Consider the following 72,089-nt stretch of genomic DNA (forward strand, 5'->3'; position numbering starts at 1 on the left):
ACGAATGGGTACATCCAAAACACAATAATCCATGAAAACATCGCCAAATTCCTCCTTCATGACGCAATTTTTCAAACTGCTCCCTCAGCCTGTCCAGATTCCTCATTTACATACGGGGTTGAAAGGTCATGCGTTTATTTAATCGGCTGTCACCAGGTGCACCTTTTGGGGGGTCATCTCCGCATGCATTTTGTCCGGAAAACGCTTCGGCTCGTTTGAAGAGTTTCGTCTAATTTCCGATTATTTGAAAAGTTTCATCGAATGAAGAATGATTTGCAATCATAATTTATTTATTATTTTAAAAGAGAGGGTCCCGTGCACCGAATATGACAGTACACAGGAAAAGCAAAGGAAGTCAAGAATACACATCCTGCAATCACATACACGTAGTAGGCCTAGACATTGTATACTTGAAAAACAAGATAATGATAAAAGGGAAATGGATCAGCATATTTTTGTCACAAAGGTAGAACAAAATGCTGATTTACATGATTAACTTTTGTCAGTTTACTGAAATCAGGACGAAAAATGAGAAAAGTATATGACGAATAAGACTGTCATCAGGTTACTTGAACGTATACCAGCACTTCTTACTTCAGACCATTTATTTCCACAAATTTTACAAATATCATGTCGTTGTCAAATACGAAGATCATACTTCAGACCTGCCCAATGATTTGTGCGTTATTTGATCAGTGATCAATCTACAATTTATTTTCATGAGTCCCACAATGTTAGATTTGATATTTGCCAGAAATTCTCCGAGTTCCATGAGGACATACAGGACTCTGGACTTGCATGAAGATTTATCACTGTGTGATTATCGAAATATCAAGGATGAGTTTCATCTTATTTTAAACATTTTTTATTTAGATTTTTGAAACCGTAGTATTTGCTTACTTGATTTCGATATGTATAATGTTGATGCCATCTTGCCGCTTAGTGTCAACAGTGTCAAAGAGTTTAGCGCATTTTTAAAGTATTCTTCGTAATACTATAATTCCACTCTACTGTACATCGCATAATATGTAAGTTATTGATAAATTACCTGATTAAGTGTGAGAATCCAACGCTACTTTAACAATAATTAAGCTGGCTGAAGGGCTTACAGAATAATAAACTGAATTGAAATGAGAAAGAAAAGAGAATGCTTTAGAAGTATTTCTAATAGTTATTTTGGTGCGAAAAAAATGTTCAGTATTTAGGGCTGACGGCTAGAATCCCCCCCCCCCCCCCCCCCCCCCCCCCCCAAAAAAAAAGAGAAAAGAAAAGAAAAAAAATTCATCACACTAAAACGATAGAGGTCAAATATTATTAAGTAAAAAAAGGATCTATAGCAGACTAAATGAACCGACGGTTGCAAACTGCTGTTTTTCAAACTACAGTCAATTTTCAACAAGGCCTAGAAAATTTACCCTAATGCTAGTTCTTATCGGTATTATCAATCGCAACATCGCGGCGAAATTTCCGGCAACACTCGGAAACAGAAGTTGACCACCAGTATTTATTTTACTCTGTTTAAAAAAAACAGCAAAAAATCTACTGTTGTATATTTCATTGATGTAAAGAAAAACATTTGATTGTGTGAACAGTGATCTGCTATGAGTTAGAACATTATGGCATGAATGGATTTTGTTAAATGCAATTAAATTGTTATATTTTAATTATGACTGTATAATTAGAGTAAATAATACTTTACCATCACCCATGAAACAAGGTTCAAGGTTGTAATTCCTCGCCAACAATTTTTCATGTACATTAATGAAAACTGGCAAAAGATATAAATGATCTGAAATGTGTCATAGATATTAAATCATGTATCACCTCCATATTTCTTTATGCTGGTGACATTGCACTAAATACCTCCGATGTAAATTCGATTTAATATATACAGGATATTGAATGGTTTCCCGTTGAATGTAACATATATTTCACGAGTATGACAGAATATCGAGTGAAATATATGTTATATTCAACGAGAAATCATTAAATTTTCTTTCTATTGCATTTTTATGCTAAAAAACAAAATATCAAAAAGTGCGTGAATCAGTTACATAATTCATGACGTCGTCTGTTGGTAACGTTATACATGTCAACTTGACGGCGCCATTTTGACGGCGCTCATCGGAGAATCGTTGCATGAAAAGCTAACGTAAAGTGAGTATTATAACCCATCTATCTCTCTCCGCTTCGATTGAAAAAATCGGCAAGTTTGAATGAGGTGAATACAAAGGTTCGCTCCGATTGGTCAAATACGAAAAAGTCATATTTCCACTGCAAAATCTTATATTTTCACTGCTTATCGCCGCAGTTCTATCAGTCATCAATTACTTTATTGCATTTTTGTATTTGTATTCTCCTCATTGAAACTTGCTGATTTTTCTAATCGAAGCGGAGATAGACAAATTGATTATTTTGCTGTATTTCTGAATTATTCTAGTTTTTGACAAAATACTCACTTGACGTAAGCTATTCATGCACAGATTCTCCGATAACTGCAGAAAAGTTTAAATTGTGCTGATCAGTCCGTCAAGTTGACGTGGAGTAACGTCACAAAGAGATGACGTCACTACCAATTCCAGCACTTTTTTGACACTATTAATTTCTCGATGTCTTTAATTTTGTTTTTAAGTATATGAAATGCAATAAAAAGGAAATTGACTGTTTTCCCGCTGAATATAACATATGTTTCACTCGTATGACAAAATATTTCGATATTTTTCACTCGTACCTCGCATGATATTCTGTCATACTCGTGAAATATATGTTATATTAAATGGGAAATAATTCAATATCCTATATATATTTCACTGGTAAAAATGCAATAATTATATGTATTTTGTTTAGTGCAATTATTCATTTTTGATACTACTTTAAATAGCATAATGCAGTAATTGTAAAAGAAGTCTTTGAATCATTTTATGTATATGTAAGTACAGTTTCAGAGAGTTTGGTAGTTAGGGGTTATCCTAATCACCTGCTCGCTTGATTGGAATTTGTGATTTTGTAATTGATTATATTTAACTATCAATCATTTATTGTAACATATCTTTTTAGGATATCAATATTTTATATTTCATTATGGTTAAGACCACTGGCCAAAGGGTAAAGATACTGAAGGGGATTATGTTGAAAAATAATACAATATGTCCGGCCAAATTCACATCCTTCAATATGAGGCTCACAGCATACGTCGTAGTGCTAATACTAGTAAGCTTTTTTTTAAATGTTCACTTCGTCCTAATCAAAGTTTTAACGGTAAATGAAAGTTTGAATGGTTTATGTTCGTCCTGTACAAGGGTAAACAAGATTATCGATACTACTTCAAAAGACCGTATACAGTTGAACGGAAAAAAATCAAGCTGACCATATTATCTGATCATTACCTGTATACATCAACCCTTTGGTTAGAGTGCACGTAACGAAAGCTACGAAACATTACTCTCAAGGGAAAAAATTTACTACATTTTTATGAATATGATTCTCACCGTTCCATTAAATGACATTTGATAGGTATGTTTTGATCAAGTCGTGTCGGTTTTATGTCCGTTCGATGTTTTAGGAACACTGTTTTTATTATAAATAATTACGTCAATTTCGAAATCTATCCAATATCAAAAAGTGTCAATCATGACAAAAAAAAAAACATGCAATGATAATAAAAGCCTGTTGTAATTTTATATCGATATATAAATATATCAGAACATTCTGGGTCTGACATTATATGAAAGCTAGCGAAAAAAAGAACATTGGATTAACATTGTTTTAGATAAAACGTAAGAGAAAACAGAAATATTTACTTTTAGAAACTGAACTTTTTTCATTTCTTTTTTTTATAAAATGTCTTTTATATGTTTCACCGCTTTGTACTTGGTATCAGGATTACATAGAGTGTCAAGCATTGAATCCCAATCCTTATATGATGCCTGCCATGCCGTGTTTCATTCATGTGAAAGTAAGAACAATATATGCCGTTGTGACCGTTTATGTACATACTACGATGACTGCTGCTTTGATGCAGATGATGTATCCCGAGATGGGACAACACTGGATAAATCGCCGATTCCGTTCCTTGGGGAGACAACTTGTGAACATACATCAGCTAAGGACACTCGTGGAGCATTCATGGTGTCATCATGTCCAGGAACTTGGAAAGGAGATGATGACGTAAAGAATAAATGTGAAAATAACAACTATACTGACTTCCTCGACCTGTTACCCGTGTTTGACATAAACACCAATGTGACGTTCAAGAATCGACAATGTGCATTGTGTCACGGTGTACATAATTGGGTTCCATGGTCGCTGAATGTTACATGCAGTTATGATTTTTATTTAAACGAAGCTCAATTAACACCTTCATCAAAATCTACAGTCATGTTACAAATCAATAGCGACCATTGCTATCACAGACTAGAACCATCGAAATATGTCAATGCCCGGTATTGTTCACATAAATTCGAGTATGAGCTATGGAACGTCTTGAAAGAGGTGAACAAGACATCTTGTAACAACCGCGTTTTCAGCCCATTTATATTTAGATTCAGACATCTTAATGACATAGAACGGTACAGGAATATACAATGCTTAATCAATGATTATGGTCTTATCTCGTTGAATAAAGGGAATTTTGTGTGCTTAGAAACATCCAAAAGACCGTTTCAGTCATTGGACATTACAATCAGCCATTTGATTGATATTTCCGCAATTTTCCTTGCACAAGAACGTAATATACGTTGTAGCCAAACGGAAATTCACCTCTCAGATAAGGTAAGACATTTCCTATATTTCTGAAAATTAATGATTGTTCACATTCAGTTAACGATAAACAAGATAATAACGTAAATAAATGAATATCAAACTTCAATATTCCATCGATATTTTGTAATATTTCAATGACAGAGTGTTCTGACATTTTATTCATGGATGAAAGTCATTTTTTTATATCTAAGGTCACCTGAAAAGTTGGCCTGAACACTCAGGTGACTTATTGCCATCGATTTTTGTCCGTCGTCTGTCATGCGTCGTGCGTCCGTCAATCTGTTAATATTTCCACTCATTCGGCTTCTTTTAAAAAACTATTTAACTAATTGTATGGAAGTTTTGTAGAAATTCTCCTGGCCAACATTCGATTACAACTCAGCTGACCGTCACGGCCAGAGGGACATATTTTGCAAAGAAATAGGATTTGATTTTGATACAGATAAAATTATTCTCTGTATCAGATTGGCTGTCAGACCTTGTACTGCCCTGCCAACATGGAGCCAGTAGGAGGTAGGTGTCCTTCGGTTAAATTCAAAGCTAGAGGAATAATGTTAGATCTTCTATTTGAGACAAACGGCAATATAACCTTCACGGAAATGACTGAAATCGTATTTGAAACATTAGAAAACAAATCATTCTTCTCATCCTCGCAGTCACTAAAACAATTCCTCTCTCGGAGCAAAGGGATCAAGATCATTCCAGGATATCACTTGACATCCATGAAGCCTTGTTCGCTAGTTCAGTTCCGATGTGTAGTTCCGGATATCGTATATGATAATGCAACTCCGGAATATACACGCTGGGTGGTTAAACATTCATTTCAACATTATCAACAAAATTTATCGAACGGGATTTATATCAAACATATAGACAGCGTCATGGAATCTTTTTGTGAATGCAACAAGTCGCTCAGAAATCCTTTGTATGTAGCAAATCAGTTTCTACATGATACATCACTGCCATGTCCGGCAGTGACGGTGCATCGTCTTGATAATTATTTGGACCTCAATGACTCAAACTTCCTGAATAGGACAATATATCAACCGCTCTTCGTTTTAAATGGAACAATGATTGAATCGGCAGATGTTGTATTTATGTTTGAAAGTTATTTTCTTTGTGTAGATACATTTCTATCCAAATATAAAGACGTCAACGTAATTGAACCGAGCATGAGCTATTACAGGTATGTTGCCAATACGATTTGTACATGTTTATCAATCATATCACTGATATATTCTCTGGTACAGTATTGTGTCATCCCGTTTTTACGACAGGGAAAGTCTGAACTCTTGTTTGTGTTGATGTTGTATTTACTGTTTGCCCAAACTAGTTTCTTGTTGATGTCTCTTATCACAATACCCACATATTTATGTGAATGGATTGGTGTACTACATCATTCTGTATGGATCGGTACATTTATTTTCATGTTTCTTTGTTCTTTCCGTCTTTACTCGGAAATTAAAAGCCTGGTAACATTAAGCAAATCAAAAAGAAACTCGCAAACAGTAAGATATGTTTTATTTGGCTTCACGTTAAATATTTTTATTGTTGTATGTACAAAAATATTTAATTTTCTGTTAAGACCTACAGAAAACTGGTATGGCGGTAAAATTTGTTTCATTTCAAATGTTCATGCCTTGCTTCTGGCTTTTATCCTACCTATATCGTTGTGCCAATGTGGAAATATTATATTGTTCATTTTGATTGTTCGCTATGTACATAATACAGCAAAGACCAGCAACACAGGCAATTACAAATCTTTAAACCTGACATTAATTAAAATTTCATCAATGATGGGTTTTAGTTGGATTATTGGAATAATTGCCGTATTTGTGCAATCTGAAATATTTCTGATAATTTTTGAAAACATATCAAGCCTACAAGGTGTCTTTCTTACCCTTAGTTTTTTATGCAACAATCGAGTGTATAATTTTTACCATAACATTTGCTTTAAAGAACGAAAAACTACCCCACGGTAAACAAAGAAACAAAGAAAATACATGTAATTAAATGATTAGTCATCTACTTATGTGAACAAAAATTGATATCATATACAACTACGCGTCTTAAAAAAAGGGGGGGGGATCCTTCCTTCTTATATTGTTGGTCGATTGGCAACTGTATTGAACGCCATAGCTGTCAATATGGCAAAATGTGACCCCGGCGAAAAGTTCCGTTTACTTCGGTTTCGTGAAGACGCTTGTAAGTATAATATCTAACGTATAATGAAGTTGTGCAATAATATAACTGTTTATATCATTTCACCAGATTATGGTATTCATTATATATACATATATTTGCCTGCCAATTTTGTTAACTTTTATTCTCAGAAATATATGTGTTAATGTATTATTTCTGTCAGAATGAAGTAAACACACACAGTAATGATGTTATCTTTTTTCGTTGATTCTACTGCTTCCTTTTACATTTTTATTGTAGAAATAAATTAAATTATAAAGTTTACACAAAACTCTTAAATATTGCGTAGAAGTTAGGTGGCACAAATTTTTGACCTGCATTCGAAGATACAACAATTCTGGGATAATTGTGAACATTTTAATTGTACTGTATACTAGATGAATATTATAGGGCACGTATCTTTTGTTGAAAGTGGTGTAACGTACGTGTCTGTGTATATCTTATTTAAAGCATCTTAAAAGAAACATTTACCTGTAAGTCCGTTATATTTAATGATTGCAAAATATGCAACCTGTAACAACTGTTAAATATTTTGTCTTTTATAATAAAATATACCACAATTTTACGTGTGAGTTGTTTATTTACCCGACGGAATCTAGACAAGACCCTTGGTAACACTATTGTAATGCAACGACTGCTACACACATAGTTAGGGTTGCATGTAGGAGCTATCACTCTCACAGAGAGCTAGATTTATTAATAGATCAATAATATATTTTATTCCAGTGTCACACATTTATTTCAAGTTATTATAATTGTGTACAAACAATTTTAAAATGCCCAGTCATATCGGCTTATAAAACACTAAACAATATAAAATATAAAAGTGTCTACACGTGTTGTTTGATCAAATAGATAGTAATCAAATGAAGATTTAATGTACATCACAGTTGTGAATGTTTTATTTCGTTAACGTGCCTTAATATTACTGGTAAGTTCGTTTACGTACTTAGATGCTCTTTTGTGTAATGACCGATCATATCTAATCCACTAATCATGTTCATTTTTAGCCAGTGTGTTATTTATTTGGTATATATTTCACTTTCAGCCAGGATATACTAATGCAAGCGCAAGGTGTCTGTCAAACTGTCCTACGACATTCACATACAAAATGTATATAAACAATTTGAACGCCACATGTAACTACATGTTTTATCGTCAATATGTAGAACAATCTAAATGACTCAACTCGATGTGGTTGAATGCTTCAAAAACGTAATTAAATAAAATTGAAAGTAAATTAACGTACTGATATATATAGTTGCATATTAAACAAAAAGGAGTTTGAAAAAAAACACTATCGGCAATATCTGTGTGTCCTGTAATAAATTGTACGGATACCTTTGAGAAATATAGATCTTATCTTTTTATTACAATGTTTCTTTCCCTTTTTGGTCTCAACAGTCGATGCTATATGAAGACCGTTTTTTTTTGTTTTGTTTTTTTGTTGTTTGTTGTGAATCTCTTGCAAATGATTCAGACGTTCATTTCTGCTAGGGTAGCTTCCCTTCATCATCCATGCAAGGAACAAAATAGACAATGAATCATTAACAAGATATGTTTTATCTCTTAACAATCAGCCTCATGCAAAAAAAATGATACATCTTTTATTCTGAAAAAGCAAAAGACAAATGACTTTTCAATAATGTATTTGACATTACTTAAAAGATTGCTTTTTGTGTCGTGTTTCATATATAAAAAAAATCAGACTGGTTGAAGTAATCCGAGTCCCTGCTGTGCAAATCGAAACGATATCGCAGGAACGGGGACGTCAACGGATATATAGATAGACCCATATTAATTTTTGGGGCAGGATATCGAAGAATATACAGGTGGACCCCTGTAAGTCTTATGGGGTGGGGGTATGGTCAGATATACAGCTGGAGCAATGTTGGTATTCTGGCCGTCTTAACTCGGAAATTAAAAGCCTGGTTACATTAAGCAAATCAAAAAGAAACTCGCAAACAGTAAAATATGTTTTATTTGGCTTCACGTTAAATATTTTTATTGTTGTATGTACAAAAATATTTAATTTTCTGTTAAGACCTACAGAAATCTGGTATGGCGGGAAAATTTGTTTCATTTCAAATGTTCATGCCTTGCTTCTGGCTTTTATCCTACCGATACCGTTGTGTCAGTGTGGAAATATGATATTGTTTATTTCAATTGTCCGCTATGTACATACTACAGCAAAGGCCATCAACACTGGCAATTCCAAATCTTTAAACCTGACATTTACAAGGATTTCATCAATGATGGGTTTTAGTTGGATTATTGGAATAATTGCCGTATTTGTTCAATCTGAAATATTTCTGATAATTTTTGAAAACATATCAAGCCTACAAGGAGTCTTTCTTACCCTTAGTTTTTTATGCAACAATCGAGTGTATAATTTTAACCATGACATTTGCTTTAAAGAACGAAAACCTACCCCACGGTAAACAAAGAAACAAAGAAAATACATGTAGTTAGATGATTAGTCATCTACTTATGTGAACAAAAATTGATATCATATACAACTACGCGTCTTAAAAAAGGGGGGATCCTTCCTCCGTATATTGTTGGTCGATTGGCAACTGTATGGAACGCCATAGGTGTCAATATGGCAAAATGTGACCCCGGCGAAAAGTTCCGTTTAGTTCGGTTTCGCGAAGACGCTTGTAAGTATAATATCTAACGTATAATGAAGTTGTGCAATAACATAACAGTTTATATCATTTCACCAGATTATGGCATTCATTATATATACATATATTTGCCTGCCAATTTTGTTAACTTTTATTCTCAGAAATATATGTGTTAATGTATTATTTCTGTCAGAATGAACTAAACACACACAGTAATGATGTTATCCGTTTTCGTTGATTCTACAGATTCCTTTTACATTAATATTCTTATTGTAGAAATAAATTAAATTATAAATTTACACAAAATTCTTAAATATTGCGTAGAAGTTAGGTGGCACAAATTTGATTGTCAACTTTTCCTGAAAATCATTTAAAAGTTTTTAGCAAACATTTTTGACCTGCATTCGAAGGGGGGCCGCGGTGGCCGAGTGGTTAAGGTGTCCCGACACTTTAACACTAGCCCTCCACCTCTGGGTTGCGAGTTCGAAACCTACGTGGGGCAGTTGCCAGGTACTGACCGTAGGTCGGTGGTTTTTCTCCGGGTACTCCGGCTTTCCTCCACCTCCAAACCTTGCACGTCCTTAAATGACCCTGGCTGTTAGTAGGACGTTAAACAAAAACAAACAAACAAACAAGCATTCGAAGGTACAACCATTCTTGGATAATTGTGAACATTGTAATTGTACTTTATACTAGATGAATATTATAGGGCACGTATGACTCGCACTCATATTTGAGTTCTTAGCCCGGTGTATATGTTACAGCGCCTCATTGTTAAATTGCTCGGCTAATGTGTTCATATTACACCTCACATTAACATTTTTGTTTTTGAAAGTAGTGTAACGTAAGTTTCTGTGTATATTTTATTTAAAGCATCTGAAATGAAACATTTACCTGTAAGTCCGTTATATTTAATGGTTGCAAAATATGCAACCTGTAACAACTGTTGAATATGATGTCTTTTATAATAAAATATACCACAATTTTACGTGTGAGTTGTTTATTTAACCGACGGAATATAGACAAGACCCTTGGTAATAATATTGTAACGTAAAGACTGCTACACACATAGTTAGGGTTGCATGTAGGAGCTATCACTCTCACGGAGAGCTAGATTTACAAATCAATCAATAATATATTTATTCCAGTGTCACACATTTATCACAAGTTATTATAATTGTGTACAAACAATTTTAAAATGCCCAGTCATATCAGCTTTTAAAATACTAAACCATATAAGATATAAAACTGTCTACACGTGTTGTTTGATCAACTAGATAGTAATCAAATGAAGATTTAATGTACATCACAGTTGTGAATGTTTCATTTCGTTAACGTGCCTTAATATTACTGGTAAGTTCGTTTACGTACTTAGATGCTCTTTTGTGTAATGACCGATCATATCTAATCCACTAATCATGTTCATTTTTAGCCAGTGTGTTATTTATTTGGTATATATTTCATTTTCAGCCAGGATATACTAATGCAAGCGCAAGGTGTCTGTCAAACTGTCCTACGACATTCACATACAAAATGTATATAAACAATTTGAACGCAACATGTAACTACATGTTTTATCGTCAATATGTAGAACAATCTAAATGACTCAACTCGATGTGGTTGAATGCTTCAAAAACGTAATTAAATAAAATTGAAAGTAAATTAACGTACTGATATATATAGTTGCATATTAAACAAAAAGGAGTTTGAAAAAAAAACCACTATCGGCAATATCTGTGTGTCCTGTAATAAATTGTACGGATACCTTTGAGAAATATAGATCTTATCTTTTTATTACAATTTTTCTTTCCCTTTTTGGTCTCAACAGTCGATGCTATATGAAGACCGTTTTTTTTTGTGTTTTTTTTTTGTTGTTGTTTGTTGTGAATCTCATGCAAATGATTCAGACGTTCATTTCTGCCAGGGTAGCTTCCCTTCATCATCCATGCTAGGAACAAAATAGACAATGAATCATTAACAAGATATGTTTTATCTCTTAACAATCAGCCTCATGCAAAAAAAAAAAAGATACATCTTTTATTCTGAAAAAGCAAAAGACAAATGACTTTTAAATAATGTATTTGACATTACTTAAAAGATTGCTTTTTGTGTCGTGTTTCATATATAAAAAAAATCAGACTGGTTTAAGTAATCCGAGTCCCTGCTGTGCAAATCGAAACGATATCGCAGGAACGGGGACGTCAACGGATATATAGATAGACCCATATTAAGTTTCGGGGCAGGATATCGAAGAATATACAGGTGGACCCCTGTAAGTCTTATGGGGTAGGGGTATGGTCAGATATACAGCTGGAGCAATGTTGGTATTCTGGTAGCAATGAACAGTAACATAGTTTGAAGCATGGACTTAATAGTCAGTGGTAAGGAGCGGTTTAAGATGGGATGTTTCAAGATTTTTAATTTGAATATTACGTTTGTTGTGATAAGCTCTAGATCTATGATCTATATGTCCTTAAAGTTTTGTGTTACGAATAGGGCATGCTCTTGTCTAGAATGCACAGAAAAAGAAAAGCCTGGCGCCGGTTCCAACAGGTTTTTTTTCAAAATCAAATCCTTCTTAATCTAGAATGACATCGTATATGACAACATTTTTTGTATAAACGTTGGGTCTGGTAGCCTTGTGCTTGAGGGATGGTGCCAAATTGGGAAAATATAAGGAAAGGCACTGCGGGGAAGGAATATATTTTGTATTGGTTAAAGGCGTATCTGTCCGCTCTAAACTCCAGAGCCTAAGAAACGAGGTTCAAAAGGCGGGGAAAACTTATTGTTTCAAATCCATTTTCTGCTGTAGGACCGATAGAATTTTGTCTGAATTTCGTAGACTAATGTTGTTTCAATTTTGTCTAAATTCGGTCCGAATCATCCCTGTGGAATGAGAGCTAATTTTATAAACGGCGCATCTGGATCCTCATGGTTGTAAGGCATGATCAAAAGGGATATTATAGATAAAACTTGGAGATTTGACGGAAAATATTAGCAACACAAGGTTTCGAGAGACGGAGGATGATGAAGAGCAAGAGCATTTTTATGAAGTCAGACGTGTTTGATCACTTTTTATAAGTCTAGGGGTTAGAATTGATTTAATCTACATGTAGATTTGTGAATCAGTAGACGTTAATTCTTCTGGGGCGTCTGGTCTTTTTCTCATTGTGCTTTTTAAGTATGCAACTTTACGCTTTATATGTATATGTTTATATTTTGCCCTCGTTCATGTGAAGTCGACCCAATAATGTTTAAACGGAAAAGAAGAAAGAGGGACTAGGCCCTGCAGAGAAGAAGGAATTTCTTTGAAATCGAGATGGATAAGGAATTTTTTATCAAATTTGGCATGCAGCAAAGTTTGGTATCTTGATCTGAATTTAAACATAAAAGTTGAAAGGCCAACTTGGCCTCTTGCTCTGACACATTTGATATAGGTTAAAGTCAATAGGAACACATGCCACCTTGAAGCAGATATATGCCGTGACTTCTGTTGTCTTTAATGGAATTCCTGTTTCTACTACAGCTGTGTGTATACACACACCCTAGGCCTCTCACAAACACCCTCCCACACACAGACGAATAGTATGTACTGTCTGCTGTCATTCAATCATGTAATTAAGAACAGAATGCAACAATATAAAATAGTTAAACACTTTACAAAATAATTAAGAAACAAATAAAGCAATGTATAAATAATAGGTTTGCCATCAAAATGTTTTCACAGATTTTCACAGATACTTTAACGCCCTCAGAATGTGTAAACAAACCACTTATCACGTATGCTCTCGGCGACCTTCATTTTACATGTATGTTACACCCGGTATTTAACCACTGACACGATGTAAACAAACCACCTGTCACATATTCCGGTCCTCTCATGAATGTAACTACGCATGTGGGTTAATGTTGCATTTATAATTAAAAAGAACAAGAAACATCATGTTTTAATAGAAATTCAATATTTAATGATTTCCCGGTTAGTTCTGTTTGTTTTTTTGATCGGATTTTAATGTTAGGTGTCCAACGTCTTTATCGGGATGTTTTCGTCGTTCCTCGTGTTCTCGCGTGGTCACGTGACCGGCACGAAGGACTACATTAACACTTGGTCGGTAAATATGGCCAGAGCACCCGACCAACGTATTTTGTCGTACAAACAAATATGATACACTTATTCATCGTGCTAAGAAACCGAGAAAAAGTGCTGTACATTCTTCTATTTATTCAAGTATGGTTACATAACGGCGTTATAAACTGGTGTTAATTGAAGAAATGCCGATTAATTGACTACTTTTTAATTAATTTTGACGATGTTTGTCATTTTCGTAACAATGTACAGCACTTTTCGTTGCTCTCATACAATTACCTTCACGCTCGTACCTGTTTCATAAGTATTGATTTAGGGTAGTCGGGTGCTCTAGGACGATTCATAGAGCAAGTGTTAATGTTCATTCTCCAATATTGGAACTCTTTAAGTGTTTTAAGTATCGAAATCGGCATATAGAAACGAGCAAACGTTAATAAACGAATGCAATGGATCGTAATTAATTCAATTAATTATTTACAGACGATTCCCAAAGACATAAGGTATAGTTAGAAGTTTTCGGCTGTACACATGCAAGTTTGTAAATTCGTCACTGTGATGAAACCATCGTCCTCGTCGTTGCCATGACAGCCGATCGAAGCTGCGATCACGAATGCACTGACAAAGTGAAAGTTGAAGTATTTTTCGCAACATGCGGTTTAAACTTAAAATTACAATCACACCTCGTGTTGATTGGGGTTGTTTAATCATACCTGATCAATTGAATTATCAGAAAACTAACAAAAACATTAAAAAGCACAGAATGAAGCCTTCGTGTCAGGCAGTGCAGACACAACGCGGGATCTGTAAACAATGTGACGTCATTGGAATGTACAATTTGCAACAATGTACAACAATGTATATTTTACATGAATACACTAATGAGCAACAAAACGGGACGCAACATTAACCCACATGCGTACCGTCGTTTGATCAATGGATATTCGTTGCTCCGCGTCTCACATAATATAACCTTAAGAACCATAATGCTTCCACTTAGCTATTCACGCGAGTTAAGAAATAAGGACTTTATTGGTTGTTTGCTATCCATATTCGACTTTAAATATTTGGTAATGAGATATATGTAAACAACCTTATCATCCGTCGAGCTGGATCCATACAAGCAGGTTGTAATGTGTATTGATCGTTGCTGTTGATCTTATCTCATTATACATAAGACACGTACATAGGCTGTGGACAAACGTGTAACACACCGCAAGGTAGCATTATGCAATGGCGAACGAGTACTTTTCCGAGTTTTTCCGTTACAAATCAGATTACTTGTTCTGCGAGGAAGTGAAAGTTGACGACATTCGTCAAAGTTTGGAATCTTCATGTTTCCCACCGAGCCCGTTCTTTTTGTACAGTCGAAATCAAATCCAAAAAAATGTGAGACTTTATCAGGAGGCTCTCAGCCAACGTGGATATACTTCTCAGCTCAATTTCGCAGTCAAAGCAAACCCAAATGTCGCCATTTTGAAAGAAATGAAGACACTAGGATGTTCGTTAACTCTTGTCAGTGGAATGGAGCTGAGGCTGGCCCTAAGTTTGAACTTTGACCCAAGATTATTAATGCTCAATGGGAATGGAAAGGTTGATTGGGAGGTTGAAATGGCTGTGCGAGAGAAGGCTTTGCTGAACATTGATGGAATGTTTAATCTCGAGCAGACGATACGGATATGTAGGAATTTAAAATGTACAGCAAGGGTTCTAGTAAGAATCAATACTAACATGCATATGGTAAGTAAATATTAAATCAAAGTGGTGACAATATCCAATATCATACTTTATATCATTTCACAATTGATTTTTTTATAATAATAATAATTGTTCTGTTTGTTTCATCGGGACTACCGATAGTTTGATACGTACAAACATTTCGTCAAAAGCGGTTCATTTGTATGAGAGGGAATTTACATTGAGACAACAATTATTCATCCAGAACGTGACTTCGGTTTAAAATTCAGATTGTTTCTAATACGGTGGTCCAGGTATGCAGGTACACAACGACCAACACTAATTACAACATATATTCGATAAGTCGGGCTATGGTAGCGTTACATTTCCAATATTATTCAGGTCTTCGAGTGTTTAAGCTCGAGTCAATCATTTGGTTTCAGTAATATGATAAATAAAGTTTGAAATTAAATTAACTGCAAAGTGTCATTTTATCTAGAAATACGACAAGTAGAGGGATGACAGCACAATTGATCTGGTAACAAATCTTGTATACCCCTTGTGTGTCTGGCCCCGATCTGTATGGTCGTCGTGTGCACTTCTCCCAATTTCGTACAAATTACAGGGCGAAACATGAAGGGGAAAATGTCACACTGTAATTTGCAATAGCACAGAAATGTACCTGACACCTCAAAAGCACAGACCAGGCAAGGCAGTTGATACTAAAAACATCTTCAAATTACATATGTACAAAGACAGATATATAGATACCTGGTACTAGTAGTTCAACGGAAGATAATGCAATTTTTGTTTCCTAGGATGTACACGAATACCTGAGGACGGGTGAACTGGGATCAAAATTTGGTACGCAAATAGATGAAATGGACCACATGCTGGATGCCATCAGAAATGCTCCTGAAGTCGTGTTGGTAGGCCTGCACTGTCACATCGGATCAACCATTCAAGATGTAGACATGTACAGGTATCCAGTGTTATATGGCACGTGCATATTGTCTGAAGTACAATAACATTAACGTCACCTAATTGTCTGGCAATAAATACCTGCATTCTTATATATGTGTGTACAGCATGTGTGCAGCATTCATTGCTTTTTATCATGATTTAGATAATGCTTTTATCGTAATGACACCTGTTACCGGACAATCGTCCTTAAGAAGTGTGTCAGCATAGTGAATTACGTGACCAATTTGTTTTTATTTCTCAAAGTGAGACAGGTTCTGTTGTGCTTGAGAAGTGTGAGATACCATTGTAACGAACAATTTTAGCCATGACATGTACAAAGCTACACAACTTCTGTGTTGTGTAACTCGGTACATCACGTGCTTCAGTGTGACATTTCATTGAATTCATATCATACTTTTAGTACATCTAATTTCATTATGTCTGATGTCTCTCTGCATCATCACACACCAACAATAAAATCTGGCCCTAGGCGTGCAATCAACACGATTTCATGTTTCGTGATTGTTGCGTCCGTCTGATCATACTTCTATCACGGACCGTCTGAGTCATATATGAATCAGTGCATTAAAAACAATTCAGACATAATGTCGTGAAGACAAACGTCAAGATAATTATAGGGAAGATAGCAAAGCTGACGTATCTCAACCGCATGCGTTCTTGTAGCCACTGTTTGAGGATCTCCGAATATTATGTAGATTCAACTCCAGGTCGTTTTATGTTCAGTCTGGTCACTGTGATAAAGAACAAATATGTAAACTAGATAATAATTATTTAAAAAAAACCAGTAAATAAAGTATCAGTCAGACGATGCTACAGTTAGTTGGTTTCCTATTTGTTTCTTAATCCTTTTTGTCTGGGATTGAATATTATAACGTTATATTGTGTTATATTGATTCCTACAGCATTTCTCTCTTAGAATCAACGACATATTGTACAGATCTTTACATGACTATTACTTCTGTTTTGTTTTTTGTTTGTTTTTTTTTGTTATTTATTTATTTATTTATTTTTTTAGAAAAACTGTGAAACTGATGGTAGCGAAATTCAAAGACTTGAAGACAAACGGGTTTTCAGAAATGAAGTATTTGAATATAGGTGGCGGATTGGGAATACCTTATACAAAACACGTAAGTACCTTATCTTGATAAAATGGCCAAAAGCTGTTAGCTATTCAAACAGTTTATAATGTTGAGATATAAATATGTTCCACCATTCATAAATGGAAGGGGCACTGCAGTCATAGTAGCGATGAAGCTGGGATACGAACATTGCTATCATATACTGTATATGATTCATTGCAGTTAAGCTACCTGCGCCTAAGATATACTTATGACGATTTATGCAACGTTTCATTGTTTTCTTTCAGGCCGCGAGAACAACCAAATGCTTGCAATCCCCCATATGGAACACACTTATAGAAAGTGACACAGTGGCAAAGCAACAATTCAAATCTGAAAGCTGTGGGCAAGTGTCTTTATGATAACGGATGTAAAAGATTTACATGTATCACATAAAATAAGTAGTACTTCCAAGATCACCACCTGATACCTACTTATAAGCTTCAATTTTTTTTCAAATGTTCCTATCTAGCAAGCTCCAGAATGGCATCATATTTTCCAGTTCAAGATGTTGGCATTGATTATCATTTTGTTGATTGATTTTACAGAGATATGTCACAATATAACTTCGAAGTGGAATTGAAACGACTAGTAAATGATGGCATTCTCACAGAAGCAAGGTGTTCATCGCTTATATCTGATGAAGGCCTATCAGTAAGTCGCAGTATTTTTTCCATGATTATTTTACTCAATGAAGTATTAAGTGAGGACGGAAAGTGAGGGTTGGGGTAAACTATCATTTTACTCTTAAGCTGTGAGAAAGTAAACACTATCAGAAGTTCTTGTTATCGCCAGAAACATAAGGTTATCATACAGTTCATTAGAACAGATGCATGAAAGACAATGGTGCATTCGCTTGTTACTTCTCTGTAAGACAATGGGAATACATTACACTTCTGTGTATTTTATACAATGATTAGCCGCCTGCAGAGGGTTTAGAACACTTTAGTACAATTTGCTACCCATACTCGAAAATGGGAGCACACAAAGCTAGAGTTTACCTCATTTCGTTGGCTCTCTGGGCGATGCTGGTCACAGTTAAAACTTTTGATGTACAAGGCGGTAAGTGGAATAGGTCACGAGTATTAACTGGAACTCATCACACTTTACAAGTCGCCTGTATGAAATTCAACAATTCTTAAATATTTGAGGACAATTGACCGTTATGAGTTTTGTCAGTTATGTCCTCTTTCTTGTAGACAAAAATGACTGAACGATTCTCCCATCAAAACATTTTGAAACTGCAGTGTCATCAGCACGTACTTACATTGTCCACTTGCACTCATTGTTTGGCTCAACCATTTGAATGCTTATCTTCCTTTCCTGACCCTAACCCGAACACTAGATGTCGAAGACATACAAATAACAATGACTTTTGTAGTGAATATTCCGGTTTGTTTATGGTATTGTTTTACAGTCAGAACATCCGTCTCCTGTAGATTTGGTGTCTTCGTTTTCGGACTTCATTGCAGACGATATGGTTGTCATCCTCGAGCCTGGAAGGTCACTCGTCGGCAACGCCGCCATCCTTGTGACTTCTGTACTTGGCTGTAAGAACAATGGAGATAAAAAGTGAGAAAAATAAGTGTTATACTCAAATAATGTATCGTTCTATAACATGAATCAATACTTTAACGCCACATACTCCTTACCATATTAACGTTGATTAATGTTGAACCTATGCGATGATATATCATCGGGTTTTGCCGATTCCACTCACGTTTGCGTCTTTTTATGGCGGAATCTGTCTGCGGTTTCCTAGTTCCACGCTTTTGGCGTTCTGCAATTTTGTACTGACTGTAAAACCCGCCGTTGCATTGTGGGACTAATTTTCAGAGAAACTTGGTCTCGCAGCCACAGTTATTATTTTTTGGGAATCCCCCGTATACTTCATTAATTCACATGTTCTTTCAGTTTCTGATTCACGATAATCTGTTAGGTATGTATCAAGTCCGAAAACTGTAATAAGCTCAAAATGTAAACATTGATAAATGTTTCTTCGTGAGTATGTGGCTTTAAACTGATTTTTTTTACGTCCGTCGTATAAGTCAATTTGAGTACTCTAGAAGAAACGTAACACAAACTACAAAAAATATTAATGTATAGCAAAGGTAAAATGGCACCCGAACAAATTGCGTCCGGTCGCTTTCGGATAAATAGGGATACGTACTGCGTGTTATATACATACACTGTATTTGTAGATGTCAATATGTATGATATAATCATGCAAATTTTGCAGTGGAAACTGATATCAACATATTTTATTACACACTGATAGTTATGGCGAAATCAGTCACCTTTATGAGTGATTGTTGATTTTTTTAATCATATGTAGCTTTATCATAACGGACGGTGGTATGACGGAGGTGATACGACCTTGTCTGTATGGGGCCTACCACCACATCGACCTCACAGAACCCACTAGAGATTTGACGGGAAGACGACTTTATGACGTAGTCGGACCAGTGTGTGAATGTGGAGACTTTCTTGGAAAGGTAACACATTATCCTTGTATCAGTAAATGGCATTTATATAAATATTACATCACCCGGTATATATTGTCTTGGAATCTTAATGTAGATATTCTTATACTTTGTTCAAACTATTTTTATCAGAAATAATTTAGATATTTGTGGTTGTTTCAGACGTTGACTTTTAAATCACTGTGCATCCCGTGTTTACAGAAATGTGTTCATAACAATTCAATAATTTTGCCTTTTAGGATCGGTTCCTGAACACGCCTCACTCTGGATGTGGACTTGCAGTGTTTGATGTTGGCGCTTATTGTTCATCCCAAGCATCAAACTATAATCTCCGTGTGAGTATAGTCAAACAAAACTATTTCTTCGCTAATCAAGAGTCACGTGTATCAACTACAATAGATGAAAATAAAGTCGACAGCTGCTTTTAGTGTCAAGATAAAGTCGACAGTTACTTATTATGTAAAGATAAATTCGGAAGTTACTTGTTATGTAAAGATAAATTCGGAAGTTATTTGTTATGTTAAGATAAATTCGGAAGTTACTTGTTATGTAAAGATAAATTCGGATGTTACTTGTTATGTAAAGATAAATTCGGAAGTTATTGTTATGTAAAGATAAAGTCGGAAGTTACTTGTAATGTAAAGATAAATTCGGAAGTTATTTTTAATGTAAAGATAAATTCGGAAGTTACTTGTAATGTAAAGATAAATCCTGAAGTTATTTGTTATGTAAAGATAAATTAGGAAGTTATTTGTTATGTAAAGATAAATTCGGAAGTTACTTGTAATGTAAAGATAAATTCGGAAGTTATTTGTTATGTAAAGATAAATTAGGAAGTTATTTGTTATGTAAAGATAAATTCGGAAGTTACTTGTAATGTAAAGATAAATTCGGAAGTTATTTGTTATGTAAAGATAAATTAGGAAGTTACTTGTAATGTAAAGATAAATTCGGAAGTTATTTGTTATGTAAAGATAAATTCGGAAGTTACTTGTGATGGAAAGATAAATCCGGAAGTTATTTGTTATGTAAAGATAAATTGGGAAGTTATTTGTTATGTAAAGATAAAGTCGGAAGTTACTTGTAATGTAAAGATAAATTCGGAAGTTATTTGTTATGTAAAGATAAATTAGGAAGTTATTTGTTATGTAAAGATAAATTCGGAAGTGATTTGTTATGTAAAGATAAATTCGGAAGTTATTTGTTATGTTAAGATAAATTCGGAAGTTACTTGTTATGTAAAGATAAATTCGGATGTTACTTGTTATGTAAAGATAAATTCGGAAGTTATTGTTATGTAAAGATAAAGTCGGAAGTTACTTGTAATGTAAAGATAAATTCGGAAGTTATTTTTAATGTAAAGATAAATTCGGAAGTTACTTGTAATGTAAAGATAAATCCTGAAGTTATTTGTTATGTAAAGATAAATTACGAAGTTATTTGTTATGTAAAGATAAATTCGGAAGTTACTTGTAATGTAAAGATAAATTCGGAAGTTATTTGTTTTGTAAAGATAAATTAGGAAGTTATTTGTTATGTAAAGATAAATTCGGAAGTTACTTGTAATGTAAAGATAAATTCGGAAGTTATTTGTTATGTAAAGATAAATTAGGAAGTTACTTGTAATGTAAAGATAAATTCGGAAGTTATTGTTATGAAAAGATAAATTCGGAAGTTACTTGTGATGGAAAGATAAATCCGGAAGTTATTTGTTATGTAAAGATAAATAAGGAAGTTATTTGTTATGTAAAGATAAAGTCGGAAGTTACTTGTAATGTAAAGATAAATTCGGAAGTTATTTGTTATGTAAAGATAAATTAGGAAGTTATTTGTTATGTAAAGATAAATTCGGAAGTGATTTGTTATGTAAAGATAAATTCGGAAGTTACTTGTAATGTTAAGATAAATTCGGAAGTTATTTGTTATGTAAAGATAAATTCGGAAGTTACTTGTAATGTAAAGATAAATTCGGAAGTTATTGTTATGTAAAGATAAATTCGGAAGTTACTTGTGATGGAAAGATAAATTCGGAAGTTACTTGTAATGTAAAGATAAATTCGGAAGTTATTTGCTATGTTAAGATAAATTCGGAAGTTACTTGTAATGTAAGGATAAATTCGGAAGTTACTTGTAATGTAAAGATAAAGTCGGAAGGTACTTGCTATGTAAAGATAAATTCGGAAGTTACTTGTAATGTAAAGATAAATTCAGAAGTTACTTGTAATGTAAAGATAAAGTCGGAAGTTATTTGTGATATAAAGATCAATTCGGAAGTTATTTGTTATGTAAAGATAAAGTCGGAAGTTATTTGTGATGTAAAGATAAATTCGGAACTTATTTTTAATGTAACAGAATCAAATCTGGTCGTCCTTATACCGCCTTTGTTTTTTGTATTCAAAATGAAATGTAAATTTAAATACTTTTTTTATGACAGTCATAGACCATTGAGATTCCAATTTACCTTAAAAATGCAATGGCGTGTAGTTTATTCAGCATTGTCAAACGTGACTACATGCAAACAACGAGGGTTTTAAGACAAGAACTTGGTACTTATTTAATTCTTTGTGTTTGGTTTAAGCTCCGGCCAGCGGAAGTGATTGTTGACGGCCAGAATTGGACAGTGGTCAGACGTCCAGACTGTTTTGATGATTTAGTGAGACCATATGCGGTGTGAGGACTCTGTGTCAGCATTACTAAACACCGTCATACTTTATATTGTATTAAAAACATTGTATAAATAAACAAATTATAACAAAACAATGGTAAAGATACAGAACAATATCTGATGCCCAAACATTTCAATTGGATGACAACAGAATTTAACAGTTGATGGCCAAACATACATCTCAATAGGACGACAACAGAATTTAAAAGTTGATGGCCAAACATCTCAATTGGACGACAACAGAATTTAACAGTTGATGGCCAAACATCTCAATTGGACGACAACAGAATTTAACAGTTGATGGCCAAACATCTCAATTGGACGACAACAGAATTTAACAGTTGATGGCCAAACATCTCAATTGGACGACAACAGAATTTAACAGTTCACATAGTTTACTCGAAATCAAATCAATACAGATATGATGTATATGATGACATTTTTAAGGATAAAATATGTATACTGTATGAGACATTGAACGAAACTTAGTCTATCTTGGACACAGGGGACATTTGTATTGCAGGCAACTTAGACCATGTCGTATTTATTTGACAATGTCGATCAATATCGGTGACATACTCCTACATTGTTTACTGGTGAATGGTTCTAGTAGAATTAAACGTTTCAAACGACATTTATCCGGCATCCCTGGATAACACATGTCGGTTTAATGTCCGTAATTAGTATAGTGTTTTTATTTTAGATATTGTTATAATTAAATGAATTGTATAAAGGAAATAAAATGAATAGCAAAAATAAGAAAAGAGAATGTATTGGTGTAACATTTATGCTATAATGCACAAAGACCTATGTACTAATTTTAGTAATTTTAGTATATACATGTGTTATAAATAATTATGTTTATGGAAGATTCTGTCCAAAGTCCAATAGAAAAGTCAGTGCAAAAACACACAATCATGATAAAAACGTGTTGTGTTTTTGGTATCGATATATTGATGTTTCTGATAACGCTGGACATCTTCAGAAGGCTAACAAAAAATAGGAATATTGGATATATATTGATATAGATTAAAAATGAGATTTTTTTTTTTTTAAATTGAGGAACAAATTGATTTTTTAAAGCACCAAGAGGGATTTACAAATGAAATAAAAAGATCCACTTAGTGTTTTCAGTTTACACACAAGTAAACAACAAAAAAAGACATCTTATTTTTCAAATAGACTCGACATATTGTGGATTGGATAAAAGACAGTCATTGAATTCCCGGTCCGCGTAATACTGTAAAAGTGGATATTTTCGCGCGCTGAAATTTTCGCTTAGTCAGCCTCCAAACTGTTCGCGGTGTGAAATTTTTTGCGCTGTCAGTCATGATGAAAATACATTTTCGCGCTGCGATGTCATTGGCCATGTACATAAAGTAAGATTTTTTTCGGCAAACTCCATTGAAAGCTCGCGACGATCGGTCCAGTAGATATACCAACCTGTTGATCAACAGATACGTTCAGACACATTAATATATATATCAGACATTAATCAGCGTTGATTTAGGTTTTAACATTAAAAGTGCAACTTTAGGCCCAGAAAATGTATAAATAGCATGCATTTTAAGAAATCATCCGTGTATTGTTTTATGCAGTGTTAGCTTAGCATTTTGATTATTTAATTACGACTAAACTCCTTAATTATTTCCTATCAAACTATTACCTGCACACCTGCTCCCTCAAGCTAGGTAGACAGGCCAAGCGAGGCGTCACGCGCGGTCGTGTTGAAAGGATCGGACGTCCGGACATGCCGAATGACGTGATCAGCATTCATGTCTAGTCCAATCAACCACAGGCGCTTGCATAGAAAATATGACTTTCATCTTTTTTATATGACAGTGGTATGTGTAATCTGTTAAGCAGCTTAACAGATTACACATACCACTGTCATATAAAAAAAATGAAAGTCATATTTTCTATGCAAGCGCCTTTGAAATCAACCACAGGTGTCACAGTAAATTATAATTTCACTGACAAAAATGAATTAAACAGATATTTAAGAATTATCATATCGGTAGGCTACACCATAGGGGCATGTCTTGTTTTATATTACAAAAAATAGTCAGAAATACCTATATATATACATGTACATGTATTGACAAGGGAAACATCATATTGCCATCGAAATTCTGACATATTTTTTCAAACTTATTTTTCCGAACAAATATCCACCTACCTACATAATCCTACTACCAATCTCTTCAGGAGACTTCAATCTATCAGTTTATACATGTTTTATATATGTAACATCCATCATATCAGCCGAAATCCAACTTTAATCGGCTCATGCGGCAAGATACGAACTGAATGCTTTGGTGTAATGACCACATGACCTTCACCCCTGTGGATACACCAACATTTTGTATACAACAATGCCTGCACTGTCAGGCTAATCAACGATAGCTTTAGAGAGTAAAAAACAATGGGAAATTCGAACGCGAGCTTACTGATTTACCATAACGCCCCCTCCTTTACAAGCAAATTGATACCGGAAGTTAGCATTTGTAAAACTTTGTGTGAAGAGATACTGTAGATGTATGTGAGTTGTGAATAAAAAGGCAGCAGAACATCTGCCAGTATTCCATATTATACAGTATATTGAATGGTTTCCCGTTTGATATAACATATATAATTTACGTGGATGACAGAATATCGATAGTTTCTCGAGTGCGAAGCACGAGTTAAAAATATCGAAATATTCTGTCATACGAGCGAAAAAATTTAAGCGTTTTCTGCTGTTATAGGAGAATATGTGCATGAACAGCTAACTTCAAGTGAGTATTTTGTCAAAAAAACAAGCATGAACATTTCTGAAATACAGCAATATCACCAATTCGAATAGGTGATATCACTTATAAAATTTCATAAGTGATATCACCTATTTGAATGAGTGATATCACTTCAACGTTAGAATCAATACAAACGACTGTTCCCCTGTAGAGCAGGCCAGATGTTGGGAACAGTTTTCCAAATTTTATAAGTGATATCAACTTAATGAAACGAATAGGTGATATCACTCATTCGAATATGTGATATCACCTATTCGAATAGGTGATATCACTAATTGAATAGGTGATATCAACAAATGGGAATAAATAGTAAAACGGCGCCCCATAAATACAAAGGTCGTTCACTGCAAAACATATATTTCACTGCAGATTCTTACATTTTCAGCGAAAAATATCAAAATATTAGCCCCACTCGTGAAATGTATTTGGTATTACTGAAGACACTGTTAGATATTCTGTTTATTATATTTTTTATCAACGAAAAACCTACCCCGTATGCTATAACTAGGCCTACAGCGATAATTTGTAAACAAAAAATGAAGTTCCCCCTGTCCAGGTGCTGAGATATATGTCGGGCTTTCTGATTGGTCAATCATTTTGGTATTTTCTAATCATTAATTTGATTGGTCAAATCAGCAAAAGTGACTAGTGAAAAATATCACTTTTATAGAATGAATAATTTTTGATATTTCACTGGTAAAAATGTAATAAAAAGGTCGTTCACTGCAAAACTTATATTTCACTGCAGATTCTTACGTTTTCACTGCTCATCGCTACAGTGAAAATACAAGTTTTTTAAGTTTGATAAATTTCTATGTTTCACTGGCAAAAATGCAATAAAAATCTATACCCGAACGTTAGTCTGGTCCGTACAGCGTTATATTGTCACAGTCATGTTTTTAGTATATCCCGTAAAATTCTTAAGGCCGAGCGTTACAAGTAAGCCGACAGTAAATCTAGAGCGACAAACGACATGTGATGTGGTATGATGGTTTTTGACCACGTTTTGCAACCAGGCCTTCAAACATTTTATACAACTAAGGTATGTATGAATCAAACTAAGCACTTATGTGTTACTTGTTTACAGGGTAAAAAGGACAGTCTGAAACCGCACGTGTGATGTGCCATGCCAGTATGGCTACTGTAGCCTACGAATGGGGATTTTATAAGCAGCGGTTGAATGATAGGCATCACGATAAGAACCTTTTCGTGTGTCATTTATTTGTCTAATTAAGCACTTTCCCTAATGTATCATGTTGTAATAGCCTAACCAAATACATTTAAATAATTGTCATCTTCAGTTGACGGTACGGCAACTTTCAGGATCGTGCGAAGGTTTACAAGGACGGACATGATACGATTGTTTCTGTCGTCTTTTCTTATTTCTTATTTTTATTGAAATTACGACCAAAATTAAGTTAACATGAGTATAACACAGTTACAGATATAATTTGTTTTTTTTATTTTCGATAAATGTTTGTGAAAACTTGATAATGCGCCTGCACTGATAGCTATCGTGGCTGATAAAAAAAATAAGGAAATGGTTTTGATGAAAGGATGCTAGACTAATGTACATATCCAACGTTTCTTTATTGCTACATGTAATTGTACATTTGAGACTAACCTTATCTTTACATGTTGTGCACTACGTTTAAATTAGTGGTGCACTACATTTAAACTACAGGTAAACTAGTAGTGCACTACACCCAAGAGGTGATGAACGGCAAAACCCCCATACAGGTAATGGGCAGTACCCAATGCTTCCTGTGATTTTAACCTGTACTGCTTATATAAGACTATCTAACAGCTATATTCAAAGAGTTATTTAAAAGGTTTTGAAAGCTTAGTTTGATGTTATATTTCAATGTTAATTATACACTGTAACTAATTTAAGACGGATTTACTTTATAAATCCTTTAACTAAGTTAAATTGTTCAAGCCAACTTTCATTTACATAATGTATCTTTTGGTACTTTATATTTTGTATCGATTGATCAGTTATATATTTCATATCTTTAATTCCAGTTTTTTGTTTTCATAACATGAAAGTATATAATAAAATATTTGAAAACAATTATCGTTACTTGGAACATTTTCAATTTGATACATTTAATTTAAATTGAAGTTTAATCTCAGATTAACTGAAGCAGCATATTCATAATTTTATTTTCGATGTGATATTATGCCTATGAAAACCTAATTCAGCCCATTATGGCATAATATATGTTGTACATTATATGTGTATACATCCAATGCTTAAAACTCTTTACCACTTAGCACTACCTATACTTTACCACCTAATGACGACATCTGACGCCCTTACCTGTATCCCTTATGATGACTTTTCAAATTTGCCACCTTTTTGTAGGAACATCCCCCCCCCCCATTCCATGATATTGTTTATATATTTGACCAATGAAAGCACAGTAAAACATTTTGTCCTAGTCTTTTTGAATACATTATCTATTCTCAGTAAGTGGTATCCCATAATAGACCAATCAGAAAATGGGAAATATTTTAGGGATTCTCCGCAGCCACAAAATTGAGGATTTAGAAAAAGTGTCTGATTCTGACTCAATTCAAGAGATTACTGTTTCAAACAGTGCTTTAGAAAAAATCACACATATAGGTACTGGTAATTTGCCTGTAGATAACATTTCTTACCAGATTATCCTAGTGATTTTTACCTGGCTCAGGGACTTACCTGTAAATATGAGTTAAAGTGAAACTTTATTTTTGGATTAGCAAACTGTAATTCAATTCTGGAGACTCCCATGATTAATTTGGTGTATGACAATCATATCTTCAACAATGAATTATTTTCTTCTCAGTGTTTTAGATCATTAATTGATTTAAATTTCAGTTAGCTATTAATCATTCCAGGGCTTCCCCAAGTATAGCTTTTGGGGAATTAGCAGGGGCTTCATATGTAGTCATTAGGTGGTAAAGCGTTAAAGTCAGAAACATGAACACATAAAGAAATTATTTAAACATTGATTTAACCTGTAAAGAAAGAGATTCTTTGAATGTATACTGCTAATTAAGTGATCATAACAGTTCTACATTTCAAAATTTTAAGTTTATAAAAGGTATGTTACTTGAAATACACCTTCCATCTTCCTTTACTGAAATAGTTGAAATTTCTTTACATGTACCCGTGTGCAGGTATCTAATACTTTGAAGATCTAACATATTGGATCTGATTCCAGGTACATGTATCAGTTACAGGTAACACAAAATGAGATAATGGCCCGAGGGAACAGTTAATGTCATTTTTGTTATGAAATACATATAATATACAGTGTACTGGTAACCTTGAGGAGGGAGAGGGCAACAGTTTTAAGCTTATATAACACACATACATGTTCATGTATCTGGAGCTGTACAACACTAATGACTTGTATTTGTGATTTCATAATTTTCTTCTATAAAGTTACCTGCTAACAAATATATTATATACACATGTGGATCATGTGGACCTTAAGCCAAAATTTTTTTCTACAGTTCACCCTAACATGTTTTTAGCCCACCATCATCAGATGGTGGGCTATTCAAATCGCCCTGCGTCCGTGGTCCGTAGTCCGTCCCTCCGTCCCTCCGTCCGTAAACAATTCTTGTTATCGCTATTTCTCAGAAAGCACTGAAGGGATCTTTCTCAAATTTCATATGTAGGTTCCCCATGGTGCCTAGTTATGCATATTGTGTTTTGAGACCAATAGGAAAACAACATGGCCGACAGGCAGCCATCTTGGATTTTGACAATTGAAGTTTGTTATCGTTATTTCTCAGAAAGTACTGAAGGGATCTTTCTCAAATTTCATATGTAGGTTCCCCATGGTGCCTAGTTATGCATATTGTGTTTTGAGACCAATAGGAAAACAACATGGCCGACAGGCAGCCATCTTGGATTTTGACAATTGAAGTTTGTTATCGTTATTTCTCAGAAAGTACTGAAGGGATCTTTCTCAAATTTCATATGTAGGTTCCCCTTTGTGCCTAGTTATGCTCATCGCATTTTGAGACCTATCGGAAATTAACATGGCCGACAGGCAGCCACTTGGATTTCGACATTTGAAGTTTGTTATCGCTATTTTACAGAAAGTACTGAAGGGATCTTTCTCAAATTTCGTATGTAGGTTCCCCTTGGTACCTAGTTATGCATATTGCGTTTTGAGACCAATCGGAAAACTACATGGCCGACAGGCAGCCATCTTGGATTTTGACAATTGAAGTTTGTTATCGCTATTTCTCAGAAAGTACTGAAGGGATCTTTCTCAAATTTCATATGTAGGTTCCCCTTGGTCCCTGGTGTTGCATTTTGGGACCAATCCGAAAACAACATGGCTGACAGACAGCAATTATCGCTAAATGTTGTTTGAAAAGTACTAGAGGGCTGTTTCTGAATTTACACAGATTAGTAAGACTTAGAGGAAGGGAAAAGTTGAGAAAAGATCAATCTGACATGGAACCTATAAAGATCATTCAATGGTGGGCGAAAAGATCCCTCTTGGATCTCTTGTTTTAAAAACATCCACAGGTAGACATTATATATGGGTAGTGTTAGATGTTAATTACAAGTAGGTAAGGCAGAGGAGCCTGGCACAGCATGCTATACATGAACCCCTGGGGGGTAATTGGGGACTTGACAAAACTCAATAGCCAGGTGTTAAAACAGCCACACCTTAAGACTGATCATCATCTGATACATATATATAGATAAGGTGTTATATATGGAGGTCCATAAGTGGAGGTGAGGTGGGGTTTGGGCCCTGTGGCCCAGGAGGCCATGACAAGAGGCATGTCCTGATAGTACCAATTTAATCTGGGATATAATTATCTTATTATATGTCCCTGCTATAATGAAATCTTAGGTGAAAAAATGATAAAAAAAAAACACTGCAAATCCAATTGATAAGAGTTTTAATTCCTCTTGTGCGATATATCATATAAGAACCACAGCCAATTTTATTTTGAGTTAATATAAGATAAAATTTTATCAATGTTTAGATATACCTGGTAAAGTCAGGATGACAGATATAACCCAGGTCTGTATAACAACTACATGTACAGGTATCTAGCACAGGAGTCCAGTGGCACTGTCCATTACCTGTATAGGGGGATTTGTGGTCACACCTGACTGGACGTACACTACTAGTTTATCTATAGCTTAAATGTAGTGCACTACTAGTTTAAATGTATGTAGTGCACTAGGAGTGCACTAAGGTGTAAAGGTTAGCTTTACACTCAACTGTATATGTTAGTTTAGATATCTTTGTCATATAAAATCAAAAATCAAAAAATATCAACATCACATGAGATGAAATTCGTGTGTTAGATAAAGATAATTTATTTGGAAAATATTTCATTTGTATTTTAATTTCCGGTTGACAACAAATTCATTAAGATATATCAAACAAAATATACAAAAATTAATACAATTTTAGTATCTTGGAAGTTCTTTTTAAAATGTATATAGGCCTACAACAAAAAACACACAGGTACATTCCTCTGAAATAGACTATAATCATTCAAGGTACCGGATACGTGTAGCGAGAAATTTTAGCGGTCATCAAATTTGGCAATTAGGTCATGAGAACTGAAAGTTAAATTTTGGCGGGTTAAAATTTAGCGATTTCCCTTAAATCAAGGTTTTAATTTGTCGTTGAGCGTACATGTATGTATTGCCGATCAGTATATAATTATGATATGTCCATACATCTTATTCATGTTGTTGTATGTTGTGTATTATTGATCCTCTGTTTCGAAACCAGAAACTATTACCAAAAATCTTTAGACAAACACATCCACGTAGATCTGTTAAATTAGTGTTTACATGAGTATATGTACAACAATGTAACAGACAAAGAGAATTTAATCAATAGTATGAGATCAACGCTGTCATCTATTGCATGATGTGTAAAAATAATGAGTATACAGGTAAAGTGTTAACATCAGTTCATTGAATGATATTGGTAGATGGCTTTTTTCACAAAAAAACTAGTTATAATGCGGTTATATGTCATACTCGTATTGCTACATATGTGAGTAGTTGTTCACTAGCTATATATATTCTTATGTACCTTTTGGCATTTTAGCCGACTTTTAACAGGCAACAACCAACTTTACGCATCACTTGTTACTCTCTGGAGTTATCAAAGGTAAATGATGGTCGGTATGGAAACTATTGGCAAAATTAAAATGTTCACGTCTTTTTATTTGGCGGGTTGAATTATTGCAGTCTATATATACAGTTGAACTTCGTTAACTCGAAGTCAACGGGACCACGAAAAAACTTCGAGTTATCATTTTTGGTGAAAAGTTTGGTCAATATTTGTCAACATTATATAATCATTATAACTTCGCTCTGTCGCTCATCAGTTTAGTGTGAAGACTGGTCAATACATGTAAATATATATGTAATGTTTCGTTATGATACTTGTAATTTGGTGTAGTTTTGCCGATATACAGTCACGATAAAGTTTCTTTCACTTAGTCACTTCAAGAACGATCTGATGTCCAAGTCATGTTTGCAAAAGGTAAATGATAAAACGGAATTTGCAAAAGGTAAACAATAAAACGGAATTCGACAAAATAACAAGTTATTCATGTCAAATCAAATACCCTGTAACCATTTGAGTTTAACACAGATTGCATGCAAAACGTATTAGAACCATTACCTTTTATTGGACATATAAAATACTGTTTGATCGGCCTACTTACTTTTTATTGATAACCACGCCATTTCCATGTGTATTAGCACCGGAAGTTAGGCTGCGCATGTGGGTATAAAATGTTACTGTAACTGAGCTGGCGTTTTATCCGATTTAATAGACAGCACAGACCGTTACAGTTGTACTCTGAACACATTGGCAGTAATTACGCTGTAGTTTCAGCAGTTTAAAGAATTAATAGGCGCCGGTGACTGTTTCATTCCTACACCTGTAAAAACATCAGCCGGGTAGATCTACCGATGTGTCAGAGATTAGTTCCGCTTGAGCGAACGGGTAGATGAGTTGTTGACTATCGTGTGTACTAATATCGGCGACCGCCTTGGGAAATTACCTAATGTAAGTAAAGCAGTACTTTTTTTCACGAAGACATGTTGTTATAAGATTCAACCGACAATTTCTTTTATGAATTTATGAAACACTTACTATAGCATGTAGGTTAGTAGTGCCGATATGTTCAGTATTACAAACGGAATTTAGCTCTTAAAAAATGTCGGCGTTTACCACCGATCGACGAAAATTATACTTCGAGTTATTCGATCATTTCAAATAGGATTTTTATTGTTGGGACCAAATTTTCACTTCGTATTATCCGAGTTCTTCGAGTTTTCCGAGTTCGCCAAATTAAAGTCCCGCTCAAATTTCCTGTTATACAGTATTCAACTTCATAATTCACAGTAGTACCGTCCGGATGCCTTCACATTAACCACAGAAAAAGAGAAAACCATATGAATTTAATTTATTTTTTGATATCACTATCACTGGGCCATGGTCTGTGTACTGTGGAAAAGACACTTGTGCTTTCCACACAGACCCCTGCCATATAAAAAAATAAATTATAAAACATTTTCTGTGAAAGCACCTGTTAACTACACAATCTCCATCCATTTTAAGAACTGTCTAGCTGTATATATGAACATGGGTTCAGCATCTTTATTCTTAAAATTGAGCATGCGAACAGAACCAAAACTCGTGGTAAACTCTCAAAACTGTAAAACTGGTTCTTTACTAAAACAAATAGTCATACCCTTCCTAAACTGATCTCCAGTAGGTTAAACATACCATACATTTGCACGTATAGTGCGCAGGTACATTTGGAAAAGGTTTCTTGTTTTTGTTAACTGTATTTTGTAATTGTATGTTTTATTACTGACCATGGCCATAGGTTGGTGTCAACAGATCTTATATTATTACTGTGGGCACCATCTAATAATTAAACTCCAGACCACGCCTTACTATTTTATTAGCCAATTAAATTGAATTAGTTTTACTGTTTTTGTAAATAGTATGCTTAGGATAGTTTTAGAAAAAAAGAGAAAAGAGCGCAGAAGGGGAGAGATCAGGACACAAGTGAGTGTGAGCTGGTGCTGGCCTTTTACAAGGACCCGTAGACTGTGACCAACTTTGAAGTAGGGGCCAGCACCAGAGTGGACAAGTTATAAAGAACTTCTGTATTGGTTGAACATCAATGAAATAATTATTCCAGTGAATAAGAATCTAATAAGAAGAGACTGTCTCCATATTGTTATTAAGGAAATTACAGTTCACCACAGGGTTTCATATAAAAGGTGTTCCATCGCGGGGTGACTTCTACTATTGCTAATTCCCCGAACCAACAACTGTGTAGCCACCTCCTGACGGACGCAAACCCCAGGGTAACATATACATCTGTTATGAGATTTCCATGCTTACTCTATATAGAGGATATCTAACAGTGTCTGAAAACTGCGCACTCGTGAAAAATATCAAAATATTAGCCCCACTCGTGAAATATATTTGGTATTACTGAAGACACTGTTAGATATTCTGTTTATTACATTTTTTATCAACGAAAACCCTACCCCGTATGCTAACTAGGACTACAGCGATAATTTGTAAACAAAAAAGTAGTTTCCCCTGTCCAGGTGCTGACATTTATGTCGGGCTTTCTGATTGGTCAATTATTTTGGTATTTTCTAATCATTAATTTGATTGGTCAAATCAGCAAAAGTGACTAGTGAAAAATATCACTTTTATAGAATGAATAATTTTTGATATGTCACTGGTAAAAATGTAATAAATGACTTTTTTCGGATTCCCATTACCGATAGTGCAGCAAGCCCCGATTTGATTCACATCAGGCGTTAAGTCCATGATTATATCGGTAGTTGTATCAGGTAAAAATTACAAATTGATGATTCTGGTATCTAATATCAATATTTAATCCACAAACCTGCACATTACGTCATCTCTTTGACAATAAATATTCAAATATCCAAAATGAACTAAATCAAATATATCGGCATCATGGAAGCAAATTGTTAAGGTCGATTTCCTTATAAGGCATTCAGAATAAATTGATGCTGATCATTATTTTTGCGAGATTTCAACAAATGAACAGAGACCGAGTTACATGCAAATATTTCGGTGAGTAAGGTCAAACCTTCTGAAATTGAATTTTAAAAAAAGATAGCTGATCTCTAATAACACTTTTTAGTCCCCTGCCGTTTGAAAAACGGGGGGACTATAGGTTTACCCTCCGTCCATCCGTCCGTCCGTCTGTCTGTCTCTCACGCAATAGTTGTCCGGACAACTCCTTCTAAAGTACTGCTCCGATTTTAATGAAACTTGGTATACATGATCAGTATAACATGTAGTTGTGCATCCCACTTTTTAAACGAACATTAATGTTCGGTTATTGCCATCAAGAACTGGACTGAGAAATATGACCATATTTGGTAGCCACATTCACCAATACGCCATCTACTGTCTGTTTCAATGAAATATGGCTGCCCCCATTGCCTTACGCTTCAAATAATTTACTTGCAAAAACATCTTCGTTTTATGTAGTAGCTTTACCGAAAATGTTGAAATGTATTCAGTAGATGTTTTCAAGATGCATACGATTTGAGAAATGCATAACGCTAGCGAAATGTGAAGACTGCACCTGAACTTTGCGAATAACTCCAGGTCAATAGGGCCTATATTTATGTAAACAAATATTGCGCAGGCGCATTCGTCTCCGGATGTTTAGAAAGTTTTGCTCTTCCGTGTTCATTCCAAAACGGCTGACATTAAAGCATCGGTCTGCAAATATGTCCGCGATTTACTTAAATGTGTATTATATATATTCTAGAATGTTACATCATTATCAACTAGATGAGTATTTATATAATTTAGAGAAAGAAATATATCAACAACGGCATACGAGACGATACATTATACTATATAGGTTACTGTACAGTACATGTTTGCGAGAAAGGTGGATACTAGGTGGCATTTGTGGTCGGGGTGACTGGTCATAGCGTTAACATTGTCATCGATTTCCATATTCCATTTTCCTTTGACGAAAAAGACCAATAAATCAAATGCAAATGATAATATCTTGTTGCCATGTGCACGGGATTGGTTGTTGTAGGCGATACTTAGAACGTATTTACTGTTGTAAGGGAGGTAACTGCAAGATTACGGAAATCAAACGTTAAACCAATTTGATTGGTCGATTCTTCCATGACTTTGGCAAAGGGTTTACAATCGAAGTGACAGATAACTACGGCAATATTCAGATGATATCAACAATAACACTTTTAGATACGTGTGGTCGGCAGTTGTCATGTTTAAAATGAACAATTATATAGCTTGTTTTTATTTCGGCAAAGTCGAGAATATTTACTGAAACGGACCACAGGTGAAGCAGACTTGGAAATACCGAAACGAAGAAAAATGGGGCTTAATTATAATATAAATTGGCATTATTTTCAGAGAATTGACCCACATATATGTTTTTCAATGCCTAATTGTATCATATGTAAAATATTAGAGGTGTACGAATTTTAAATTAATTTTTCATTTGCGAATCGCGGCCCGATTGTCGTTAGAGTTGAATTACCGAAATGGCCGATAGTGGACCCAAATCGATATTTTTAAGAGAGAATGGACCCAATATAGGATCTATTAATCTTTGGTGTGTGTATAGAGACCATATGCATTTTTTCCTTTACCTGGAAGTATTTTGAAAGAATTTGCAAAATACCGAATTCACGATCAAATTTTCGATTGTGACGAACTACTGAGACGGTGTTAAGTTCATGTTAAGTCAGTCTGATTGAAATCAGCTGTTACATATGTACACTGTACACATGGCTACGTTTACTATGCAATACGCCTACGTAATTTTTTTTTCAAAGACGGAAAACGGAAATTCGGATTATCTAAAAACAAATGCAAAAAGACTTGTGATATTCACTTAATTTGACATTCAGCCATTAATTATTATTTGTAGTTTTATAATTTCTGAAATAGTGTGATCGATTCTCTATATAATATTGCTGTGGAACTTGTGTTATTTTTCAAACAAATTCATTTTAATAATTTGTTAATTTAGAACGTTCATCAAGTCATGATCAAGACTTGAAATTCTCGCTACACCATACTTCAAACACAGTAATCAATGAATTGATAAATTGAAAATTGAAGTCAAGCAAATGAGTTAATATTTACCTAAATAATTTTTCAATTACCCGGTATATATATACAACACATGTTCAGATGACTATTTGTGCCATGCTGTTACAAGATTTCAGTTACAATTCTAAAAGTCAAGCAAATGAGTTAATTAAATATTTACCTAAATAATTTTTCAATATACAACACATGTTCAGATGACTATTTGTGCCATGCTGTTACAAGATTTCAGTTATAATTCTAAAATTGAATTAGTATGTAAATATATGTTATACTGTCAATATCCACAAAGCGAGTGTAGTCTACTGTACTCAGTCATGCCGGTAGATAGCGGTACATATACGTAATGCTTACATCTCGTGCTTACTTGTGTGAACTATAAATCAATAACAAAAATGGTTCATATATTTCTATATATGACTTCACAAATTATGCGGTGTCTGAAGATCTGAATGAAGTGAATAAACGATGTATTAAATTATTTTTATGAAATATTCAAGTCATAGATCATTCTTTTTTTAAAAATACTGATTTCAGGTCCATTTTGGTAATTCAACTATAACGGCAATTAAAATACTTCTCGTTTTTTTTTTAAGCCAGAAAACCGAAATCCGGATTATCTAAAAACAAATGCAAAAAGACTTGTGATATTCACTTAATTTGATATTCAGCCGTTAATTGTTATTTGTAGTTTTATAACTTTTGATATATTGTGATTGATTCTCTATATAATATTGCTGTGGAACTTGTGTTATTTTTCAAACAAATTCATTTTAATAATTTGTTAATTTAAAATTTTCATCAAGTCATGATCAAGACTTGATATTCTCACTACACCATACTTCAAACACGGTGTAATCAATGAATTGATAAACTGAAAATTTACCTTAAATAATTTTTCAATATACAACACATGTTCAGATGACTATTTGTGCCATGCTGTTACAAGATTTCAGTTACAATTCTAAAATTGAATTAGTATGTAAATATATGTTATCCTGTCAATATCCACAAAGCGAGTGTAGTTTACTGTACTCAAAGTCATGCCAGTAGATAGCGGTACATATACTTACTGCTTACATCTAGTGCTTACTTGTGTGAACTATAAATAATAACAAAATGGTTCATATATTTCTATATATGACTTCACAAATTATGTGGTGTCTGAAGATCTGAATGAAGTGAATAAACGATGTATTACATTATTTTTATGAAATATTTAAGTCATAGATCATTCTCTTAAAAATATTGATTTCAAGTCCATTTTGGTAATTTTACTATGACGGCAATCAGGCCTAGAATGGCGAATAAACCCCTAATATTTTACATATGATTAATTTTGACATTGGAGAACATAAAATTGTGTCCATTCTCTAAGAACTGGTAGAATGTACAGAATAGAGCTTCATAAATATATTCTCAAAATTACTAATTACCCCGGTAAATATAACATTTTACATAAACCTATCATAGAGAATTTTCCGATATTTTGTCTTTGTTCCTTTATTCTATTCAATCTGTGTTTACCTGTACCTATATCTGTTTCAATGCATTGTATGGAACATAATTAATCTTGTCCCCAAGCTTATGTTTAATTCTTTGTGATGACCAACAATTAGGAATGACACTCGAACTCTCCACTTATCAATGTTATCTAAATACCTTCCCGAGGCGATTACACCATCTATTGTTATCTCAGTAAAAGTTCACTTGCATGTCCAGTTTTATTTACCTGTGATAACGCCTCTTCGTGTCAGTCATCTTAATTATATACTCGTATACGTGGCAATTTAGACAATGGTCAATTCTATTTTATATGGTTACACCGGAGACCCGGGCGGCAGTTGGATTCCCAACCAGCAAATGGACAACACGTACACTACGGATTACCAAGTGTGATCAGAACTTATATTGGACTTGCTTAATTTACAAAGTTGGATCGCCAGCTATATACATTGTATCTATTGGAATACCAATACATGTGGACTTAATTATCCTGTTATAATTTGTGAAACGGTTGATATTGTGATTTGAAACTATTTGAAACAAATAATATAAGAAATCATTACAAACTGAATCAAACTCTTTGTTTTGTGTCCTGCCATGCGTCCAATCATACAACAGTCCGAATCTAAACAGATACAGCAAAAAGCAGTATGAAAAACCTCCCATGACTGATGGTGAACTTAAACTTGCAAATCTCCTGTGTCATTCCAATTTTGATATGTGTAAATATATACACGTACTGGTATATAATTACATAGATATGGAATGCTTCACAAATTTGCATACAGTTATGGAATCTTATAACACCGCCAAAAATGTTCTCACCACATAAAGGTGTGATTTGTGCAATTACATTGCTGAATTGTGTGGTTCAGTATGATTGGATGATCAACATTGGAAAAGGACAATAAATAGGGAATGTGTCATCCCATCGAATGGACTGTAATCTTTGTGATCAGGTTTGAAGTTGAAAATGAATCTTGAAGTTTTCTTTCCCTGTTTGCTGAATTATTCAATGAAGATAGTCTTTATCTGGTTGTTATTCTTTATCACATTGTTTACAATACTGTAATTATAACCGAAGTTTATCTTCTCATATACAGATTTATTAACATCAAATGATTCCTGAACAAAAGGAGTCAGTTTTTTTTTTTTTTTTTGAAGTACCATAAATGCTTGAGTACAGTTTCAATAGGATACATTCCTAATTCGGGCCTTGATTAGCAGCTCTGGTTTTGGTTTTCAGTAATTCTTTATGTGTGTTTCATCATATTTAGTTGAAATACAACTATGTATGCCAAACTAACGATGGAACTAGCCAAAATTTAGTGCATATTCGAAAGTTGGCATCAATAAGGTCACAGAGTCCTAGCTGTATTATAACTGATGATGCCTTCCCGAAAGAAAGAAGACATATTTTATTTTCATCGATCCAAGATAGATCAACAAACTTCCAATTTCAATTAGGACCTTACAGAAACATGCATGTGTACAATCAAATCAGAACAGCTGCAAACATTTCAAATTATTTGCAATTAATTCCTAAACCGATATCAGTAAATTTATCAACTTAAAACTAAGAAGATTACTGATTTTGCATTAAACAATAATGTTCGTTTACAGTACTTCCAGTACTTTGATTTTTTCGAAAAACCAATTTTCAAAATGGCCGCCGACTTCTCATTGGTTGAGACTTGTCCGGACAACTCCTCCTAAAGTATTACTCCGATTTTAACGAAACTTCGCATACATGATCAGTATAACATGAAGTTGTACATCCCACATTTTTTTCTTTCAAAAAATCATTTTTCAAAATGGCTGCCGGCTTCTCATTGGTTGAGGCTTGTCCGGACAACTCCTCCTAAAGTACTACTCCGATTTTAACGAAACTTGGTATACATGATCAGTATAACATGTAGTTGTGCATCCCACATTTTTTTTTCGAAAAACCAATTTTCAAAATGGCCGCCGACTTCTCAATTGGTTGAGGTGTGTCCGGACAATCCTAAAGTACTTCTCCGATTTTAACGAAACTTGGTATACGTAATCAGTATAACACGTAGCTTAGAAAATGGAAAATAATTAGTTGCACTCCTGGTGCAGGCAGGGGACTTTGTATTGCTGTTGCAATACTATCCATCCTTGTTTTTCATCGTAGTAGCTTCATCCATTTAATGTCACAGATACCATATTTGAAGCAGCATCTCGGGAGAGTTTTCCAGAAGTAACATGGCAGATTACTGAGACGTCATATTGGAATGTGCGAATTGAAGACGGTATAGGCTACACTATCGCAACTAGCCTTCGAGTGCACATCTTCCTTGAAAACGATTTCCTCCAAATAAATGTTGACAAATTGGCAGAGCTCATTGAAAAATCCGGCACAAAATGCAGGAAATATCAACGGAGTTCCTTGTTCACATTTCAACATGGATTAAACCAATAAGTGTACATGTCCAATGCCACTTCTGGACTAGGCATAATACATGGAGGGAAAGGGTGTTCAAGACAATTTCTAAAGATTTAAAACGTGAAAGGAAAGGAGGCATTTCACACCACCCGCCTATGGATGATTCGGATTTATACAGAATATTATAATAAAACCGTTATCAACCTTTTATTCAGATGAATGCAAAGTTATATGAACCAGAGAATGTGGTATTTGTTGAGGCTACAGACCAAAGGGAAATACCTCTTTCGAATTGTAACGATTCCTCAAAGCGGTCATCGCCAAAATTTTCTATAAAAAAATCATTCGGAACTCTTGGAAATCAAAAGATAAATTTGCATGATCAATCCTGATGGGACCGTAAATATTTTTTCCCAAAACCCAAACAACACGCTAGACAATCTTGTCTCCTTCCGCAAAGTATAACATGTATTCGTTTGCGATAAGTTATATGACTCTAGCTTTTATCTGATCGAAGACATTTGTTGAATTTAAATAAATCATAGAAAAAAACATAAATTGTACATAATGACCTATTTTATCCCCGAGTATTCCGAACTATTTTCTGTGTAAATCATTACGCTTACTTCCTGGTTTGTGCGAGGGAAGGTAACTCGTAAAGTCACTTCGAGCTCTTACATGTAGGTTGATAAAAATATCCCTCTGCCGTCGAATACTGTTTTTGGTCTCGGCTTTTCCAAATGGAAATCGATAAGTGAAATCTCTTGATTGTTTCTACAATCAATATTTAGAATGAAAGTTGAATACTTCCGATTGGTCCGTCATTTCCGAGAAATAGGCCACACAAAAAGGCCATTCTGGTTGAGTTGGTTGAAGTGATTAGGAGGCGAAACCTAACGTCAGCTTGTTTCCGCTGTAGAGATTCCAATAGCAATAAAGTAACTGCATGTTTTAAATCCTTTAGAAGTGAAATGCTTGCACTAAGTATATAATATTAACTTGCGATTCAACATGTCACCAGAACAGATGAGGTAGGCCGATTCATCGGGAACAAAATTAAGTTTCCTTCTAACGAAAGTTGTCTGATCTCTTATTAGGATACAGATCAGTTATTACATAGAGAGAGAAAAAAAACAACAATCAATTGAGTACAATTTAAAAATGGAAATCAAAATCAACTGGTATAGTAATTCACGGGAATCTTATGTAGTTTATCAAAGAAACATGACAAAATCATGGATTAATCGATCTAAGAATTAAACTTAATCGTACAATGTAGTATGCCAATTCAAGTGAGGTTTAAAAACATAATTATTTACTGTTCATCATAACTTTATCACAACCACAGCCTTTTGAAGGTAAAGAAAATTCCTTAAAATAACAGTATAAAATGCCTTCTCATTACATACCATTTACATTTATATGATATTTGCTTTTCTCCTATATATCAAATTCTCTTGCACAGCACCTATGAGTAGCCTCAACACTTTTATTGTATGCATTATATACTGGAAGTATTCAGCTCTTGGAAGAATCTTATTCAGAGGGTATCGAAAGGGTATTCAGGAGTACCAAAAGGTCCAAAACATTGAGATTAGTTCAACCGCCCAGAGGGTTCTAGTCGTATGATATTTCATCAGTTGATTATTGGTCAATATGCATATGGACTATTACAATCATATCTGAATACATGTAGTTCCAAATTAAACCTGGAAAGAGGAGGAACATATTGGTTGATTTGTTTTCTTGAATACATTACATTAATCCTATTTTCTTTTTCATTTCAGGAATATTTGAAAGTCTTGAGGGGAGATGACTTCAAAGCACAAAGTGAAGTTTGAAAATCAGTCGCTGAAATAAATTAAAACCAACACTTGTGTAAGACAACAACAAAGGAGAAACTCCTCAGTATGTCTGCATCTAGTGAGAGCAACCAAGATGATAAGGAAATCAATGAGTCAGGAATGTGTGTATCTGGTGACAGCAACCAGGATGTTAAGGAAATCAATGAGTCACGAATGTGTGTATCTGGTGACAGCAACCAGGATGATAAAGAAATCAATGAGCCAGGAATGTTTGCATCTAGTGAGAGCAACCAGGATGATAAGGAAATCAATGAGTCACGAATGTGTGTATCTGGTGACAGCAACCAGGATGATAAAGAAATCAATGAGCCAGGACTGTTTGCATCTAGCGAGAGCAACCAGGATGATAAGGAAATCAATAAGTCAGGAATGGTTGCATCTAGTGAGAGCAACCAGGATGATAAGGAAATCAATGAGTCAGGAATTCGACAGACTTTCAGGTGCGACATTTGCAATAAGACATTTTCATACATATATAGCCTACGGGTACATTCACGGATTCATACAGGAGAGAAGCCATATCAGTGTTCTGTGTGTGATAAGACGTTTGCATGTTCGGGGCATCTGCAGAGACATGTATTGACACATACAGAACAAAAACACAAGTGTGATGTTTGTGGTAAGGATTTAATCAGCTAGAATACCTACAGAAGCATTTGATTATGCATCAAGAAAAGACGTACAAGTGTGATGTCTGTAATAAAAAGTTGAGAACAGAACAAAACTTAATCAATCACCAAAAGACACACACAGAAGAGAAGCAACTCAGGTGTGAGTTTTGTGATAAGATATTTTTTAAAATGAGTGTCTTTCAGGTACATACCCGGAAACACACAGGAGAGAAGCCATACACGTGTAATATCTGTGGTAAAGCGTTTGTACAATTAGGAAGCCTCAAAAAACATATGAGAATGCATACAGGAAAGCCACACAATTGTGATGTGTGTGGTAAGGGATTTTCAAGTTTGGGGAAGCTGCAAAAACATTCCCTCGGGCATACGGAAAAGACACACACGTGTGATGTCTGCGGTAAAGAGTTTACACAGATGATTAAGCTCCAGAGACATGCCATGTTGCATATAGAAAAGACGCACAAGTGTGATATCTGTGGTAGAAAATTTAGAACAGCAGAAAACTTAAGTAATCACCAAAGAACACATACACGCGAGAAACAACACAGGTGTGAGGTTTGCGGTAAGACTTTTTCTAAATTATTCGACCTAAGGGTACATTTCTTACGACATACAAGAAAGTCACACAAGTGTGATGTCTGTGGTAAGGGGTTTTCAAAGCTTCGAAACCTCGAGAAACATATGAACGGGCATACAGGAAAGTCACACAAGTGTGATGTCTGTGGTAAGGGGTTTTCAAAGCTGGAAATGCTGCAGAAACATTCTAACAGGCATGCAGAAAAGAACACACGTGTTTTGTTGAGTGAGGCTATTAGTCTGGTGGAAAAGCTAAATATAGATGTTAAAAACCATACAGAAAATAAACCTACCTCTGACATTGATAACCAGAGTGATATTGGTACCGAGAAAATCAGCCATTCTGGAAATATACTGACACAAACACAACAGAAGCCTTTTATGTGTGACATTTGCGGTAAAGGGTTTAACAGGATGTGTAGCCTTAAATACCATATGAAGGCACATAGTGGAGTGAAGGACTTTAGATGTGATCACTGTGATGGGGCATTTAGCCATAGATACCTGCTGAAAAATCACATCATTCGGATCCATACGAAAGAGAAAACACACATGTGCTACATCTGTGGTCAACTGTTTTTTCTGAAATATGATCTAGCGCATCACCTCAGGGTCAAACATGCTGTAGGAAAGACGTACAGGTGCGACATTTGTAAAAGGGGGTTTTCTAGAGAAGAAAGCTTACAGCTGCATCGGAAGACACATACAAGAGAACATCCTTACCAGTGTGATATCTGTGGTAAGAAATGTGCTTCGGCAAATGACTTAAAGGATCACCTGAGGACGCATCAAGAAGAGAAGGCTTACAATTCTGATGTGGGGGAGCCACACAAGTGTGCTGTTTGTGGTAAGACATTTTCATACACTTCAAGCCTAAGGATACACTCTCGGATTCATACAGAAGAGAAGACACATGAATGTAAGGTGTGTGGTAAGAAGTTTGGATGTTTGATTTACCTACATAAACATGGTACCGTTCATACAGAAAAAACACACAAGTGTGATGTCTGTGGCAAGATGTTTAAACAGCTACAACACCTACAGAAACATCTAATAACTCATCAAGAAAAGGTGTACAAATGTGATGTCTGTAAAAAAAGGTTTAGAACAGCTCAAAATTTAAGTGATCATCAAAAGACACATACAGAGGAGAATCAACTGAGGTGTGATGTTTGTGGTAAGACATGTTTAAACATGAGTGTCTTTCAGAGCCACAACCGTATACATACAGGAGAGAGGCCTCACAGGTGTAATGTCTGTGGTAAGGTATTCGCACAGTTGGGAAACCTCAACCAGCACATGAAAGTGCATACAGAAAAGTCACACAATTGTGATGTGTGTGGTAAGGCGTTTAGGCTGTTGAGACGGCTACATAGACATGCTAAAGTCCATACCGAAAGTACTCACGCCCTTATCGCGAACATCAAAAGTGATAAAAGTACCGATAAATTAAGTCAAAACATACCGACACAAGCACAACAGAAGCCTTTCATGTGTGAAATTTGTGGTAAAGGGTTAAATACGAAATATAGTTTAAATTGTCACTTGAAGATACATAGTGGTGAAATGGACTTTAAATGTGATCACTGTGACGAGGCATTTAGTTATAGATGCGAGCTGAAAAATCACATCATTCGGATACATACGAAAGAGAAAAAACACATGTGCTACATCTGTGGTCAAATGTTTTTTATGAAAAATTATCTAGCGCATCACCTCAGGGTCAAACATGCTGTAGGAAAGACGTACAGGTGCGACATTTGTAAAATGGGGTTTTCTAGTGAAGAAAGCTTACAGCTGCATCGGAAGACACATACAAGAGAACATCCTTACCAGTGTGATATATGTGGCAAGAAATGTTCTTCGTCAAGTCACCTAAAGGATCACCTGAGGACGCATCAAGAAGAGAAGGCTAACAATTCTGATGTGGGGGAGCCACACAAGTGTGCTGTTTGTGGTAAGACGTTTCCATACACTTCAAGCCTAAGGATCCACTCTCGGATTCATACAGAAGAGAAGACACATGAATGTAAGGTGTGTGGTAAGAAGTTTGGATGTTTGAGTCATCTACAGAGACATGGCATCGTCCATACAGAAAAAACACACAAGTGTGATGTCTGTGGCAAGATGTTTAAACATTTAAAGTACCTACAGAAACATCTAATGATTCATCAAGAAAATGTGTACAAATGTGATGTCTGTAACAAAAGGTTTAGAACAGCTCAAAATTTAAGTGATCATCAAAGAACACATAAACTGAGGTGTGATGTTTGTAGTAAGACATTTTTTAACATGAGTACCCTTCAGATACACACCCGGATACATACAGGAGAGAGGCCACACAGGTGTAATGTCTGTGATAAGGCGTTTGCACTCTCAGGAAACCTCAAAAGACATATGAAAGTGCATACAGAAAAGTCACACAATTGTGATGTGTGTGGTAAGGCGTTTAGGCTGTTGAGACGGCTACATAGACATGCTAAAGTCCATACCGAAAGTACTCACGCCTTTATCGCGAACATCAAAAGTGATAAAAGTACCGATAAATTAAGTCAAAACATACCGACACAAGCACAACAGAAGCCTTTCATGTGTGAAATTTGTGGTAAAGGGTTAAATACGAAATATAGTTTAAATTGTCACTTGAAGATACATAGTGGTGAAATGGACTTTAAATGTGATCACTGTGACGAGGCATTTAGTTATAGATGCGAGCTGAAAAATCACATCATTCGGATACATACGAAAGAGAAAACACACATGTGCTACATCTGTGGTCAAATGTTTTTTATGAAAAAGTATCTAGCGCATCACCTCAGGGTCAAACATGCTGTAGGAAAGACGTACAGGTGCGACATTTGTAAAATGGGGTTTTCTAGTGAAGAAAGCTTACAGCTGCATCGGAAGACACATACAAGAGAACATCCTTACCAGTGTGATATATGTGGCAAGAAATGTTCTTCGTCAAGTCACCTAAAGGATCACCTGAGGACGCATCAAGAAGAGAAGGCTAACAATTCTGATGTGGGGGAGCCACACAAGTGTGCTAGGAAAACGAGGCCATATGACAATCATAGACCATTAAGATTCCAACTTACTAAAAAACGGCAATGGCGTGGTAGTCGTTTGGTAAAACTATAGTATTAATCAGCAGTGTCTCAAACGTGAACTACATGTAACAACGAGGAGGATTAAAACAAAAACTAGGTACTTTAATCATTCTTTGTGGTCAGTGTATCAAGACGTCCACAGGACTGTTTTGATGATTTAGGTGAGGCCATATGCGATGTTTAGGACTCTGTGTCAAGCATACTAAACACCGTCATACTTTATATTGTATTAAAAACATTGTATAAATAAACAAATTATAACAAAACAATGGTAAAGATATAGAACAATATCTGATGCCCAAACATTTCAATTGGATGACAACAGAATTTAACAGTTGATAGTCAAACATCTCAATTGGATGACAACAGAATTTAACAGTTGATGGCCAAACATACATCTCAATAGGACGACAACAGAATTTAACAGTTGATGGCCAAACATCTCCATTGGACGACAACAGAATTTTAACAATTCACACAGTTTACTCGAAATCAAATCAATACAGATATGATGTATATGATGACATTTTTAAGGATAAAATATGTATACTATGTGTATAGTGTTTTACTAAATGAGACATTGAACGAAACTTAGTCTATCTTGGACACATGGGACATTTGTATTGCAGGCAACTTAGACCATGTCGTATTTATTTGACAATGTCGACCAATATCGGTGACATACTCCTACATTGTATACTGGTGAATGGTTCTAGTAGAATTAAACGTTTCAAACGACATTTATCCGGCATCCCTGGATAAAACGTCGTTTTAATGTCCGTAATTAGTATAGTGTTTCTAATCGCCTTTTGTCCGTCGTCGTCCGTCGTCCGTCGTCGTCCGTCGTCCGTCGTGCGTCCGTAAACTTTTTACATTTTCGACTTCTTCTCCAAAACCACTTAACAAAATTCAATGAAATTTGGCAGAAAGTTTCTATGGCTGAAGGTCAACCAAAATTGTGAATTATATGGTCCCCACCCCCGAGGGGCCTGAGGGGTGGGGCCAAAAAGGGTCAAATTGACTAAAACTTCAAAAATCTTCTTCTCTACTCTCAGATATTATGGAGTCAAACACTCTTTATAGATGAAAGGGTCTTGTGGTGCTTTACCAAATTGTGAATTGCATGACCCTGGGGTCTCAGGTTTGCCCCTGGGGATGGGGTAAACTTTACTATAGTTTATATCGGGAAATCACATTTTTGACTATTATTTGTTGGATTTCTATTGGAATTCATTCTAACTTATATCAAATTATCAGCATGGGATGACAGTTTGATGGTATGTACATGTTGGCCCTAATTGACCCCCAGGGGCTGGTGGGCGGGGCTAAAAAGGGTCAAATTGACTAAAATTTCAAAAATCTTCTTCTCTACTCTCAGATATGGTAGAATCAAATACTCTTCATAGATGGAAGGATCTTAAGGTGCTTTACCAAAATTGTGAATTTCATGACCCTGGGGTCTCAGGTTTGCCCCTGGGTAGGGGGTAAACTTTACTATAGTTTATATAGGGAAATCACATTTTTGACTATTATTTGTTGGATTTCTATTGGAATTCATTCTAACTTGATTAAAATTATCAGCATGGGATGACAGTTTGATGTTATGTACATGTTTGCCCTGGTTGACCCCCAGGGGCTGGTGGGCGGGGCCAAAAAGGGTCAAATTGACTAAAACTTCAAAAATCTTCTTCTCTACTCTCAGATATTATGGAGTCAAACACTCTTCATAGATGGAAGGCTCTTCAGGTGCTTCACCAAAATTGTGAATTTCATGACCCTGGGGTCTCACGTTTGCCCCTGGGTAGGGAGTAAACTTTACTATAGTTTATATAGGGAAATCACATTTTTGACTATTATTTGTTGGATTTGTATTGGAATTCATTCTAACTTGGTTCAAATTATCAGCATGGGATTACAGTTTGATGTTATGTACATGTTGGCCCTGGTTGACCCCCAGGGGCTGGTGGGCGGGGCCAAAAAGGGTCAAATTGACTGAAATTTCAAAAATCTTCTTCTCTACTCTCAGATATGTTAGAATCAAATACTCTTCATAGATGGAAGGCTCTTTAGGTGCTTTACCAAAATTGTGAATTTCATGACCCTGGGGTCTCACGTTTGCCCCTGGGGAGGGGGTAAACTTTACTATAGTTTATATAGGGAAATCACATTTTTGACTATTATTTGTTGGATTTGTATTGGAATTCATTCTAACTTGGTTCAAATTATCAGCATGGGATTACAGTTTGATGTTATGTACATGTTGGCCCTGGTTGACCCCCAGGGGCTGGTTGGCGGGGCCAAAAAGGGTCAAATTGACTGAAATTTCAAAAATCTTCTTATCTACTATATGTTAGAATCAAATACTCTTCATAGACTGACCCCATTAGGACTGATGGGTGGGGCCAAAAAGGGTCAATTTAGTTGGCCGAAATATTTCAAATCTCAGGTGACCGTTAAGGCCCTTTGGGCCTCTTGTTATTTTAGATATTGTTATAATCAAATGAATTGTATAAAGGAAATAAAATGAATAGCAAAAATAAGAAAAGAGAATGTATTGGTGTAACATTTATGTTATTATGCACAAAGACCTATGGTAGCAGTGTACAGCAAAAAATGCCAAATTCTGAAAAATATTGCACATGTATTAGATATGTAAACATTGCCAGTTAACCTTACATATAACCTCTAATAAAGTATATATATTTGAAATCTGTACAACATTTGCAATTTTAATAGAGCTCTGAAGGATAAGTTAACTGATATTTTTTGTGAGTTTTAGAGTTGTGAATACCATGGTAACAGCTTAAAAAATTCTCAAAATTGCAAAATATTATGATATTTGACCCAAAATGGCACAATTCTCTATACAGTTTTTAGCTCGGCTCTTCGAAGAAGAGTGAGAGCTTATGTTGTCACTCCGGCGTCGGCGTCGGCGTTGGTTTTCCAAATGTTAAATTTTTGGTGCCAGTGTTGAAAGGCATAGTAATTTATGGTAATATGGTCCCTGTGGGGGTCAAACTATCCCCTGCCGGAGTTAAACTAAATGATTTTTTGGAAAAAAAACAGATTTCTGAAAATTGTTGGACTTAGCAAAATTTTGCGTTACGTTTTTGGTGCGAGTGTTGAAAGGTATTGATGCATCACTTTATAATTGTACTAGGGTGCTGATAATTGGCAATAGAGTCCCTCTGGGGTTAGACTATCCCCTGCCAGAGTTAAACTAAAAGATTTTTTTTGTTTAAAAAACTAGAATTTTCAAATTTTTGGACTTAGAATATTTCTGCGTTAAGTTTTTGGTGCAAATGTTGAAAGGTATTAATACATCACTTTATAATTGTACTAGGGTGCTGATAATTGGCAATAGAGTCCCTCTGGGGTTAGACTATCCCCTGCCAGAGTTAAATAAAAGATTTTTCTTGTTTAAAAAACTAGAATTTTCAAATTTTTGGACTTAGAATATTTCTGCGTTAAGTTTTTGGTGCAAGTGTTGAAAGGTATTAATACATCACTTTATAATTGTACTAGGGTGCTGATAATTGGCAATAGAGTCCCTCTGTGGTTAGACTATCCCCTGCCAGAGTTAAACTAAAAGATTTTTTTTTTTTAACTAGAATTTCAAATTTTTGGACTTAGAATATTTCTGCGTTAAGTTTTTGGTGTAAGTGTTGAAAGGTATTAATACATCACTTTATAATTGTACTAGGGTGCTGATAATTGGCAATAGAGTCCCTCTGGGGTTAGACTATCCCCTGCCAGAGTTAAACTAAAAGATTTTTTTTGTTTAAAAAACTAGAATTTTCAAATTTTTCATACATATGTTGTATTACTTTTATTAGTAGTTGAATTGTCTGTATGCGCAATTCCAGCACAAATCTATGATAGGATATTGTTTATGATGTAAATAGTAAATTAATTGTTATATACATGTATATAATCACATATCACTATGTGTAAGGGTATATATGTATACAATAAAAGACCCGGATTTTACAACTTACCATCAGTCCATATTTTTTTATGATATTTACGTACCAGAAACCCCAAGCTATCTATTTAAATGTACGCGACACTAGCGAGAACTACCCAAGATGTCCGATAATTATTAACCCGTATTCACTAAACAATGTGACGCTTATATAATTAATTAAGTATCAGACGACTATTGACTAATTTGTGTGTAATCAACCCAGTTCTTATGATCACTGCTTAATACGTAAATGTGTATGTAATTAATAACATGCATCTTTCAATGAGTCGTCGTTTCACGTAACGGTGTTACAAGCCGATATCCGTGTTTACCAAATAAAAGCGTTAATGATGTTAATTAACGATCATAAATTTATTACATGTATTTGAGATTGATTAATTATCGTATCACGCACTGTATGTTTGTGCATAAATTCTTACTAACTACGAAATAGCAATATGTGTTCTTATAAAAGTTGCCGTCTGTAAAATAACTATCATAGATAGTGTACGTCAAGTTGATAAAAGCAAGACCAGGCTATACTATCAAATCCTTTAATGGTCGTAGAGAAAAAGCAATGTACCGTTATAAAAACAAAAGCTACACATTGTAACACAGGTAAACACCCGGGGCGATGACCTGGCAGCGGTCGCTATGACTACGCACAGTGTCAAGCGATAGTCTGTACAGCTGTCGACACGGGTGACTTGCCCCGACATTTTTTTCTCCTCTTGGTGAAAAAATTGTCCGGATTATTGAGGGAAATTTACTAATGAAAAGTACGCTCCGTTCCCAAATTGGGCTTCCGGAATCGGAATCCGAATTTCCGGACTGGTGAGTACTAATAACGTGACTGAAATCCGTTCCCGTGCATTTCCGTCCGGACTGTGAGTTTTCCGGACTATCGGCGTCCGGATTATCGCGGGTCCACTGTACACGTGTTGTAGCTTAAGTTTAAACATATTTTATTGATATACAGAAATGACAAAGGGATTAGTCAGCAAATTTTACCAACTTATAAACGACTTCTCCCGTAAAATTAACAAAACAATGAATAATAACATAGTCACATGATGGTACAATATACAAGAATATTAAATTCAAAAATGTGATAAAGAAGAGAGTATAAAAAAATGAGCATTTTGGATTAAGTTGCTTTTGAATGATACGTGTTGTATATGTATAGACGAGTGAACAGGCACACATATTCATACTTTTGTCCGTACCTCGAATATTCATATGCCTACGGTTGAGCCGAAAGGCTTAGTATAAAGAACTTAAACTCGTCTTCGGTATTATTAATAACGATATTTAAAGAAACGATCATTTAGGGATACAAAGTGAAACATGTGCAAGGATGAGGATTTTTTTAGTGTGTCTTATTTAAATATCACAGACATGTACATAAATTAACCCACCATAGGATCTTTCTCCCAATATTTTTTTCTATGCATATTTTTCTCGGTTTTGATTTTCCTGAAAAGTTTGACATTTTATGTTCCTAAATGGTTACTTTCCCTGCTAGTGCTTGATAATACCGCTGAAAAAAATGACGTTTGATACCTGAAATTAGCTACAGACAATTACACAACTATCAAATTATTAGGAACATGTGTGAATTTAGTTGTGTACTCATCACCGTTTGTCAGCATGTCACCCGATCACAGCCAGGTAAGTCGTGATTTTTATCACAGGTAAGTTGCAAGGTTCCTTTGAACTGCAGCCAGAAAACTTTAGATCACAGTCCTACCACAGGCGCTAACAGATTACACATACCACTGTCATATCAAAAAAAAATTGAAAGTAATATTTTCTATGCAAGCGCCTGTGGGCTCACATGAGGGTACGTTATAAATATAAATGAAAATATCTGAATGCGTACCACTTTCATATTGTGAATGACGATGTGGCTAGCAACAACGAAGTTTTATGCCACATGATATATATGTTTTAGCAGAGACATATATATGTCTTTGGTTTTAGTAACGACATATTATGTTTATGTCCGATAACACAGTATTTTATGTAGCAAATAAATGACCACGACAATGGTACACAGATGAAGATACGGCCAGAGACAGATGTCTGCTGATAGCTTATATTAGCAGCTACCATTTTTTAATATGTACAAATGCAGGAAATATATACCAACAGCATTGTTATAGTATGTTTAATTCTCCTGAAAGTAATATCTTGTATTTTGTATATATGAGGGTTGGAGACTAACCAGGTTCTACACTATAGGATGGTACAGTTGTAACTTTCATATATCCAGTGTGAAATTTAATTAATTATTGAGATGAGCAATTGGCTCATTAATATGCAGTACAATTATTTACTAATTAATTTTAGGCTCATGTGTAGCCTGATAATACCATAACTAGTACAGACTAGTGTTAGTCTCTGAACTCCAAAAAATAAGTATGTGACATTGATAATCTATATATTTTAATCATTGTATAATTTAACAAAATAACGGATAGCATAATCGATAGCTTTTAATAGATTTTAATCGTAATTAATGTCTCATAAGCCAATAATGGCTGGATGTCAATATGTATTTTATTTTTTAAACAAGTATTGTATTGACATGTGACACTCAAATAAAATAAAACTTGAACTTGAACTTGAGCTTATTGTAATGTTCAAGTCAACAATGTGTCTGTGATTTTAATGCGTTAATTGAACGACATATGGTAATAAATAAATAATCACATGCACCCTAATTAAATTACACTGCGGTCGGTACTAACGATCTGCGGTGTCTGATTTTTGCCGAGTCTCTACGAGTTTGCTATTGTACAGGTAACTGTCTTCTGATTAAATATATCAATCAATGTACGATAACAAGCGAATCTATATGTCTGCTTATAGCCTTTACATTAATTTCATGAACGTGCAGTGACATCAGCAAACGATTAAAACTTCGACGATGTCCTTTGTAAAAATCATCTAGACATGTCAATCACACCTGTGCCAACAAATCTGAGAGTATGTGGGCGGAGCTATAGTAGGCTGTGCCTGATTATGGTGTGTCATCAGGTAAACTGTCCACCCCATTCGATGCAGGTATCCCAGCAATCTATTGTCTAATTAATTGGCTGTAAAAAAAGTCTTACGCTAGGATTTATGAGTGTCGCCCAAAACATAAGGGTATAAATTCACAATATTTAGTTTGTATTTACTTAAATAATTACGGTAGCTGTTATCCCGTGTATTTGTTATTAATTATTGAGATAATACACGAACACTAATTGTTGCGATTTAAAACGTGTAATTTCATTTATTTATTTAAAAAAAAAATCCTACAGTAAGATGTGAGATACAGGTAGTAGACATGGACAAACTACAGCCTAAAATCCTTCTGGATAACAACATATACTCCCCTCAGGTAAAAAAAAAAAACCATAGGGGTCCGATGGGGTCATTGCGAAACAGGTATACTCTCTAATGTAATTAAAAAATGTGATTGACAGGTGTTAACAGTTGGTGAAAACATTTCTATAACGGTAATTACACGGCATGTAATTGTTCTGTGTATAGAGAATTAATTTATATCGCTTTCACCAACTTCAATTATGATTATATTACGCGATATAGAGATTTTTTTCTAGAAAATAATGATACACCATTTATAACTCATTTATAAGTATGACCGTTTAATAGATCGTTCAGTTTGATTTCATTTGGTTTTAAACGGTAATGATTTGGAATATATGATTTCCTAGCGAATTTTCAATGATTGCGGTAAAACAAAACCACGATAATGATATAATATATCTATTATATACTCATCTCCGACATTCTCTTCACAGAAGGTAAATATTTTCTTCTGGAACTCCTTTGTTACCTACCAGTTCAATGGAAAATTTCAAATTACATGATCTATCATCAGGCTTCGTTGGACGTAAAATAGACTCGTCTATAGATAGAGAAAAGACGAATTAGTTCACATTGTTTGGACGTTAGGTCTTGATCGTAATGGTGACATCTGTATTGTTAGTACGTTATTTTGTTTTGCTTCAAAAATAAAGGGGACGGGAAAGATTCCCATGTTATGCTTATAATTAATTGAAATATTTTATTATATCCTTACTTGGATTAAAATTGTTTGAAATGATAAATGATCATCACACAGTGATTCTTAGATCTACTACTCAAGAAATAACTTCCATCAAATCTTTTCTTTTATATGTCAGCGACACACAGCGGAATTTTTACAGTTCTTTATATATCTAAATATACTACACATTATCCATGTCCCCTCTAGACTACGACTATAGTGACAAATAAAAAAGAATATATCATATTTTCAAGCTAAGTAAAACTGATTTTTAATTCTACGGCATTTATAAGAGATGGAAACAATTAAAACCAATGGCAAATGGTTATACCGTACGTCCCTGGTCACATCGATCATAGCGTTGCTGGGTGTCAGTTATATACATGTAATTACTCCATACCGATTCGTATTACAGGTAAATTTTATCGCATGAGTCAGCACCGATGAGTCCTGCTGATCCTCTGTGATCCTCTGTGATCCTCAGTGTCTCGATCGCGGAGGTTCACCGCGGCACGCTTGGTCACCGCGATCTTTGATGATTTAACCACGGTGATCGATCGGCATAATTGGTCTATCACCAGGAAACACGGTGATTATTTCTCCATGAACAAGCGTCACCATAAATCGCGGGGGAAAGGGTAGACGTATTAAAAGCTAAGGTCCTTACTCTACCATGGTAACAGCTTAAAAAATGCTCAAAAAGTGTATATATTATGATATTTGACCTAAAATGGTACAATTCTCTACAATTTTTTTCTGAAACCTATTTAAAACAAGTACTAATTGTAATGGGAAACCATTACAGAAGTCCCCAAACACCCTCGCAGTCATACCATCACGTTCGGCATCCCTCAATATCCCTATATACCATTGAAATTTAACAATATCTAAATTTCGACCAATCAGAAGCTTCCGTATGGTTATTATGGTAGTGAACACCATTCAGTTTATTTTGGAGTCCCCTAATACCCCTTCATACCAAATTTCATCAAAACCTGACAATATCTAAATACAGACCAATCAGAGGCCACGTAATGGCGGCCATTTTGTTAAAAGTGAAAGTGAGGTTACGAGAGTGACCAGTGTTCCATGATGTACCTACAAACCAAATTTCATCAAAATTGGACAATATCTAAATACAGACCAATCAGAGGCCAGGAAATGGCGGCCATTTTGTTCAAAAATGAAAGTGAGGTTACGAGAGTGACCGGTGTCCCATGATGTACGTACATACCAACTTTCATCAAAATTGGACAATATCTAAATTTCGACCAATCACAGGCCAGGAAATGGCGGCCATTTTGTTCATAAGTTAAAGTGAGGTTACGAAAGTGACCAGTGTCCCATGATGTACCTACATACCAAATTTCATCAAAATTGGACAATATCTCAATACAGACCAATCGGAGGCCAGGAAATGGCGGCCATTTTTTGCAATCAAGAAACAGAAGTTGGAGTAATGTTCTAAGTGTCATGAGACACCTTAATACCAAATTTCATAAAATTAAATTTTTAATGAAAACATAAAGGGAGCTGGCCTGGAACCCTGGCGCACACCAATAGTAATGGCAAAATTTTCCAATTAAAAAAATATATATATTATTTCGGAAAAAAATAGGGTCTCAAAATAATCTTCACATGTTCATCTTTATTCCCACCAAGTTTCATTTCTGTGCAACCTGCGGTTATAGAGTTATAGCCCATTACATTTAAGCCAATTATGGCCTCTGGCGGCCATATTGGATGTCAGATCGAAAAATAAATAGTGAAGTGCACAACTTCAGATTGCCATCTATGTTCACACAAAGTTTCATTTCAATCCGACTTACGGTATTCGAGAAACGCGTCGGACAAAGCTTGGCGGAAGAATAATAATAATAAAAAGAATAATTAAATAAGTATTTATATAATAATCCGAATTTTTATGTTAATGACCGTAGCGACCAAACAACAACTGTTCTGAATACATTATGACAAAATTAGATGATCTGACAACACGGGGACATTGTACGATGTTTACTTGCCGAAATATACGCATTTTAATTCCAATCCAAACCGCCTCACAGCTTCGGGTCGCCATCTTTGCTCAAATCAAAACATCTGTGCGTTTGAAAGAGTCGGTACTGCAAAGCTTCTAAATGATCTTGTGTTACAAATTTTAAGATTATAATAGAAACGAAATATGGATTTTAAAATAATTTGATTTAAATTACTTATGCATTAGGTTAGCGAATCGTAGCAATTATTTACAATGCACTCTAATGTTGTACTCAGTACTGATCACAACGTTTTTTATTTAGACATTTTCTATATCTTTCGCTCCATATCATTTTAAGAATAGATTTAGATTTCCCAATAATTTCGCGGGAAATGCATTTGATGACGTAACCGTCACAGGCTATAGAATCAGGCATCTATAGTCGATAATTGGAGGTTTGGAGTGGATAACACTTCGGTCCATTAGCTGTATGATATTTCGTGGCGTAGGTTATTAGAACGTGACACGGAAAGCACAACGATAATAAAAACAGAAGATCATTGAACATTCCCGGATTATTTCGCTATATTTGAGACACCAAAGTGCTAAAATACAACGGAAAGTAACACAGATTTAATTCATAGAACTTTATCGTATCGTAACCTATGTAGTTGGGCTAGACCTACTTTCGTTTTACAGTTTACGGATATGCTCATAAAAATAATTCATATTCTGAACCATAGTCGATCTAATTACTTAATTGCGGGATATTTCTATCAAGTATATTTGTACTTCTCATGTACAGGGTGCATCTTTGTTTAAAATTGACTTGTCTGCAGGTCTGATCTGACTTCCTCAGCTGACCCTGACCACAGGGCCACGTTAATATCGTATCCTTTTGTAAACACCTCATAATAAATGTATCAACGGCAGAATCGTCTGGATTACAATTTTTACCGTTTAAATACTTTAATATATAAATACTTATTACCGGTTAGCTTGTAATAATAATAATAATAAGAATAAGAATAATTAAATAAGTATTTATATAATAATCCGAATTTTTATGTTAATAACCGTAGCGACTAAACAACAACTGTTCTGAATGCGTATTGAAAAAACTAGATGATCTGACCACACGGGAACATTGTACGATGCCTACTTGCCGAAATATACGCAATTTAATTCCAATCCAAACCGCCTCACAGCTTCAGGCCGCCATCTTGTTCAAATCAAAGCATCTGTGCGTTTGAAACAGTAAGCACTGCAAAGCTTCTAAATGATATTGTGATCCTAAATTTTAAAATTATCAAAGAAACGAAAAGTAAATTTTAAATCATTTTAATTTTGAGTGGTTCTGATTGAGGTAAGCAAATTGAAATAATTATTTACAAAGGGAATTCAATTTTCTTCTCAATACTGATAACTTTTTTTTTATTTAGATAATCTTTATTTCTTTCATTTCATTTCATTTTAAAAGGAAAATTAGATTCCCCAATATATTCGCGGGAAATGAATTTGATGACGTAACCGGAAGCGCATGCTTTCAGAACGTGACCCGGAAGATATGTTCACCTGTAAACGACAGAAACTTGACGATAATAAAAACAGAAGATTATCGAATATGACTGGATTTTTTTTCGTATTTGTTGAGACACCAATGTGCTAGAATACAACGAAAGGTAACACTTATTTAACTCATAGCTATCGTATCAAATGAAACGAACAGTCATTGCGAAATAGCAGTGTCTGCTTGCTGAGCTAGACTAAGACCTACTTTCGTTTTACAGTTTACGCACATGGTCATTTACATACTTCAACTTCACAACCATTGTCTATATAAATGCTTGTCCGCGACATTGTTCTATGTGGGAATATTTGTAGTTCTGTACAGTACAGTGTAATTACCTTTTTTCTAATTGACTGGTCTGGTTTGGAATATTTATATAATTAACTAACGCCGATCACAGGGCCACGTAACTACATGTACGTTCACGTTTTGAACAATTGTCTGTTTACCATACGACTCATAATCTGGCTGCCGCAGGTTATGAGTTATTATAGGTTAATGAGACATATCAAGTGTGTCTCAGGCTAATCATGTTTCATAGGGTAAACAGAGATATATATTAAAATGCTTCAAGTGTTTACAAAACGAAAAGATTGTGACGAGGCCCTGTGCCCCGACTGACATTGCTAAAGGCACTGAGCATAGGGGTTGGTGTTGATAACACATAGCTCTATTGGGAAAAGTTATTTTGTTTTACAAGATCAATTAAATTTATGTCAATGCCTCCACAATACGTACGGATTGAAGTTGGACCTCAGGAAAATTACTGTTACAGGCTAGGAGAAAGAGAAAATGTAGCAGCCAGATTAGGGTTCGAACCCGGGACCCTCCGAACTTAAGACGGACACTCTACCACTGAGTCAAAATAAATGTCTGGTTATTAATACAAAATGTGCATGTTTTTGGGAGTCTGCTGTTTGTCTCCTTTTGGTGGTGTGAAACTGGATCTGATGCCAACTTTAAGGTTAACTCACTAAAGCGAACCTAAATTGCTGACGACACCCAGCAAAAGAAAAGAAAAGACACATTACAGTTTATTATTGAACCTCTGTATCTAACCGTATTTTCTAACCAAAGGTTGATTATTTTGTATTCAACCTTGGCAGATTTAGCCTTGTATTTAATTCCCCTCATCCGCCACATAATAGTGTAACTTTTTACTATAAAAAACTTGGAAACTTATGATTGTTTCAGCACTGGCCACCTAGTCTTTTCCTTTGTTGCCATTTACATTAAGAATATAGTCAATTTAATCTTTCCCAATTGATATAAATACAGAAAATTTTCCCCGAAAAATTTCAGCAAAAAATCAGACATATTGTACAAATCACCTCAGTACTATGTGCTGTCATTACTATTTACACTTCCAGGGACTTGTCATGAATTTGAACCCATGGTCTACCCATATGTAATACACAATTTCGTTAGATACTCTTAAAAAGACACACACTAATTGGAAAGCTTGTTTGTTTCTACGAACAGGTAAATGAAAAAGAGGGTACCCAGTTAATTGGTGGGTAGGATTTTTTTTAAAACAATCTGGCAAAAACAATTCAGCACAGGAAAATTTGAAATAGAACAATGTAACAGTTCATTGAACTGTTTAAGCAACAGATATAACCAATGGATGGAAAACCTGGAGATATCTATATTTTAAGTGTAATTGATTTACATAAATACATTGTAAATTTGTATTACTGACAGTTAAGCAGGAATCAACTACACAAAGGTAACAAATATTTGCAATTTAGGAAAAAAACTGATTTGTGGGAAATCTTTTTAAGGTTATGACGGGGTAGTAGAAACAAAGCTTTTATTCTATTTGGCCTATCAAGGCTAAGTCATGAAAATATGGTTTTAGAAATAAAACTTTGGTTATTGAAGATGAGATGTTACATACTGGACACAACAGGGAATGACAACAGTAAAAGCAGAAAATAACATATATATGTATGGAATGTTTTTCTCTGTCAGGTCTGACAGACTGTAAATTTAACACATTATGAAGATGTAAAATTAAGGTCATTTTACACAAATCACCAGATTGTATTGTCTACATTTTTGAATTTAGTTCATCTCTATTTCCACACTATTCTCTGTAGAATTTTTTTTCTCTTTGTTATAAATCCTCACTACAACTATTAAAGTCAAATTTATATATATATACATTGTATGTAAAAGGATATGATTCCTGGCAACTTGACTACAGAGCAGGAATTAAGCTTTCAACATCCAATATTAATGCACTCCACATCATATTATGTGTTGACATTTTTCTGTGACAATTATGATTCATACACATATTTTTTAGAATACTGTGTTATATCTCTTGGATTAACTCAAACATAAGCATTTCCTTCAATTCTGAAATCTGTAATGAAAATAATTACAGAAAATATATAAGTTTGCTTTAATAATATGAAAACAATTTTGTTAAACATTGGTGGATCCATCCAAAAACACTGCAATACTTTTTTATCAGATTTTCTTATTAGATCTGGCAATCTCACCTTCTAACACGTCAAAGACCCTTGATGAGAATGAGTAGCCAGAGTTTCCTCTGGCCCAAACACCGGTTTAGGAACACATTCTCAAAAGACAATCATCACATTAAATTCAGGGCTGGATTTCCACTAACTTGAAGAGTTGTGTCCCTTTATTTTCTTTCCTATATATATCTTATACAGTTCTAGCTAGTCTAGCAGTTTATCGTTCATTTCCCCCTCATTGTTCTGCACTTCATAATTAATATACATCTGATGATACATATGTATCTGGAAGTGTTTATTTTGTTTAGCCTCATTGACTTCATTTCTCAAATTCATCAAGTTCAAGAAATCTTAAAGTTACAGAAGATTCGAAACTTTACAAAGTCATTTTTTGTTTCCATGATTTAATTATGGTTGTTTTACTTTCCATTGTGGGGATAGGGGACTTATTCATATCAATTAGATATAACTTTTATATAGTAAGGTTCCCACTTTCTTATTTGTATATTTCTGATTATTTTTTTCATAAGACCTCTTTAGTTTATTTTAGGAGCCAAGGAGCCAAGACTTGAGTTTCTCTCACAGCACTCTGCATGCTTCCAAGGGGGAGAAATGGGACCAAAAGGGGGATTCTTCCATTCAAATGAACAGTACGCACTTTGTAGTTATGGTCCCAAATCACGAGATGTGGTGCCCCAAAATGAAATGGTCTCTGTCTGTCCATCTATCTTCAACTCATTCACATGCCGGAAAGTCTACCAAGTTTTTTTGAATGAATGACCTTTACCTTTAATTCATTATATGGCACAGGGGCCAAACATGAAAACATTTGAAAATCTTCTACTCAATAACCCAGAGGCCAAGTGACCTGATATTGGGCCTGTAGTATGCTGTGGTAAAGTGATACAAAGTTTGTTAAAATGAATGACCTTGACATACATTCACAGTCACAAGAGTCAAACATGCTAAAATATTGAAACACTTTTTTCTCAATAGCCAAGAGGTCCAGAGAAGCAGTTCATTGATACAGATCCATAGGGCATCTTGTTTGGTTGCTGTACAATGCCTTAAACTGATAAACTGATGAACCTGTCTTTCAGGCCTGCAGGTCAATGGTCAATGTCACTATTTCTATAAATTGAAAATCAGTTGAAGTACAATATATTATGAATTCAGCTGAGCTGATTATGCTTATTAGAAGTTATCAAGTTCTACCTTGTGCCTGCTTTCAAGGATAACTTATAAGGGCCCGATGGTCAAGATCACTGCTACTAAAGAAAGTATTTGCTAGAATACTACATGTAGCTTCAGGCTTGAAAGTCAAAGGTCAAAGATAATGTTACTATAAATAGAAAAAAAAATCATGCACATCACTTTTTTGTTGAATTCTATGCACTCAGACTTTGTCCGGTGCTTTATCGCAGAAAGTCTTTATTTTTCCCGAATAAAAAAAAATCTTACACAGATTGCGTTATTCTTCAATGAACACAGGTGATAGATACGATAGTTTTTTTTTAAATATATAAATACTTATTACCGGTTAGCTTGTAATAATTAAATAAGTATTTATATAATAATCCGAATTTTTATGTTAATAACCGTAGCGGCTAAACAACAACTGTTCTGAATACATAATGAAAAAAATAGATGATCTGACCATACGGGGACATTGTACGATGTTTACTTGCCGAAATATACGCATTTTAATTCCAATCCAAACCGCCTCACAGCTTCGGGTCGCCATCTTTGCTCAAATCAAAGCATCTGTGCGTTTGAAAGAGTCAGTACTGCAAAGCTGCTAAACGATCTTGTGATGCAAATTTTAAGATAATAATAGAAACGAAATATGGATTTTAAAATAATTTGATTTCAATTACTTATGCTTTAGGTTAGCAAATCGTAGCATATGTTTACAGTGAAAATTTAATGTTGCACTAAATACTGATCAAAATATTTTTATTTGACATTTTTTATTTCTTTCACTTCATTTCATTTTGAGTGTTAATTTAGATTTCCCAATAAATTCGCGGGAAATGAATTTGATGACGTAACCGGAAGCCGACATGCTATTAGAACGTGACCCGGAAAACATGCATGACGATAATAAAAACAGAAGATCATTGAACGTTATACCGGCTTATTTTTCTCATTTTTTGAGATACCAATGTGCTAAAATACAACGGAAGGTAACACTGATTTTGTTTATTGCTATCGTATCAAGTAAAATGAACAGCTATTGCGAAAATAGCAGTTTGGCTAGAGGTAGGCCTACTTTCGTTTTACAGTTTACAGATATGATCATATAAATAATTCATCTTCTCAACCATATTAATCTAATTACTTATTTGTACTTCTCATGTACAGCGCATCTTTGTTTACAATTGATCTTATGACTGGTCTGCAGGTCTGATCTGACTACCCTCAGCTGACCCTGACCACAGATTAAAATTTGGCAAATACGAGAATTCGAAGCTTAAAGGCGACAAACCCTTTGACTCGAGCTCATACAATAGTAACATGTCTTTGTACTCTGTGACTCATAACCTGTCACAGTTTTACTGGATATGAGTTACAGGGTAAACAGACATACATGTACATGTATCAAGTGTGTCACATGTTATGTTATAACAGGAGAAAAAGAAAAGTAAGTAGCAATTAGAGCAGGGTTCGAAAACGAGACCCTGCAAACTCTAGACTTACACTTTACCACTGAGCTACCTGGTCACTGGTGCACTTAATACATGTTTCAGGAGTCTGCGGTATGTTTGTGTTTGTCTCCTTGTGGTATATATTACCGGTAATGTGGAAAACTTTTTTAAAAAATTGAGATTGTTCCATCACTGGCAACCTATGTCTTTCCCTTGGTTGTCATTTAGATGAAGAAGATATTTATCAATTTAATCTCTTTCATTTGATCATATAAAAACAGAGAATATTTCCCCAAATATTAAGTGTAATCGCTTTACACATACCTTGTATTACTGACCAGGATTGATGTTTAAACAGGAATGGACTACACATTCTTATAAAATATTTGCATTACCAAAAACACTGAATTTTTGGGGGAAAAAAAGCATGCAAGATTTTTTTTTTAGAGTCAGATGGGTTAGTAGAGACAAAGTTTTTACTGTATTTGGTATATTAGCTGAAGTCATGAAAATGTGAAATTAAAAAAAAATCAACTTTGGTTATTGATCAGAGAACTGTCAACAACAAATTTAAAAAGAATGGAATTTGGTTTTTCTCAGTCAGTTCTGATGGCCCATGTAAACACATTATGAAGATATAGAATTAAGTTCATTTTACACAATTACCAGCTTCGATTGTCTATCTTTTTAAATTATGTTCCTCTGTGTATAGTTTTTTTTGTTTTTGTTATTTTTTTGCAGGGTTTTGTTTTGTTTTTATACGCCCGGGGAAAGACGGGACGTATTATGTTATTGTTTTATAAATCCTTGCAGAGATTTTTTAAGTCAAGTATATAAAATAATATGATTCTTGACAACTTGCATTGACTACAGTGAGAATTTAGCTTTCAAAATCCATTGCGCTCCACATTATATTGTTTGTTGACATGTTTCTGTGACATTTTCACAATTATTACATTACTTTTTTAATACTGTGTTATATATTATTTCTTGAATCCACTCGAACATAGAAATATTTCCTTCATTTCCTCAATCTGTAATTGAAATAATTGTAGAATATACATGTATGTGTTTGCAGTAATAAGAAATATTTTTTAAACATTCATATTAACCTATTTGGTGTGTATCAATACAAAAATACTTGTTGACATGATACTGCATTACTTTTGGTCTGATTTAAATACACTGTAACACAGGATGTCAGATTTTATTAATCAATAGATCTGGCAACCTCACCTTCTAACAGGTCAAAGACCTTTGGTTTTGATGAGACTAATAAATGAGTATTCAGAGTTTCCTCTTGCCCTACCACCGGAAGTTAGACACTGACAAGCTCTCATACAGATGTTGACTTTGGTTTAAGAACACATTCTCAAATGACAGATGATCATATTCTAAATTAAAGGGTTGGATTTTCACTAATTTGAAGAGTTGCGCCCCTTTGTTTTCTTTCCTATACATCTTATTCTAGCAGATTGCCATTTATATTTGTTTCCAATTGTTCTACACCTCATATACATCTGATGATATTTGAAAGTGGGTGAAAAATGGAATAGAATATTGTATTGAGTCACATTGACTTCATTTCTCCAATTCATCCAGATCAAGAGATCTAGAAGGTACAAAAAGGTGAAACTTTACAAATCCATTTTAGTTTCCATGTAGGTAAGATTTTAACATTTTATTATTAAGGTTGTTTTACATTCAATTGTTGGGGAGAGAGGACATATCCATCAGATATATATATCCTATATAACAAGGTTTACACTTGCTTATTTGTATACTTAAAATTAGTTTCCTTTCTTTTGATAATATCTCTGTGGTTATAGTCTCTCACATGAGTCTTTACACTTCCTTCTATTAAATATCTTCAAAAGTTTCATCTCATTTATTTGTTTCCAGTTGTTTTTTTTTGTTAAACAATTGACATATTTAGTGGCTTTTGATTTTCAAAATTTACTTTTTGTTTTTCAATACATCTATACATCTACATCAATATTTTGCATGTCTCTGTAACATACAATGTATATATATATATATATAAATGCTCTGCTTCTTCCTTTTTTACAATAATTTTAATAAAATCTTTTGTTTGGTTAAGACATCTTGAATTGACGGATCTGTCAGATCAGCACATATTCAGCACAGTAGTCCAAGATAACATTCTGGTTCAATTCTTTTTCTTCTGTATGGCTTACTTGATGATCTTTTCAAACTTGGTCTTGGGCATTATTTGGCTGGTCTGATTGTTGTTTAAGAATCTTGAGGCACTATGCTGACTCCTAAAGAGGAGGGATGGGACACAAAAGGACAATTCAACAATTCAAATGCACATGCATTCTGTAGTGATTGTACCAAATTTTGAATGCTGCTATAGGTTTGTTTTAATGAATGGCATTTACCTTCATTAAAGACCACTGGAGCCAGACGTGCAAAAAACCTTGAAATCTTCTACTGAATAACCTTGAGGCCCAGATACCTGGTATTGGGCCTGTAGTATGCTGGTGAAGTGTTACAAAATTTAAGGTCACAGCCGTCAAATATGTTTAAATGTTTAAACCCTTTTTTCTCAATATCAAAAAGAGGTCCAGAGAAGAAGGTGATATGGCCTCTTATTTGGTTGCTGCACAATACCTTAAGTACTCTTTCATACTCGGATATCAAAGGTCAATGTCACTATAGTCTGTCAAATGAAAACCAGTTGCTTGGAATACGACATGTAGCTTCAGATTTGAAAGACAAATGTAAAAGATAATGTAACTAAAGATAGAAAAATACTGTACAGATCAATGAAAGACCATGCTTTCCCTACATGAAAAAGTATTAGAACCCAATGCTACTTGTCATATAATACTCCTTTTATATATTCTTTACATGGATGGATAACGGCAACATTTAAATACTTTAATATATAAATACTTATTATCGGTTAGCTTGTAATAATAATAATAAGAAACGGAGTAAAAACTATAAGTCCCCAAACTTTGTTTGGGGGACTTAAGTAAACATCTCTATCCCAAAGACAGAATTAATCTTGTTTGGACATATGTTGTAAATTAAGATTTTCCGCTATTTTACCTTTACTGTGGGCTTCCATTTTTCGCTGTAGGCAAAACTAAATTTCCTGTTTTGATTTAAACATATTTTATTTGTATCAATATATACAAGAGGATTGGGCACAAGTTTTCAAACTTATATGAAGCCCTTTCCCAATTATCATGATTTTTTACAATTTTTATACAAGATGACATGACATTTAAAACATTAACAATTATATTTGGGGAGAGAGAGAGAGACTGAGAGAGAGAGAGAGAGAAACAGAGAGTCAGGGAGAGAGGTATTACGATTCGAATTTATTCAAATATTCAATTGATAAATTCAGTTTAATTTTTTACTAAGCAAACAAACAAATCCGATTTCGATAGCAGAAGATTAAACTGTTCGCTGCACAAAAACACACTGCTATTTCTAATGTTCGTTATATCCTGTTCCTTGGTAAGCTTTCTCCGTTCGTTCCATTTCCTTCTGGGAAAAAAATATTCGTTTCTCTTGCGCTATCGGAATCGGAAGAGACTTTATAAATACATTGTTTTAACTGTCAATATATATATGTATGTATAATATTTCACAATATTGATTAAGAAAAGAGAAAACGGGGAATTAAAATCTTCTTGAGTCTTGAATGTATTTCTGAGTGATTTGGCTTATCATAAAATTATCTTCAATGGATAAATCATTGTTTCCATATAATAACAGTTGCAGGTCTAGTGGCATGAAATTGTTTAGATTTCGGAACAATTCGATTCTCTGTTCAAAGTAATTTTGACAAATAAAGAAGTAGTGGTATGCATCCTCAATTGGATGTCCACACTGACAATGGCGATAATCAATAAGATGTGATTGGAAAAGGTCATTTTTTAGAATACTACATTTGTTTCTTAATCTCGCATGCAATATATTAGATTTTCTATTTCCAGCTGAGTAATGGGTAGGTACTTGTGTTCTATTTGAGATAGATTTTTTAAATACTGAATATGAGATACTATGTCTAATCTCTAGATCAAGTTGATTCCAAAGTCGAATAGTAGATGGGAAAAACGATTTGTTTGTTAGTTGAAATCTGAAGTTCATTAGAGAGTAATTACTTGCATCACGTAGGTTATAATGTGAGTTTTCAGATACCAAGGGAGGTAATAAAGTGGATAAGTAACTAGGAGTCAGTTGGTTAGTAATTTTATAGAATAGTTGTAGTTTTCTTCTAGAACGACGATTTACAAGAGGTTCTAATCCACTTTCAGAGTATAATGAGAGCCTGCTAGCAAAGGAAGGTAATCCGGTAATTATTCTTGCAATTTCTAAATTTAATTTTTCCAAATTATCTGCATCACTGAGAGAACATCCATCCCAAACCTCGCAACAATATTCAAATAAAGGCAGAATATATGACTTGTAAATTTTATACAGAGTTTGCCTATTTAAAATATATTTGAGCTTTCTGAGAATACTTACTTATTTAGATACATTTTTGCATATGCTTTCAATGTGTCGAGACCATTTACAGTTTACATCTAATGTTACGCCTAGGTGTTTGTGGTGATCAACAAATTCTACATCTATATTATTAAATCTAATGTCTATAACATGTTCATGTTCATTATTTGAAATTAGTAAGGCTTCCGTTTTCAGAGGGTTAAATTTCACCAACCAGGTTTCTGCCCAATTTTGAATTTTTGCTAAGTCATTATTTATTTTAATTTCAATTTCAAATGGTGATCGACCAGAACATAATAAAGAGGTATCATCAGCAAATAATTTTGAAAGACTATCGAGATTATCAGATATATCGTTTATGTAAAGAATAAAAAGTAGTGGACCCAATACAGATCCTTGTGGCACGCCAGGATTAGTAGTCCTAACGGAAGATTTACTGTTTCCTACAAAAAACATGCTGTTTCCTGTTACTTACATAATCTTTTAACCAAATTAGAAGTTTCCCAATAATTCCATAATTCGCTAACTTTACATACATTCCCTTATGCCACACACGATCGAACGCTTTGGAGATATCACAGAATACTAGACAGGTTGGTTGATTTTTTTCCAAATTTTCACATAAGGTATGGTAAATTTCTATCATTTGATGGACGGTAGAATGACCAGATTGGAAACCAGATTGGTATTTATAAATAAGTGAGTTTTCAAGCAAATAGTTATTCAAATATTTAACTACTAAACGTTCAAAAACTTTACCGATAGTGCTGAGTAATAAAATAGGCCTATATTTAGAAGAAACGTGTTTATTCCCTTTTTTTAATAATGGCATAACTAATGCTAATTTCCAGTGTTCCGGGAAAATACCAGTATCAAGAGAGTATCTGAATATTAATGATAATGGGTAGGCTATAGAAAATGCTGTATTTTTTAACATATTGTGGCTAATTCCGCCGTGACCTACAGCTTTGTAAAGAGATAAAGATTTAAGTATGTCGGTAATGTCGCTGAGTTGAAAATGTATGTCTGATATCGTAGCGTCAGTCCTTAGTTCGACCTCTGGCTCGTCAATGTCTGTATCGTCAATGGTAGAAATGGAAACAAAGTAATCATTAAGTATATTGGCTTTATCGACGTCTGTCATTACAAGATTTCCGTTTGTATGTACAAGCGGTGGTATAATATTAGCAGTGTCAGAAGTTTTTATTAATCTCCGAACAATTTTCCAAAAATTTCGTGGATTTGAAGAAGAATAACGATCTAGAATACCATTTATATCCGCATAGAAAAGTTCTTTGGTATGTTTTTTTAAGATTGTTGACATGGTTACGTTGTTTCCGAAAATTCGTCAAATTTTTTACAGAGCGATTTTATTTAAAAACTTTTAAAAGTCTGTCTCTTTTCCTAATGTCTCGGCGAAGGTCAGAATTAAACCAGGGCTTGTCGTTAGGTCTAATTATAACAGTTTTAGTAGGTATGCACTCACTGGCTATGTCCAAATATTTATCAGTAAATTTTTTACACATTTCGTCTGGGGAGTGCGTTATAGAGAACAAGTCAACCCAGTCCGTATCGTCCAGTTTGTTATTAAACAGTTATTTCCTGTGTAAACACACGTTCGGAAAATCCGGATATTTAAAATCCGTAACCAATTTATTAATTTTTGTTTTAATAAATGTGAAGCCTTATGTACTTCTTCATACTGAATATACCAATTATAGCGTACATTTTTTTTTTTTTTTCATTTTTAGCTCACCAAGGTGAGCTTATGCCATACCGTTGCGTCCGTCGTCCGTCCGTCAACAATTGACTTCTTCTTCATAACCACATATCAGAATTTGACCAAATTTGGTCAGAAGCATCCCTATGGGTAGGGACTCAGAATTGTACAAATGATGGGGCTGACCCCCTGGGGGCCTCTGGGGCGGGGCCAAAAGGGGTCGTTTTTGCGCTATTGACTTCTATCACCCATATTTGCCTTGTAGCATCATAATGGGGTGGGGATTCCAAATTGTACAAATGATGGGCTGACACAAATTTGTTATAAATAATTATGTTTATTATAAATTCTGGACATCTTCGGAAGGCAAACGAAAAAACAGGAATATTGGATTCATATTGTTATAGATAAAAAAAAAAAATTGTTCGTTAAAAAATGAGAAACAGCTAAATTTTTTAAAGCACCAAGAGGGATTTACAAATGAAATAAAAAGATCCACTTAGTCTTTTCAGTTTACACATGTAAACAACAAAAAAACATCTTATTTCTCAAATAGACTCGACATATTGTGGATTGGATGAAAGACTGTCATTGAATTCCCGATCCGCGTAATAGATTATAATTTAACTGATAAAAATGAATTTAATATTATCATATCGGTAGGCTACACCAACATTTTGTATACCACAATGCCTGCACTGTCAGGCTAATCAACGATATCTTTAGAGAGTAAAAAACAATAGGAAATTCGAACGCGGGCTTAGTTATTAACCCTAAGGCTCCCTCCTTTACGAGCAAATTAATACCGGAAGTTAACATTTGTAAAATTTTGTGTTAAGAGATACATGTTTGTGAGTCATGAATAAAAAGGCAGCAGAACATCTGGCAGTATTCCCGTAAAATGAATATATACCTAGAGGATATTGAATGGTTTCCCGTTTAATATAACGCTTAAATTGCGTTGATCAGTCCTTCCAAAATGGCGCCGTCAAGTTGACGTGGAATAACGTCACAAAGGGATGACGTCATTACTGATTCCGGCATTTTTTGATGTCTATATGATTTTTGGATTTTTTTTAAAAAAAATTTTTTAAGTTTATGAAATGCAATAAAAACAAAATAGAGTGGTTTCCCGTTAAATATAACATATATTTAACGAGTATGACAGAAAATTTCGATATTCTGTCATACTCGTGAAATATACAGAGACCGGACAGAAGTATTCGGACAAACGCGTCGTAATATTTACCGCTCAATTTCGCGCGGCGCATAAAAATAAGGATAAATCCAGTTTGGAGGCTTGGTTCGCGTAATACTATACGTCACGCGGAATGTTGTGGCGGTAAAAATAAATTGCGTCGTCTGCTGACGGAATCGCAGGAATTCACGGAAGTAACATGGGTCGTCGTGGTAAAGAATTGACATCAGGCTTAAGAAAAGCGGTGGTAGCGATGATAGAAGGTGGGATAAAACAAACAATTGTTGCAGTTAGGTTAGAAATACCAAAATCTACAGTTTCTGATATTTGGAAGCGATATGTGAGACGAGGAAACACTGAAAATACACATCGATGTGGAAGGACGCCATATTTGACAGATCGCGACCAGAGAAAACTCTTGAAAGTTGTTCGTGGAAATAGGAGAAAATCGTTGGATGAAGTAACAGCCGAATTAAATGACTACAGGAACATTGTAAATGATGTACAGGTTAGTAGTAAAACAATTGACCGGAATTTAAAAAATCAGGGATACCGTAGAAGGGTAGTGAAGAAAACTATGGTTGTTGGTGAAGTCAATCTGAGAAAACGTGTGTCATTTTGTTTTGAGAAAAGAAATCTGACTGTAGAAAACTATTGGAAAGATGTTATTTTTTCTGATGAAAGTCAAATCGTGATCGGCAACGACAACAGAATTTTTATATGGAGGCGAAAAGAAAGACGAGGCATACCGGCCAGCCTGCATCTGTCCGCGGTCACACCGGAAACTTTCCGTGATGATTTGGGGGTGTATTACCCATAATGGAGTTGGTACTGTTTGCAGTGTAAATGGAATCATCAATGCCCTAAAGTATATTGAAATTTTGGAAGAAAATCTGTGGCCAGTTTTAGCGAGACACTTTGCAAACCAAAACTATATTTTTCAACAGGACAATGCTCCAGTTCACAAGGCTCGTGTTGTGTCTGAATATTTTCCAAACCACGATATTCCCGTTCTAGAATGGCCCCCACAAAGTCCTGATTTAAATATCATCGAGAATGTGTGGTTAAAACTAAAAATACGACTAAAGGCAGTGGTCAACAACATCACTAATCAAACAGAGCTTTTTGACGCAATACAAACCATCTGGCAAAGCATTGATGTAGAATATATTCAAGGCTTATACCAATCGATTCCCGCCCGTCTGAAGGAAGTACGGAAGTCCAAGGGTCAGATCACCAAATATTAGGTCAGTATCACAACACATATCATTTTTATAAAGAGTTTTATTTTTCTAGCGAGAT

At 34.7% G+C, this 72,089-nt stretch overlaps 3 protein-coding genes across 3 annotated transcripts; all 3 read left to right on the top strand.

Annotated features, from left to right (window-relative positions):
* Positions 1–14,640: 14,640 nt before the first annotated feature.
* On the top strand, positions 14,641–23,276 carry LOC117323091 (diaminopimelate decarboxylase 1, chloroplastic-like). The gene is made up of 9 exons (XM_033878103.1): positions 14,641–15,414; positions 16,170–16,333; positions 17,351–17,462; positions 17,702–17,799; positions 18,002–18,107; positions 18,871–19,025; positions 19,789–19,948; positions 20,176–20,271; positions 22,515–23,276. Exons 1-9 carry the CDS (start codon positions 14,908–14,910, stop codon positions 22,608–22,610), a joined length of 1,494 nt encoding a protein of 497 aa, XP_033733994.1. The 5' UTR covers positions 14,641–14,907; the 3' UTR covers positions 22,611–23,276.
* A 3,050-nt stretch (positions 23,277–26,326) lies between these two features.
* Positions 26,327–43,005, top strand: LOC117323093 (zinc finger protein 3 homolog). The gene is made up of 2 exons (XM_033878105.1): positions 26,327–26,435; positions 42,268–43,005. The coding sequence occupies exon 2, from the start codon at positions 42,391–42,393 to the stop codon at positions 42,982–42,984; it is 594 nt and encodes a 197-aa protein (XP_033733996.1). The 5' UTR covers positions 26,327–26,435; positions 42,268–42,390; the 3' UTR covers positions 42,985–43,005.
* LOC117324598 (zinc finger protein 208-like) lies at positions 42,987–46,694 on the top strand. The gene has a single exon (XM_033880519.1). It carries the CDS (start codon positions 43,008–43,010, stop codon positions 46,692–46,694), a length of 3,687 nt encoding a protein of 1,228 aa, XP_033736410.1. The 5' UTR covers positions 42,987–43,007.
* The last annotated feature ends 25,395 nt before the right edge of the window (positions 46,695–72,089 follow it).

Source organism: Pecten maximus, chromosome 3, assembly GCF_902652985.1.
Source record: "Pecten maximus chromosome 3, xPecMax1.1, whole genome shotgun sequence".
Taxonomy (NCBI): Eukaryota; Metazoa; Mollusca; class Bivalvia; order Pectinida; family Pectinidae; genus Pecten; species Pecten maximus.

What these genes read in the sequence shown, in the direction of transcription:
- LOC117323091 (XM_033878103.1), top strand. Translation starts at nt 14,908, where the DNA reads ATGGCGAACGAGTACTTTTCCGAGTTTTTCCGTTACAAATCAGATTAC. An exon ending in CAAGATGTAGACATGTACAG is followed by an intron (nt 16,334 to 17,350) that starts GTATCCAGTGTT and finishes TTATTTTTTTAG; the next exon opens with AAAAACTGTGAAACTGATGG. An exon ending in TATCTGATGAAGGCCTATCA is followed by an intron (nt 18,108 to 18,870) that starts GTAAGTCGCAGT and finishes ATTGTTTTACAG; the next exon opens with TCAGAACATCCGTCTCCTGT.
- LOC117324598 (XM_033880519.1), top strand. Translation starts at nt 43,008, where the DNA reads ATGCATCAAGAAAAGACGTACAAGTGTGATGTCTGTAATAAAAAGTTG.
- LOC117323093 (XM_033878105.1), top strand. Translation starts at nt 42,391, where the DNA reads ATGTCTGCATCTAGTGAGAGCAACCAAGATGATAAGGAAATCAATGAG.